The sequence below is a fragment of the Lathyrus oleraceus genome, chromosome 3, assembly GCF_024323335.1.
Source record: "Lathyrus oleraceus cultivar Zhongwan6 chromosome 3, CAAS_Psat_ZW6_1.0, whole genome shotgun sequence".
NCBI lineage: Eukaryota > Viridiplantae > Streptophyta > Magnoliopsida > Fabales > Fabaceae > Lathyrus > Lathyrus oleraceus.
In genome coordinates, this window is record NC_066581.1 from 465,468,064 (window position 1) to 465,540,152 (window position 72,089).

Consider the following 72,089-nt stretch of genomic DNA (forward strand, 5'->3'; position numbering starts at 1 on the left):
TTAATATAAATACTATTTTTATTTTATGAGAAACTCCTATTGATTTTTAAATCTTGTAAAGGAATCTTTCATTCTCAACATAAATTCAATAAATAATATAGTAGGTAAAAACCAACTATTGTTAATTATATCACTGAGTAAGTCATATCAAATTCATTAGAGGTTGTGGCGGGTGATATTTAACATGACACTTCAAGGTCTCAGATTAATAATGATTCTCATGTTTGTAAAAACCAACTATTGTTACATAACATATGTATACATGTAATAGTATGTTGTTTAAGGATTTATATCTTAAAGCAAGTTTTATTATATTTGTAAATTTCCCTAATGCATCGAGTACTAAAGTGGACATCTTAAAATTTATTCGGGACATATATTTGAAGGTGTTACGTTTATGATATTTTAAATGACAAATATGGTGTGATTGTTAAATATTTGAAAAATGAAACTAAACACTTAACAAATGAAGTGTAAAAATGCATCCTCCTGTAACATTTGAATTTTTTCTTGTTTGCATAAATCTTGAATTTAGACTAACAGACAATTTTTATTTCTAATATAAATCATCTCAATTATAATTTATATTTTAAAGATTGATCTTTATGATATAAATGCTGGAGAATTAGAAATATATCATATAAAATGGAGACGACGACTATATTTATAAATTTTGTTTATAATATTGGAACTTTGTCCATTAAAGTTTCGAAGCTAAAGACTTACCATTTGAAAGCTATATATTTGAACTTTTTACCCTAAAAATTAATATTTGACATTTTTTTGTAGTAACTTGGTTCTCCATATATTACTCCGTCGACAATAAAAAATACACAAATCTATGTCTCTAATTATATTTTGTCATCAACATACCTATACGAACATAAATATGATTGTCATGAATGTCAAATGTTATATTAGTGCTAATTTAGCATGTTTGTTTAGAATCGTTGGTCTTCATGTCACTCTAGTCCTTGGTTTTCTCATGCCACCGCATAATCAACATGATGTCTATCTAGTTCTTTAATAAATAATAAAAGTTTCAAATAGAAGTAGAAACATCTATAAATAAAAATAAATTATCAGCTCCAAACAAATAACCACTAATAACTTGCTCCTAAATTACGTTTTTAACGATAAAATTTAGTTAATCAAGGAAACACGATAGAGAGAGGTTATGGAAGAATAATCTATCTCATAATTCCTCGACCGTGATTTCCTTGATTAAAAAAATTCCATGGACAAATTAAAATCACCACTTCATTATGTAGTTGAAACAAGATCTACAAAAAGAATGTTATTTATCTTCTCTCTGCCACAATTAGCATTTTATAGATCCATAAAGTTTAAGAAAGTGTCATTTTCTTGATATAAATGAATTTCATGAAATTAAAATGATATTATAATTTAAAAAGGTCACAATCATGTATTTTAACTATTTTAATATAGTAAAAATAATAGTCAAGTAAAAAATAATCATGTTTTATTAAAATCATTTAAAATTTTGAGATTTAAAAAAAATGTTTTTATAGATACTTTAATATTTTTTCTAGATTAAGTTAAAGATTGATCAAGAAGTAAAGAAAAGCAGGTTTTGGTAAAGTAGAAAATAAACGGAGATTTGTTTTTTTTTAATATAAATACTATTTTTATTTTATTAAAAACTCCTATTGATTTCCTTTATAGACACTTTAAGGTCTCAGATTAATAATGATTCTCATGTTTGTAAAAACCAACTATTGTTACATAACATATGTATACATGTAATAGTATGTTGTTTAAGGATTTATATCTTAAAGCAAGTTTTATTATATTTGTAAATTTCCCTAATGCATCGAGTACTAAAGTGGACATCTTAAAATTTATTCAGGACATATATTTGAAGTTGTTACGTTTATGATATTTTAAATGACAAATATGGTGTGATTGTTAAATATTTGAAAAATGAAACTAAACACTTAACAAATGAAGTGTAAAAACGCATCCTCCTGTAACATTAGAATTATTTTCTTGTTTGCATAAATCTTGAATTTAGACTAACAGACAATTTTTATTTCTAATATAAATCATCTCAATTATAATTTATATTTTAAAGATTGATCTTTATGATATAAATTCTGGAGAATTAGAAATATATAATATAAAATGGCGACGACGACTATATTTATTAATTTTGTTTATAAGATTGGAACTTTGTCTGTTAAAGTTTCGAAGCTAAAGTCTTACCATTTAAAAGCCATATATATGACGTTTTTACCCTAAAAGATAATATTTGACATTTTTTTGTATTAACTTGGTTCTCCATATATTACTCCGTTGACAATAAAACATACACAAATCTATGTCTCTAATTATATTTTGTCATCAACATACCTATACGAACATAAAGATGTTTGTCATGTATGTCAAATGTTATATTAGTGCTAATTTAGCATGTTTGTTTAGAATCGTTGGTCTTCATGTCACTCTAGTCCTTGGTTTTCTCATGCCACCGCATAATCAACATGATGTCTATCTAGTTCTTTAATAAATAATAAAAGTTTCAAATAGAAGTAGAAACATCTATAAATAAAAATAAATTATCAGCTCCAAACAAATAACCACTAATAACTTGTTCCTAAATTACGTTTTTAACGATAAAATTTAGTTAATCAAGGAAACACGGTAGAGAGAGGTTATGGAAGAATAATCTATCTCATAATTCCTCGACCGTGATTTCCTTGATTAAAAAAATTCCATGGACAAATTAAAATCACCACTTCATTATGTAGTTGAAACAAGATCTACAAAAAAAATGTTATTTATCTTCTCTCTGCCACAATTAGCATTTTATAGATCCATAAAGTTTAAGAAAGTGTCATTTTCTTGATATAAATGAATTTCATGAAATTAAAATGATATTATAATTTAAAGAGGTCACAATCATGTATTTTAAATATTTTAATATAGTAAAAATAATAGTCAAGTAAAAAATAATCATGTTTTATTAAAATCATTTAAAATTTTGAGATTTAAAAAAAATGTTTTTATAGATACTTTAATATTTTTTCTAGATTAAGTTAAAGATTGATCAAGAAGTAAAGAAAAGGAGGTTTTGGTAAAGTACAAAATAAACGGAGATTTGGTTTTTTATTTTATTTTAATATAAATACTATTTTTATTTTATGAGAAACTCCTATTGATTTTTAAAGACACTTCAAGGTCTCAGATTAATAATGATTCTCATGTTTGTAAAAACCAACTATTGTTACATAACATATGTATACATGTAATAGTATGTTGTTTAAGGATTTATATCTTAAAGCAAGTTTTATTATATTTGTAAATTTCCCTAATGCATCGAGTACTAAAGTGGACATCTTAAAATTTATTCGGGACATATATTTGAAGGTGTTACGTTTATGATATTTTAAATGACAAATATGGTGTGATTGTTAAATATTTGAAAAATGAAACTAAACACTTAACAAATGAAGTGTAAAAATGCATCCTCCTGTAACATTTGAATTTTTTCTTGTTTGCATAAATCTTGAATTTAGACTAACAGACAATTTTTATTTCTAATATAAATCATCTCAATTATAATTTATATTTTAAAGATTGATCTTTATGATATAAATGCTGGAGAATTAGAAATATATCATATAAAATGGAGACGACGACTATATTTATAAATTTTGTTTATAATATTGGAACTTTGTCCATTAAAGTTTCGAAGCTAAAGACTTACCATTTGAAAGCTATATATTTGAACTTTTTACCCTAAAAATTAATATTTGACATTTTTTTGTAGTAACTTGGTTCTCCATATATTACTCCGTCGACAATAAAAAATACACAAATCTATGTCTCTAATTATATTTTGTCATCAACATACCTATACGAACATAAATATGATTGTCATGAATGTCAAATGTTATATTAGTGCTAATTTAGCATGTTTGTTTAGAATCGTTGGTCTTCATGTCACTCTAGTCCTTGGTTTTCTCATGCCACCGCATAATCAACATGATGTCTATCTAGTTCTTTAATAAATAATAAAAGTTTCAAATAGAAGTAGAAACATCTATAAATAAAAATAAATTATCAGCTCCAAACAAATAACCACTAATAACTTGCTCCTAAATTACGTTTTTAACGATAAAATTTAGTTAATCAAGGAAACACGATAGAGAGAGGTTATGGAAGAATAATCTATCTCATAATTCCTCGACCGTGATTTCCTTGATTAAAAAAATTCCATGGACAAATTAAAATCACCACTTCATTATGTAGTTGAAACAAGATCTACAAAAAGAATGTTATTTATCTTCTCTCTGCCACAATTAGCATTTTATAGATCCATAAAGTTTAAGAAAGTGTCATTTTCTTGATATAAATGAATTTCATGAAATTAAAATGATATTATAATTTAAAAAGGTCACAATCATGTATTTTAACTATTTTAATATAGTAAAAATAATAGTCAAGTAAAAAATAATCATGTTTTATTAAAATCATTTAAAATTTTGAGATTTAAAAAAAATGTTTTTATAGATACTTTAATATTTTTTCTAGATTAAGTTAAAGATTGATCAAGAAGTAAAGAAAAGCAGGTTTTGGTAAAGTAGAAAATAAACGGAGATTTGTTTTTTTTTAATATAAATACTATTTTTATTTTATTAAAAACTCCTATTGATTTCCTTTATAGACACTTTAAGGTCTCAGATTAATAATGATTCTCATGTTTGTAAAAACCAACTATTGTTACATAACATATGTATACATGTAATAGTATGTTGTTTAAGGATTTATATCTTAAAGCAAGTTTTATTATATTTGTAAATTTCCCTAATGCATCGAGTACTAAAGTGGACATCTTAAAATTTATTCAGGACATATATTTGAAGTTGTTACGTTTATGATATTTTAAATGACAAATATGGTGTGATTGTTAAATATTTGAAAAATGAAACTAAACACTTAACAAATGAAGTGTAAAAACGCATCCTCCTGTAACATTAGAATTATTTTCTTGTTTGCATAAATCTTGAATTTAGACTAACAGACAATTTTTATTTCTAATATAAATCATCTCAATTATAATTTATATTTTAAAGATTGATCTTTATGATATAAATTCTGGAGAATTAGAAATATATAATATAAAATGGCGACGACGACTATATTTATTAATTTTGTTTATAAGATTGGAACTTTGTCTGTTAAAGTTTCGAAGCTAAAGTCTTACCATTTAAAAGCCATATATATGACGTTTTTACCCTAAAAGATAATATTTGACATTTTTTTGTATTAACTTGGTTCTCCATATATTACTCCGTTGACAATAAAACATACACAAATCTATGTCTCTAATTATATTTTGTCATCAACATACCTATACGAACATAAAGATGTTTGTCATGTATGTCAAATGTTATATTAGTGCTAATTTAGCATGTTTGTTTAGAATCGTTGGTCTTCATGTCACTCTAGTCCTTGGTTTTCTCATGCCACCGCATAATCAACATGATGTCTATCTAGTTCTTTAATAAATAATAAAAGTTTCAAATAGAAGTAGAAACATCTATAAATAAAAATAAATTATCAGCTCCAAACAAATAACCACTAATAACTTGTTCCTAAATTACGTTTTTAACGATAAAATTTAGTTAATCAAGGAAACACGGTAGAGAGAGGTTATGGAAGAATAATCTATCTCATAATTCCTCGACCGTGATTTCCTTGATTAAAAAAATTCCATGGACAAATTAAAATCACCACTTCATTATGTAGTTGAAACAAGATCTACAAAAAAATGTTATTTATCTTCTCTCTGCCACAATTAGCATTTTATAGATCCATAAAGTTTAAGAAAGTGTCATTTTCTTGATATAAATGAATTTCATGAAATTAAAATGATATTATAATTTAAAGAGGTCACAATCATGTATTTTAAATATTTTAATATAGTAAAAATAATAGTCAAGTAAAAAATAATCATGTTTTATTAAAATCATTTAAAATTTTGAGATTTAAAAAAAATGTTTTTATAGATACTTTAATATTTTTTCTAGATTAAGTTAAAGATTGATCAAGAAGTAAAGAAAAGGAGGTTTTGGTAAAGTACAAAATAAACGGAGATTTGGTTTTTTATTTTATTTTAATATAAATACTATTTTTATTTTATGAGAAACTCCTATTGATTTTTAAATCTTGTAAAGGAATCTTTCATTCTCAACATAAATTCAATAAATAATATAGTAGGTAAAAACCAACTATTGTTAATTATATCACTGAGTAAGTCATATCAAATTCATTAGAGGTTGTGGCGGGTGATATTTAACATGACACTTCAAGGTCTCAGATTAATAATGATTCTCATGTTTGTAAAAACCAACTATTGTTACATAACATATGTATACATGTAATAGTATGTTGTTTAAGGATTTATATCTTAAAGCAAGTTTTATTATATTTGTAAATTTCCCTAATGCATCGAGTACTAAAGTGGACATCTTAAAATTTATTCGGGACATATATTTGAAGGTGTTACGTTTATGATATTTTAAATGACAAATATGGTGTGATTGTTAAATATTTGAAAAATGAAACTAAACACTTAACAAATGAAGTGTAAAAATGCATCCTCCTGTAACATTTGAATTTTTTTCTTGTTTGCATAAATCTTGAATTTAGACTAACAGACAATTTTTATTTCTAATATAAATCATCTCAATTATAATTTATATTTTAAAGATTGATCTTTATGATATAAATGCTGGAGAATTAGAAATATATCATATAAAATGGAGACGACGACTATATTTATAAATTTTGTTTATAATATTGGAACTTTGTCCATTAAAGTTTCGAAGCTAAAGACTTACCATTTGAAAGCTATATATTTGAACTTTTTACCCTAAAAATTAATATTTGACATTTTTTTGTAGTAACTTGGTTCTCCATATATTACTCCGTCGACAATAAAAAATACACAAATCTATGTCTCTAATTATATTTTGTCATCAACATACCTATACGAACATAAATATGATTGTCATGAATGTCAAATGTTATATTAGTGCTAATTTAGCATGTTTGTTTAGAATCGTTGGTCTTCATGTCACTCTAGTCCTTGGTTTTCTCATGCCACCGCATAATCAACATGATGTCTATCTAGTTCTTTAATAAATAATAAAAGTTTCAAATAGAAGTAGAAACATCTATAAATAAAAATAAATTATCAGCTCCAAACAAATAACCACTAATAACTTGCTCCTAAATTACGTTTTTAACGATAAAATTTAGTTAATCAAGGAAACACGATAGAGAGAGGTTATGGAAGAATAATCTATCTCATAATTCCTCGACCGTGATTTCCTTGATTAAAAAAATTCCATGGACAAATTAAAATCACCACTTCATTATGTAGTTGAAACAAGATCTACAAAAAGAATGTTATTTATCTTCTCTCTGCCACAATTAGCATTTTATAGATCCATAAAGTTTAAGAAAGTGTCATTTTCTTGATATAAATGAATTTCATGAAATTAAAATGATATTATAATTTAAAAAGGTCACAATCATGTATTTTAACTATTTTAATATAGTAAAAATAATAGTCAAGTAAAAAATAATCATGTTTTATTAAAATCATTTAAAATTTTGAGATTTAAAAAAAATGTTTTATAGATACTTTAATATTTTTTCTAGATTAAGTTAAAGATTGATCAAGAAGTAAAGAAAAGCAGGTTTTGGTAAAGTAGAAAATAAACGGAGATTTGTTTTTTTTTTATATAAATACTATTTTTATTTTATTAAAAACTCCTATTGATTTCCTTTATAGACACTTTAAGGTCTCAGATTAATAATGATTCTCATGTTTGTAAAAACCAACTATTGTTACATAACATATGTATACATGTAATAGTATGTTGTTTAAGGATTTATATCTTAAAGCAAGTTTTATTATATTTGTAAATTTCCCTAATGCATCGAGTACTAAAGTGGACATCTTAAAATTTATTCAGGACATATATTTGAAGTTGTTACGTTTATGATATTTTAAATGACAAATATGGTGTGATTGTTAAATATTTGAAAAATGAAACTAAACACTTAACAAATGAAGTGTAAAAACGCATCCTCCTGTAACATTAGAATTATTTTCTTGTTTGCATAAATCTTGAATTTAGACTAACAGACAATTTTTATTTCTAATATAAATCATCTCAATTATAATTTATATTTTAAAGATTGATCTTTATGATATAAATTCTGGAGAATTAGAAATATATATATAAAATGGCGACGACGACTATATTTATTAATTTTGTTTATAAGATTGGAACTTTGTCTGTTAAAGTTTCGAAGCTAAAGTCTTACCATTTAAAAGCCATATATATGACGTTTTTACCCTAAAAGATAATATTTGACATTTTTTTGTATTAACTTGGTTCTCCATATATTACTCCGTTGACAATAAAACATACACAAATCTATGTCTCTAATTATATTTTGTCATCAACATACCTATACGAACATAAAGATGTTTGTCATGTATGTCAAATGTTATATTAGTGCTAATTTAGCATGTTTGTTTAGAATCGTTGGTCTTCATGTCACTCTAGTCCTTGGTTTTCTCATGCCACCGCATAATCAACATGATGTCTATCTAGTTCTTTAATAAATAATAAAAGTTTCAAATAGAAGTAGAAACATCTATAAATAAAAATAAATTATCAGCTCCAAACAAATAACCACTAATAACTTGTTCCTAAATTACGTTTTTAACGATAAAATTTAGTTAATCAAGGAAACACGGTAGAGAGAGGTTATGGAAGAATAATCTATCTCATAATTCCTCGACCGTGATTTCCTTGATTAAAAAAATCCATGGACAAATTAAAATCACCACTTCATTATGTAGTTGAAACAAGATCTACAAAAAAAATTATTTATCTTCTCTCTGCCACAATTAGCATTTTATAGATCCATAAAGTTTAAGAAAGTGTCATTTTCTTGATATAAATGAATTTCATGAAATTAAAATGATATTATAATTTAAAGAGGTCACAATCATGTATTTTAAATATTTTAATATAGTAAAAATAATAGTCAAGTAAAAAATAATCATGTTTTATTAAAATCATTTAAAATTTTGAGATTTAAAAAAAAATGTTTTTATAGATACTTTAATATTTTTTCTAGATTAAGTTAAAGATTGATCAAGAAGTAAAGAAAAGGAGGTTTTGGTAAAGTACAAAATAAACGGAGATTTGGTTTTTTATTTTATTTTAATATAAATACTATTTTTATTTATGAGAAACTCCTATTGATTTTTAAATCTTGTAAAGGAATCTTTCATTCTCAACATAAATTCAATAAATAATATAGTAGGTAAAAACCAACTATTGTTAATTATATCACTGAGTAAGTCATATCAAATTCATTAGAGGTTGTGGCGGGTGATATTTAACATGACACTTCAGGTCTCAGATTAATAATGATTCTCATGTTTGTAAAAACCAACTATTGTTACATAACATATGTATACATGTAATAGTATGTTGTTAAGGATTTATATCTTAAAGCAAGTTTTATTATATTTGTAAATTTCCCTAATGCATCGAGTACTAAAGTGGACATCTTAAAATTTATTCGGGACATATATTTGAAGGTGTTACGTTTATGATATTTTAAATGACAAATATGGTGTGATTGTTAAATATTTGAAAAATGAAACTAAACACTTAACAAATGAAGTGTAAAAATGCATCCTCCTGTAACATTTGAATTTTTTTCTTGTTTGCATAAATCTTGAATTTAGACTAACAGACAATTTTTATTTCTAATATAAATCATCTCAATTATAATTTATATTTTAAAGATTGATCTTTATGATATAAATGCTGGAGAATTAGAAATATATCATATAAAATGGAGACGACGACTATATTTATAATTTTGTTTATAATATTGGAACTTTGTCCATTAAAGTTTCGAAGCTAAAGTCTTACCATTTAAAAGCCATATATTTGAACTTTTTACCCTAAAAATTAATATTTGACATTTTTTGTAGTAACTTGGTTCTCCATATATTACTCCGTCGACAATAAAAAATACACAAATCTATGTCTCTAATTATATTTTGTCATCAACATACCTATACGAACATAAAGATGTTTGTCATGAATGTCAAATGTTATATTAGTGCTAATTTAGCATGTTTGTTTAGAATCGTTGGTCTTCATGTCACTCTAGTCCTTGGTTTTCTCATGCCACCGCATAATCAACATGATGTCTATCTAGTTCTTTAATAAATAATAAAAGTTTCAAATAGAAGTAGAAACATCTATAAATAAAAATAAATTATCAGCTCCAAACAAATAACCACTAATAACTTGTTCCTAAATTACGTTTTTAACGATAAAATTTAGTTAATCAAGGAAACACGGTAGAGAGAGGTTATGGAAGAATAATCTATCTCATAATTCCTCGACCGTGATTTCCTTGATTAAAAAATTCCATGGACAAATTAAAATCACCACTTCATTATGTAGTTGAAACAAGATCTACAAAAAGAATGTTATTTATCTTCTCTCTGCCACAATTAGCATTTTATAGATCCATAAAGTTTAAGAAAGTGTCATTTTCTTGATATAAATGAATTTCATGAAATTAAAATGATATTATAATTTAAAAAGGTCACAATCATGTATTTTAAATATTTTAATATAGTAAAAATAATAGTCAAGTAAAAAATAATCATGTTTTATTAAAATCATTTAAAATTTTGAGATTAAAAAAAATGTTTTTATAGATACTTTAATATTTTTTCTAGATTAAGTTAAAGATTGATCAAGAAGTAAAGAAAAGGAGGTTTTGGTAAAGTAGAAAATAAACGGAGATTTGTTTTTTTTTTTTAATATAAATACTATTTTTATTTATGAGAAACTCCTATTGATTTTATTTACATGACACTTAAGGTCTCAGATTAATAATGATTCTCATGTTTGTAAAAAACCAACTATTGTTACATAACATATGTATACATGTAATAGTATGTTGTTTAAGGATTTATATCTTAAAGCAAGTTTTATTATATTTGTAAATTTCCCTAATGCATCGAGTACTAAAGTGGACATCTTAAAATTTATTCGGGACATATATTTGAAGGTGTTACGTTTATGATATTTTAAATGACAAATATGGTGTGATTGTTAAATATTTGAAAAATGAAACTAAACACTTAACAAATGAAGTGTAAAAACGCATCCTCCTGTAACATTAGAATTATTTTCTTGTTTGCATAAATCTTGAATTTAGACTAACAGACAATTTTTATTTCTAATATAAATCATCTCAATTATAATTTATATTTTAAAGATTGATCTTTATGATATAAATGCTGGAGAATTAGAAATATATCATATAAAATGGCGACGACGACTATATTTATTAATTTTGTTTATAATATGGAACTTTGTCCATTAAAGTTTCGAAGCTAAAGTCTTACCATTTAAAAGCCATATATATGAACTTTTTACCCTAAAAATAATATTTGACATTTTTTGTAGTAAACTTGGTTCTCCATATATTACTCCGTTGACAATAAAAAATACACAAATCTATGTCTCTAATTATATTTTGTCATCAACATACCTATACGAACATAAAGATGTTTGTCATGAATGTCAAATGTTATATTAGTGCTAATTTAGCATGTTTGTTTAGAATCGTTGGTCTTCATGTCACTCTAGTCCTTGGTTTTCTCATGCCACCGCATAATCAACATGATGTCTATCTAGTTCTTTAATAAATAATAAAAGTTTCAAATAGAAGTAGAAACATCTATAAATAAAAATAAATTATCAGCTCCAAACAAATAACCACTAATAACTTGTTCCTAAATTACGTTTTTAACGATAAAATTTAGTTAATCAAGGAAACACGGTAGAGAGAGGTTATGGAAGAATAATCTATCTCATAATTCCTCGACCGTGATTTCCTTGATTAAAAAAATTCCATGGACAAATTAAAATCACCACTTCATTATGTAGTTGAAACAAGATCTACAAAAAAAATGTTATTTATCTTCTCTCTGCCACAATTAGCATTTTATAGATCCATAAAGTTTAAGAAAGTGTCATTTTCTTGATATAAATGAATTTCATGAAATTAAAATGATATTATAATTTAAAAAGGTCACAATCATGTATTTTAAATATTTTAATATAGTAAAAATAATAGTCAAGTAAAAAATAATCATGTTTTATTAAAATCATTTAAAATTTTGAGATTTAAAAAAAAATGTTTTTATAGATACTTTAATATTTTTTCTAGATTAAGTTAAAGATTGATCAAGAAGTAAAGAAAAGGAGGTTTTGGTAAAGTACAAAATAAACGGAGATTTGTTTTTTTTTTTATTTAATATAAATACTATTTTTATTTTATGAGAAACTCCTATTGATTTTTAAAGACATTAAGGTCTCAGATTAATAATGATTCTCATGTTTGTAAAAACCAACTATTGTTACATAACATATGTATACATGTAATAGTATGTTGTTTAAGGATTTATATCTTAAAGCAAGTTTTATTATATTTGTAAATTTCCCTAATGCATCGAGTACTAAAGTGGACATCTTAAAATTTATTCGGGGACATATATTGAAGGTGTTACGTTTATGATATTTTAAATGACAAATATGGTGTGATTGTTAAATATTTGAAAAATGAAACTAAACACTTAACAAATGAAGTGTAAAAACGCATCCTCCTGTAACATTTGAATTTTTTTCTTGTTTGCATAAATCTTGAATTTAGACTAACAGACAATTTTTATTTCTAATATAAATCATCTCAATTATAATTTATATTTTAAAGATTGATCTTTATGATATAAATGCTGGAGAATTAGAAATATATAATATAAAATGGCGACGACGACTATATTTATAAATTTTGTTTATAATATTGGAACTTTGTCCATTAAAGTTTCGAAGCTAAAGTCTTACCATTTAAAAGCCATATATATGATGTTTTACCCTAAAAGATAATATTTGACATTTTTTTGTATTAACTTGGTTCTCCATATATTACTCCGTTGACAATAAAAAATACACAAATCTATGTCTCTAATTATATTTTGTCATCAACATACCTATACGAACATAAAGATGTTTGTCATGTATGTCAAATGTTATATTAGTGCTAATTTAGCATGTTTGTTTTGAATCGTTGGTCTTCATGTCACTCTAGTCCTTGGTTTTCTCATGCCACCGCATAATCAACATGATGTCTATCTAGTTCTTTAATAAATAATAAAAGTTTCAAATAGAAGTAGAAACATCTATAAATAAAAATAAATTATCAGCTCCAAACAAATAACCACTAATAACTTGTTCCTAATTTACGTTTTTAACGATAAAATTTAGTTAATCAAGGAAACACGGTAGAGAGAGGTTATGGAAGAATAATCTATCTCATAATTCCTCGACCGTGATTTCCTTGATTAAAAAAATTCCATGGACAAATTAAAATCACCACTTCATTATGTAGTTGAAACAAGATCTACAAAAGAATGTTATTTATCTTCTCTCTGCCACAATTAGCATTTTATAGATCCATAAAGTTTAAGAAAGTGTCATTTTCTTGATATAAATGAATTTCATGAAATTAAAATGATATTATAATTTTAAAGAGGTCACAATCATGTATTTTAAATATGTAAATATAGTAAAAATATAGTCAAGTAAAAAATAATCATGTTTTATTAAAATCATTTAAAATTTTGAGATTTAAAAAAAAGTGTTTTTATAGATACTTTAATATTTTTTTTTCTAGATTAAGTTAAAGATTGATCAAGAAGTAAAGAAATGGAGGTTTTGGTAAAGTAGAAAATAAACGGAGATTTGTTTTTTTTTAATATAAATACTATTTTTATTTTATGAGAAACTCCTATTGATTTTTAAATCTTGTAAAGGAATCTTGCATTCTCAACATAAATTCAATAAATAATATAGTAGGTAAAAACCAACTATTGTTAATTATATCACTGAGTAAGTCATATCAAATTCATTAGAGGTTGTGGCGGGTGATATTTAACATGACACTTTAAGGTCTCAGATTAATAATGATTCTCATGTTTGTAAAAACCAACTATTGTTACATAACATATGTATACATGTAATAGTATGTTGTTTAAGGATTTATCTTTAAAGCAAGTTTTATTATATTTGTAAATTTCCCTAATGCATCGAGTACTAAAGTGGACATCTTAAAATTTATTCGGGACATATATTTGAAGGTGTTACGTTTATGATATTTTAAATGACAAATATGGTGTGATTGTTAAATATTTGAAAAATGAAACTAAACACTTAAAATGAAGTGTAAAAACGCATCCTCCTGTAACATTTGAATTTTTTTCTTGTTTGCATAAATCTTGAATTTAGACTAACAACACAATTTTATTTCTAATATAAATCATCAATTATAATTTATATTTAAAGATTGATCTTTATGATATAAATGCTGGAGAATTAGAAATATATCATATAAAATGGAGACGACGACTATATTTATAATTTTGTTTATAATATTGGAACTTTGTCCATTAAAGTTTCGAAGCTAAAGTCTTACCATTTAAAAGCTATATATATGAACTTTTTACCCTAAAAATAATATTTGACATTTTTTGTAGTAACTTGGTTCTCCATATATTACTCCGAGACAATAAAAAATACACAAATCTATGTCTCTAATTATATTTTGTCATCAACATACCTATACGAACATAAAGATGTTTGTCATGAATGTCAAATGTTATATTAGTGCTAATTTAGCATGTTTGTTTAGAATCGTTGGTCTTCATGTCACTCTAGTCCTTGTTTTCTCATGCCACCGCATAATCAACATGATGTCTATCTAGTTCTTTAATAAATAATAAAAGTTTCAAATAGAAGTAGAAACATCTATAAATAAAAATAAATTATCAGCTCAAACAAAAAACCACTAATAACTTGTTCCTAAATTACGTTTTTAACGATAAAATTTAGTTAATCAAGGAAACACGGTAGAGAGAGGTTATGGAAGAATAATCTATCTCATAATTCCCCGACCGTGATTTCCTTGATTAAAAAAATTCCATGGACAAATTAAAATCACCACTTCATTATGTAGTTGAAACAAGACCTACAAAAAGAATGTTATTTATCTTCTCTCTGCCACAATTAGCATTTTATAGATCCATAAAGTTTAAGAAAGTGTCATTTTCTTGATATAAATGAATTTAATGAAATTAAAATGATATTATAATTAAAAAAGGTCACAATCATGTCTTTTAAATATGTAAATATTGTAAAAATATAGTCAAGTAAAAAATAATCATGTTTTATTAAAATCATTTAAAATTTTGAGATTAAAAAAATGTTTTTATAGATACTTTAATATTTTTTCTAGATTAAGTTAAAGATTGATCAAGAAGTAAAGAAATGGAGGTTTTGGTAAAGTAGAAAATAAACGGAGATTTGTTTTTTTTTTAATATAAATACTATTTTTATTTTATTAAAAACTCCTATTGATTTCCTTTATAGACACTTTAAGGTCTCAGATTAATAATGATTCTCATGTTTGTAAAAACCAACTATTGTTACATAACATATGTATACATGTAATAGTATGCTGTTTAAGGATTTATATCTTAAAGCAAGTTTTATTATATTTGTAAATTTCCCTAATGCATCGAGTACTAAAGTGGACATCTTAAAATTTCTTCAGGACATATATTTGAAGGTGTTACGTTTATGATATTTTAAATGACAAATATGGTGTGATTGTTAAATATTTGAAAAATGAAACTAAACACTTAACAAATGAAGTGTAAAAACGCATCCTCCTGTAACATTAGAATTATTTTCTTGTTTGCATAAATCTTGAATTTAGACTAACAGACAATTTTTATTTCTAATATAAATCATCTCAATTATAATTTATATTTTAAAGATTGATCTTTATGATATAAATGCTGGAGAATTAGAAATATATAATATAAAATGGCGACGACGACTATATTTATTAATTTTGTTTATAATAATGGAACTTTGTCCGTTAAAGTTTCGAAGCTAAAGTCTTACCATTTAAAAGCCATATATATGATGTTTTTACCCTAAAAGATAATATTTGACATTTTTTTGTATTAACTTGGTTCTCCATATATTACTCCGTTGACAATAAAACATACACAAATCTATGTCTCTAATTATATTTTGTCATCAACATACCTATACGAACATAAAGATGTTTGTCATGTATGTCAAATGTTATATTAGTGCTAATTTAGCATGTTTGTTTTGAATCGTTGGTCTTCATGTCACTCTAGTCCTTGGTTTTCTCATGCCACCGCATAATCAACATGATGTCTATCTAGTTCTTTAATAAATAATAAAAGTTTCAAATAGAAGTAGAAACATCTATAAATAAAAATAAATTATCAGCTCCAAACAAATAACCACTAATAACTTGTTCCTAATTTTACGTTTTTAACGATAAAATTTAGTTAATCAAGGAAACACGGTAGAGAGAGGTTATGGAAGAATAATCTATCTCATAATTCCTCGACCGTGATTTCCTTGATTAAAAAAATTCCATGGACAAATTAAAATCACCACTTCATTATGTAGTTGAAACAAGATCTACAAAAAGAATGTTATTTATCTTCTCTCTGCCACAATTAGCATTTTATAGATCCATAAAGTTTAAGAAAGTGTCATTTTCTTGATATAAATGAATTTCATGAAATTAAAATGATATTATAATTTAAAAGAGGTCACAATCATGTATTTTAAATATGTAAATATAGTAAAAATATAGTCAAGTAAAAAATAATCATGTTTTATTAAAATCATTTAAAATTTTGAGATTTAAAAAAAAGGGTTTTTATAGATACTTTAATATTTTTTCTAGATTAAGTTAAAGATTGATCAAGAAGTAAAGAAATGGAGGTTTTGGTAAAGTAGAAAATAAACGGAGATTTGTTTTTTTTTAATATAAATACTATTTTTATTTTATGAGAAACTCCTATTGATTTTTAAATCTTGTAAAGGAATCTTGCATTCTCAACATAAATTCAATAAATAATATAGTAGGTAAAAACCAACTATTGTTAATTATATCACTGAGTAAGTCATATCAAATTCATTAGAGGTTGTGGCGGGTGATATTTAACATGACACTTTAAGGTCTCAGATTAATAATGATTCTCATGTTTGTAAAAACCAACTATTGTTACATAACATATGTATACATGTAATAGTATGTTGTTTAAGGATTTATATCTTAAAGCAAGTTTTATTATATTTGTAAATTTCCCTAATGCATCGAGTACTAAAGTGGACATCTTAAAACTTATTCGGGACATATATTTGAAGGTGTTACGTTTATGATATTTTAAATGACAAATATGGTGTGATTGTTAGATATTTGAAAAATGAAACTAAACATTTAACTAATGAAGTGTAAAAACGCATTTTCCTGTAACATTTGAATTTTTTTCTTGTTTGCATAAATCTTGAATTTAGACTAACAGACAATTTTTATTTCTAATATAAATCATCTCAATTATAATTTATATTTTAAAGATTGATCTTTATGATATAAATGCTGGAGAATTAGAAATATATCATATAAAATAGAGACGACGACTATATTTATTAATTTTGTTTATAATATTGGAACTTTGTCCATTAAAGTTTCGAAGCTAAAGTCTTACAATTTAAAAGCTATATATATGAACCCTTTTACCCTAAAAATTTAATATTTGACATTTTTTTGTAGTAACTTGGTTCTCCATATGTTACTCAGATGACAATAAAAAATACACAAATCTGTGTCTCTAATTATATTGTATCATCAACATACCTATACGAACATAAAGATGTTTGTCATGAATGTCAAATGTTATATTAGTGTTAATTTAGCATGTTTGTTTAGAATCGCTGGTCTTCATGTCACTCTAGTCCTTGGTTTTCTCATGCCACCGCATAATCAACATGATGTCTATCTAGTTCTTTAATAAATAATAAAAGTTTCAAATAGAAGTAGAAACATCTACAAATAAAAATAAATTATCAGCTCAAAACAAAAAACCACTAATAACTTGTTCCTAAATTACGTTTTTAACGATAAAATTTAGTTAATCAAGGAAACACGGTAGAGAGAGGTTATGGAAGAATAATCTATCTCATAATTCCCCGACCGTGATTTCCTTGATTAAAAAAATTCCATGGACAAATTAAAATCACCACTTCATTATGTAGTTGAAACAAGACCTACAAAAAGAATGTTATTTATCTTCTCTCTGCCACAATTAGCATTTTATAGATCCATAAAGTTTAAGAAAGTGTCATTTTCTTGATATAAATGAATTTAATGAAATTAAAATGATATTATAATTAAAAAAGGTCACAATCATGTCTTTTAAATATGTAAATATTGTAAAAATATAGTCAAGTAAAAAATAATCATGTTTTATTAAAATCATTTAAAATTTTGAGATTTAAAAAAATGTTTTTATAGATACTTTAATATTTTTTCTAGATTAAGTTAAAGATTGATCAAGAAGTAAAGAAATGGAGGTTTTGGTAAAGTAGAAAATAAACGGAGATTTGTTTTTTTTTTAATATAAATACTATTTTTATTTTATTAAAAACTCCTATTGATTTTAAAACTTATAAAGGAATCTTTCATTCTCAACATAAATTCAATAAATAAAATAGTAGTTAAAACCAACTATTGTTAATTATATCAAATTCATTAGAGATTATGGTGGGTGATATTCAACATGACACATTAAGGTCTCAGATTAATAATGATTCTCATGTTTGTAAAAACCAATTATTGTTACATAACATATGTATACATGTAATAGTATGTTGTTTAAGGATTTATATCTTAAAGCAAGTTTTATTATATTTGTAAATTTTCCTAATGCATCGAGTACTAAAGTGGACATCTTAAAATTTATTCGCGACATATATTTGAAGGTGTTACGTTTATGATATTTTAAATGACAAATATGGTGTGATTGTTAAATATTTGAAAAATGAAACTAAACACTTAACAAATGAAGTGTAAAAACGCATCCTCCTGTAACATTAGAATTATTTTCTTGTTTGCATAAATCTTGAATTTAGACTAACAGACAATTTTTATTTCTAATATAAATCATCTCAATTATAATTTATATTTTAAAGATTGATCTTTATGATATAAATGCTGGAGAATTAGAAATATATAATATAAAATGGCGACGACGACTATATTTATTAATTTTGTTTATAATAATGGAACTTTGTCCGTTAAAGTTTCGAAGCTAAAGTCTTACCATTTAAAATCCATATCTATGAACTTTTTACCCAAAAATTAATATTTAACATTTTTTTGTAGTAACTTGGTTCTCCATATATTACTCCGTTGACAATAAAAAATACACAAATCTATGTCTCTAATTATATTTTGTCATCAACATACCTATACGAACATAAAGATGTTTGTCATGAATGTCAAATGTTATATTAGTGCTAATTTAGCATGTTTGTTTTGAATCGTTGGTCTTCATGTCACTCTAGTCCTTGGTTTTCTCATGCCACCGCATAATCAACATGATGTCTATCTAGTTCTTTAATAAATAATAAAAGTTTCAAATAGAAGTAGAAACATCTATAAATAAAAATAAATTATCAGCTCAACCACTAATAACTTGTTCCTAAATTACGTTTTTAACGATAAAATTTAGTTAATTAAGGAAACACGGTAGAGAGAGGTTATGGAAGAATAATCTATCTCATAATTCCTCGACCGTGATTTCCTTGATTAAAAAAATTCCATGGACAAATTAAAATCACCACTTCATTATGTAGTTGAAACAAGATCTACAAAAAGAATGTTATTTATCTTCTCTCTGCCACAATTAGCATTTTATAGATCCATAAAGTTTAAGAAAGTGTCATTTTCTTGATATAAATGAATTTCATGAAACTAAAATGATATTATAATTTAAAGAGGTCACAATCATGTATTTTAAATATGTAAATATAGTAAAAATATAGTCAAGTAAAAAATAATCATGTTTTATTAAAATCATTTAAAATTTTGAGATTAAAAAAAAAGTGTTTTTATAGATACTTTAATATTTTTTCTAGATTAAGTTAAAGATTGATCAAGAAGTAAAGAAATGGAGGTTTTGGTAAAGTAGAAAATAAACGGAGATTTGTTTTTTTTTAATATAAATACTATTTTTATTTTATGAGAAACTCCTATTGATTTTTAAATCTTGTAAAGGAATCTTGCATTCTCAACATAAATTCAATAAATAATATAGTAGGTAAAAACCAACTATTGTTAATTATATCACTGAGTAAGTCATATCAAATTCATTAGAGGTTGTGGCGGGTGATATTTAACATGACACTTTAAGGTCTCAGATTAATAATGATTCTCATGTTTGTAAAAACCAACTATTGTTACATAACATATGTATACATGTAATAGTATGTTGTTTAAGGATTTATATCTTAAAGCAAGTTTTACTATATTTGTAAATTTCCCTAATGCATCGAGTACTAAAGTGGACATCTTAAAACTTATTCGGGACATATATTTGAAGGTGTTACGTTTATGATATTTTAAATGACAAATATGGTGTGATTGTTAGATATTTGAAAAATGAAACTAAACATTTAACTAATGAAGTGTAAAAACGCATTTTCCTGTAACATTTGAATTTTTTTCTTGTTTGCATAAATCTTGAATTTAGACTAACAGACAATTTTTATTTCTAATATAAATCATCTCAATTATAATTTATATTTTAAAGATTGATCTTTATGATATAAATGCTGGAGAATTAGAAATATATAATATAAAATGGCGACGACGACTATATTTATTAATTTTGTTTATAATAATGGAACTTTGTCCGTTAAAGTTTCGAAGCTAAAGTCTTACCATTTAAAATCCATATATATGAACTTTTTACCCAAAAATTAATATTTAACATTTTTTTGTAGTAACTTGGTTCTCCATATATTACTCCGTTGACAATAAAAAATACACAAATCTATGTCTCTAATTATATTTTGTCATCAACATACCTATACGAACATAAAGATGTTTGTCATGAATGTCAAATGTTATATTAGTGCTAATTTAGCATGTTTGTTTTGAATCGTTGGTCTTCATGTCACTCTAGTCCTTGGTTTTCTCATGCCACCGCATAATCAACATGATGTCTATCTAGTTCTTTAATAAATAATAAAAGTTTCAAATAGAAGTAGAAACATCTATAAATAAAAATAAATTATCAGCTCAACCACTAATAACTTGTTCCTAAATTACGTTTTTAACGATAAAATTTAGTTAATTAAGGAAACACGGTAGAGAGAGGTTATGGAAGAATAATCTATCTCATAATTCCTCGACCGTGATTTCCTTGATTAAAAAAATTCCATGGACAAATTAAAATCACCACTTCATTATGTAGTTGAAACAAGATCTACAAAAAGAATGTTATTTATCTTCTCTCTGCCACAATTAGCATTTTATAGATCCATAAAGTTTAAGAAAGTGTCATTTTCTTGATATAAATGAATTTCATGAAACTAAAATGATATTATAATTTAAAGAGGTCACAATCATGTATTTTTAAATATGTAAATATAGTAAAAATATAGTCAAGTAAAAAATAATCATGTTTTATTAAAATCATTTAAAATTTTGAGATTTAAAAAAAAGTGTTTTTATAGATACTTTAATATTTTTTTCTAGATTAAGTTAAAGATTGATCAAGAAGTAAAGAAATGGAGGTTTTGGTAAAGTAGAAAATAAACGGAGATTTGTTTTTTTTTTAATATAAATACTATTTTTATTTTATGAGAAACTCCTATTGATTTTTAAATCTTGTAAAGGAATCTTGCATTCTCAACATAAATTCAATAAATAATATAGTAGGTAAAAACCAACTATTGTTAATTATATCACTGAGTAAGTCATATCAAATTCATTAGAGGTTGTGGCGGGTGATATTTAACATGACACTTTAAGGTCTCAGATTAATAATGATTCTCATGTTTGTAAAAACCAACTATTGTTACATAACATATCTATACATGTAATAGTATGTTGTTTAAGGATTTATATCTTAAAGCAAGTTTTATTATATTTGTAAATTTCCCTAATGCATCGAGTACTAAAGTGGACATCTTAAAACTTATTCGGGACATATATTTGAAGGTGTTACGTTTATGATATTTTAAATGACAAATATGGTGTGATTGTTAAATATTTGAAAAATGAAACTAAACATTTAACTAATGAAGTGTAAAAACGCATTTTCCTGTAACATTTGAATTTTTTTCTTGTTTGCATAAATCTTGAATTTAGACTAACAGACAATTTTTATTTCTAATATAAATCATCTCAATTATAATTTATATTTAAAGATTGATCTTTATGATATAAATGCTGGAGAATTAGAAATATATCATATAAAATAGAGACGACGACTATATTTATTAATTTTGTTTATAATATTGGAACTTTGTCCATTAAAGTTTCGAAGCTAAAGTCTTACAATTTAAAAGCTATATATATGAACCTTTTACCCTAAAAATTAATATTTGACATTTTTTTGTAGTAACTTGGTTCTCCATATGTTACTCAGATGACAATAAAAAATACACAAATCTGTGTCTCTAATTATATTGTATCATCAACATACCTATACGAACATAAAGATGTTTGTCATGAATGTCAAATGTTATATTAGTGTTAATTTAGCATGTTTGTTTAGAATCGCTGGTCTTCATGTCACTCTAGTCCTTGGTTTTCTCATGCCACCGCATAATCAACATGATGTCTATCTAGTTCTTTAATAAATAATAAAAGTTTCAAATAGAAGTAGAAACATCTACAAATAAAAATAAATTATCAGCTCAAAACAAAAAACCACTAATAACTTGTTCCTAAATTACGTTTTTAACGATAAAATTTAGTTAATCAAGGAAACACGGTAGAGAGAGGTTATGGAAGAATAATCTATCTCATAATTCCCCGACCGTGATTTCCTTGATTAAAAAAATTCCATGGACAAATTAAAATCACCACTTCATTATGTAGTTGAAACAAGACCTACAAAAAGAATGTTATTTATCTTCTCTCTGCCACAATTAGCATTTTATAGATCCATAAAGTTTAAGAAAGTGTCATTTTCTTGATATAAATGAATTTAATGAAATTAAAATGATATTATAATTAAAAAAGGTCACAATCATGTCTTTTAAATATGTAAATATTGTAAAATTATAGTCAAGTTAAAAATAATCATGTTTTATTAAAATCATTTAAAATTTTGAGATTAAAAAAAATGTTTTTATAGATACTTTAATATTTTTTCTAGATTAAGTTAAAGATTGATCAAGAAGTAAAGAAATGGAGGTTTTGGTAAAGTAGAAAATAAACGGAGATTTGTTTTTTTTTTAATATAAATACTATTTTTATTTTATTAAAAACTCCTATTGATTTTTAAATCTTATAAACGAATCTTTCATTCCCAACATAAATTCAATAAATAAAATAGTAGATAAAAACCAACTATTGTTAATTATATCAAATTCATTAGAGATTATGGCGGGTGATATTCAACATGACACATTAAGGTCTCAGATTAATAATGATTCTCATGTTTGTAAAAACCAATTATTGTTACATAACATATGTATACATGTAATAGTATGATGTTTAAGGATTTATATCTTAAAGCAAGTTTTATTATATTTGTAAATTTTCCTAATGCATCGAGTACTAAAGTGGACATCTTAAAATTTATTCGCGACATATATTTGAAGGTGTTACGTTTATGATATTTTAAATGACAAATATGGTGTGATTGTTAAATATTTGAAAAATGAAACTAAACACTTAACTAACGAAGTGTAAAAACGCATCCTCCTGTAACATTAGAATTATTTTCTTGTTTGCATAAATCTTTAATTTAGACTAACAAACAATTTTTATTTCTAATATAAATCATCTCAATTATAATTTATATTTTGAAGATTGATCTTTATGATATAAATGATGGAGAATTAGAAATATATCATATAAAATGGCGACGACGACTATATTTGTTAATTTTGTTTATAAGATTGGAACTTTGTCCATTAAAGTTTCGAAGCTAAAGTCTTACCATTTAAAAGCCATATATATGAACTTTTTACCCTAAAAATTAATATTTGACATTTTTTTGTAGTAACTTGGTTCTCCATATATTACTCCGTTGACAATAAAAAATACACAAATCTATGTCTCTAATTATATTTTGTCATCAACATACCTATACGAACATAAAGATGTTTGTCATGAATGTCAAATGTTATATTAGTGCTAATTTAGCATGTTTGTTTAGAATCGTTGGTCTTCATGTCACTCTAGTCCTTGGTTTTCTCATGCCACCGCATAATCAACATGATGTCTATCTAGTTCTTTAATAAATAATAAAAGTTTCAAATAGAAGTAGAAACATCTATAAATAAAAATAAATTATCAGCTCCAAACAAATAACCACTAATAACTTGTTCCTAAATTACGTTTTTAACGATAAAATTTAGTTAATCAAGGAAACAAGGTAGAGAGAGGTTATGGAAGAATAATCTATCTCATAATTCCTCGACCGTGATTTCCTTGATTAAAAAAATTCCATGGACAAATTAAAATCACCACTTCATTATGTAGTTGAAACGAGATCTACAAAAAGAATGTTATTTATCTTCTCTCTGCCACAATTAGCATTTTATAGATCCATAAAGTTTAAGAAAGTGTCATTTTCTTGATATAAATGAATTTCATGAAATTAAAATGATATTATAATTTAAAGAGGTCACAATCCTGTATTTTAAATATGTAAATATAGTAAAAATATAGTCAAGTAAAAAATAATCATGTTTTATTAAAATCATTTAAAATTTTGAGATTTAAAAAAAATGTTTTTATAGATACTTTAATATTTTTTCTAGATTAAGTTAAAGATTGATCAAGAAGTAAAGAAATGGAGGTTTTGGTAAAGTAGAAAATAAACGGAGATTTGTTTTTTTTTAATATAAATACTATTTTTATTTTATGAGAAACTCCTATTGATTTTTAAATCTTGTAAAGGAATCTTTCATTCTCAACATAAATTCAATAAATAATATAGTAGGTAAAAACCAACTATTGTTAATTATATCACTGAGTAAGTCATATCAAATTCATTAGAGGTTGTGGCGGGTGATATTTAACATGACACTTTAAGGTCTTAGATTAATAATGATTCTCATGTTTGTAAAAACCAACTATTGTTGCCATATAGATTCATTACCTCATACACTCTAAAGTGATGAGGAACAATTTAGCTATTAAACCGTAAAAATATGAATTGCATTCTCTAAGAAAACAAAACAAACCAATTCCAATTGGAGTACTAATTAGGCTTAAAGTTCTTTGTTTCCATACGCAAGCTTTTTAGTATACCTTTACTTCGAGACATAGTTACTTTTAGTAAGTTGCTAGAACAAGGCACAAAATTAAGCCTTTCTAGTTAAAGATTAAAAATTAAATGAGATAAAGTTGACTGCACTATAATTAATTTTATAAAATCATTACTGGTACCTAACAATAACGACTCATTAATAAACTACAAAAATGAATTTCTATAAATTAAGTTATATTTGCTATGGACATAGAAATATCTTAGATATGTTTGTTCTGTGTCTTTCCAAGGCTAACAATATTTTTGTTTATTTACTAAAAATTATGCTTTGATTATACATACATATTCATTCGGATACTTTCGTAATGTTTTTCAATGGCGAAACCGGAAATAATGAATGGACGTACACTAAAGGTGAAAAAACATTTTTAAAATTTTATTTCGTAAATAAATTATTTCTTTTATCTGTTTATTTTTCAAAGATATATGATATACTTTGTGTATGATATATTTTATGAGTGTTCATTTTCAAAAAATTTAAGTGATAATCATGGTGTGTTTCATTTAATATGTTCATAGTGACCTCATCTAAATATCTTCACATATTTTCTATATTGTTTTTATTATATGTTTACATTTGTCTGTTTACATGTTTATGGCTAGCAAATTATGAAAAAGAATCATTTGTATGTGTCTCTAAAAAACTATTCATGCATGTTTCAATTCTAATCTTTCAAAGTTGACCCAAAATCTTATGTTTCATATTTTTCACTTTTTGCACTTCATGTATCGACTCATGTTTCGTATAGGTAGGCTCATGAAAACAGTTTTCCGAAATTTTCAAATATATTTCAGTATGTGTCGACAGATGTGTCGAATGTGTCGATTCATGACCTATTCAAGTTGGCACATACTTCCAACAGATCGGCTCATAACACGCTTTTGGGTCATTTCTCTTCATTTCTCATTATCTCCACATACATTCATCTCCAAAAATCTTCAATTCTTCTTGAGTTGAAATATTCCAAATTGTCATTAACTCCCCCACTATACCCTTAGATTCATTCACCATATCTCATTCATCACCCCATTCTCCAACATTTCATTAAACTCATTCATTTTCCCCATTTCATCTCATAAAACCCTCATCCACCCAAATTCTCCAAAACTCTGAATTTGCACTCAATTTTTGTTTTCATTGTCATCTTTGTATGTTCTTGTATCTCTATTTCTGATTTAGGTTTGTCATGCCCTCAAATTTACCCTACCCCATATCACCTTCTTAAACCTTAATCCATGAGCATACATTTCATACATATCATTTCATATGTATGTATACTTAATAATTCACAAGAATCCACAAATCCAAGGCATGAGATTCATCTGTGAAGCTTCAAGTTCCTTTGGCTTTGTTGAGGTGTACCCAAGCCACCTTAACCTTAATCTCATCATCAAGCATCCAACAAAGCTTGGAGGATCACGCAAGATATCTCACTCACTCCCCAACCCCAATTTGGATGGTGAATCCCCTTTGAAGAAGCTTCAAGATTCATCTGGTCACCCAAATATCCAAGCCCTAGCTCTTGACCTCATTTGGATTTTACAAGTCATAATTCACCATGAATCGTGAACATTCCATTGGGGATCCCTCAAATCCAAAGTTTGTCCATGCCTCATACCTTTTAATAATCTCAATATGACTCTTGCATCATCAAACCCTGATTCATCTGACCTTGGTTCGCAAGAAAATTTTTGGCTCAAGAAACCCTAATTTGGGCATCCATTGATCATTGACCTTGCTTTATTTTGATCATCTAATCACCCTGCCACTCATTCAACATTATCTCACGTCCATTACAATCAGAATCCATCATTTAAACACCCATTCAATCAATGTTACGAGTACTTGGTTTGGTCATGATTTTTCAACTTTCAAGGCACCTGATTCACTCATGAATTTTACCTAAAATCATTCCACAATGCTCCAAATCTCATTTCCTATCATGGTATGATGATATGACCTCAAAACATCCATCATTGTTGTAGCGGTAAATTCATGACCATCAAGCTATGGATAAACTTGATGTCAATAAAACCAGAGTCGCCACCGCACTTTTATTGTTTCCTAAGGAAAAGGGAAAAGTACGAACAAAACCCAGAGATAATAAGTTTTCAAATAAAAACTAATAAAATACTAGAGATTACAGGTAAGGGGTTGGTTAGACAGAGGGAATGTGTTAGCACCCAAAGTGTCCTAGGTACTCCTAGGGAGCCCTTTTTTATGTGTCCATGTATTTTTGGTATAAAAAATGTTTGATAAAATAGAGTGTGGGGAGGAGAAAAGAATTCATTGATTATATTTTTATGTTTTACAAGACCTTCGGTCTTGTGCCTACGTACCAACATAAAAATTAGGGATCAAAACCCCGTAGTTCATGGTAAAATTTTTAAAGAAGTTGGTGGATTGATTTTAATCAAAAGTTTAATAAGAAAAGGGCACAAAAGACCAAAAATTTAAATGAGGTTGTTAGTTCTTTTTGTATTTTGAAATTTAATTCAATATGGTTAATTTTATTTACAAGTTTGATTAAAGAAAGGAAGTTCAAAATTCAATGACATAAGGTCAAAGTTTCTAATCAATAAAACATGTCTAAGTTTGAAATCACAGGCAAAGAAAGTTTTTGAAAAGAGGGAGAGATTTTGAAATTAAAGAAATGGGAGGAGATGAAGAGACTACCCTAGGCAAAAATTAAAAGTTAAGAGTTGAAAAGATCTGACCAATGGGATGCAATCCAACAAACAAGAATGTCATATAGAAACCCATTTTCCTTTGGACTTTAATCAAACAACAAGCAACAAGAATTGAGCAATATCCAGACATCATGAAGATCAAGGCATCAAATAAAGATAGCCACATCCAAGCAAACACTCCAATAGCTAGCAGTCTTCATTGTCTTCCAATGTATCAGATGAAATATTCCTTGATCAACTCAGAATAAAACATCAGACATAAATCCTACAAAATAACAATTAAGCACATAGACAAAGTAGCAGATGAATCGAAGAAGTTTTCAAGTCTTGCATCAGATGGAGGCATAGTCAAAGATATCTTAGTCTCAGATGTTGGCATTGGCCAAGTCCTTTAGCATAGGAAGTGTTGCCTAATTCTAAGTCCAAAGCTTAGATCAAGTTCCAACAGTCCACCAAATGTTTTTTAGGGTTTTTTCTTGTTATTAAATGTTTTAAGGTCCTAAGACCACAAACAAAACAAAAGCAAGCAAACAATATATACAATCACAAGCTATGGCTCAAATGAGCAAAGTGAAAATGGCTTGAAACATAAACAAGTTATATGAAATGTAAATGACAATGAGTGATAAAGGACTGAAATTAAAATTGAATAAAGTAAATGAATTAAAAAGTAAAGCAATATTAATAAGAGTTAGTCAAAGGTTAATCAAATGTTAGTATTGAGTTTTAATTGATTAAGTCATTCTTTGGAGAACACTCAACCATTCATTCACAAGTATGAATCCTTGAACCGAGACATCTTCCATGAGAAGGGCTCCAACTTGGATAATTCAACAAGTATGCCACTAGATCCCATGAAAGGAAAAAAGGTCAAGTCTCCACACAATGCCATGATGAATGAGAGACTTACAATCTCACTTACTAGAATGTTATGCCTTGAGGGTCAAATTTAGCTCTATGTTAAACAATCGTAATTGGACTTATGTAGAAGTCACAACTATATGAGGTCGGACAATGAAAATATAGGTGTTAATGCATGTTAGAGATTTGGTACAAAGAGCCAAACTCCTAAAACAATTCCACACACTAAAAGAAAATGGGAGGGACCTATCTCAGTCATACTTGTATTGATTCATCTGACACAAGGTCATTGATGAATCAATTAGCATTTCGACATTAGAGATTTCATTGGTCAAATGAGGGAATGGGAAAGAATATGGATGAAGATGAAGAGGGAAGGGGAAATAGAAACACAAGTTGATCATGAGTGGAATTTCATCTGATCAAAACCATCCATTCATTTTGGGAGATGAAGTGTACATTTTATCATCCCCTAAATCCAATGGTTTTGATCCAACAAAAGTCAAATCAACCATGACCAAGGCCCAAACAGAAATTCAAACATCACAAGACCATAAAAATGGCTCAACTTAATTTTTAAACATTTAATCAATTAAAAATCACATTAAAAATGAATTAAAATGCATTTTAATTTGCACAAAACCTCAAATCCCTTTAAAACACCCAAAAAAAATGGCCAAGGGATTTATCCTAGGTCAAAAACGGTCAAAGGACCTTAGACAAAAAAATTCACAATTTTTAGAAAGTCAGAAGTATTTTTAAACAATTAAAAATATGCATAAAAACATTTAATTAATGAAAAATACCAAAGTTAATTTAAAAAACTAATTTTAATTCAGAATATGGAAGAGAAAAACATTTAAATATTTTTGGTGAAAGTCCCATATTTTTTGGATTAAAAATGGATTTATTATGAATTAAACAAAATAAGGCAATTAAATGAAAAATCAGAAAACACCAAAAATCAAGGGCCATGAGATATCCCTCATTAATTGAGTTGGGAGATCTGATGGTCAAGCGTGCGCTATCCACGATATATCTCAGTCAAAGCATCACACGCTTGATAATCAAAATGAAAGACCAATATTAAAATATTTCAAAGGGATCTGATGGTTTGGAAGATGCCAACGCACCACTAGAGCCCTAGCTCCGGTCATCTTCTCCGGTGGACCTCACCGGACTGGTCCACCACAAACCACCACAAAAATGAAAAGTTAGGACATGGTCTTAAAGGAAAAATGATCAGGAGCACGAATCTGACCTCCATTTCTTTCAATTCCAAGTATATTAAAAGATACATGGATTTGAAATTTGGACTTTAATCAAACAACAAGCAACAAGTAATGAGCAATATCCAGACATCATGAAGATCAAGGCATCAAATAAAGATAGCCACATCGAAGCAAACACTCCAATAGCTAGCAATCCTCATTATCTTCCAATGTATCAAATGAAATATTCCTTGATCAACTCAGAACAAAACATCAGACATAAATCTTACCAAATAACAATTAAGCGCATAGACAAAGTAGCAGATGAATCGAAGAAGTTTTTAAGTCTTGCATCAGATGGAGGCATAGTCAAAGGTATCTTAGTCTCAGATGTTGGCATTGACCAAGTCCTTTAGCATAGGGAGTGTTGCCTAATTCTAAGTCCAAAGCTTAGATCAAGTTCCAACAGTCCACCAAATGTTTTTAGGGTTTTTTTCTTGTTATTAAATGTTTTAAGGTCCTAAAACCACAAACAAAACAAAAGCAAGCAAACAATATATACAATCACAAGCTATGGCTCAAATGCGCAAAGTGAAAATGGCTTGAAACATAAACAAGTTCTCTGAAATGTAAATGACAATGAATGATAAAGGACTAAAATTTAAATTGAATAAAGTAAATGAATTGAAAGTAAAGCAATATTAATAAGAGTTAGTCAAAGGTTAGTCAAATGTTAGTATTGAGTTTTAATTGATTAAGTCATTCTTTGGAGAACACTCAACCATTCATTCACAAGTATGAATCCTTGAACCGAGACATCTTCCATGAGAAGGGCTCCAACTTGGATAATTCAACAAGTATGCCACTAGATCCCATGAAAGGAAAAAAGGTCAATTCTCCATACAATGCCATGATGAATGAGAGACTTACAATCTCACTTACTAGAATGTTATGCCTTGAGGGTCAAATTTAGCTCTATGTTAAACAATCGTAATTGGACTTATGTAGAAGTCACAACTATATGAGGTCGGGCAATGAAAATATAGGTGTTAATGCATGTTAGAGATTTGGTACAAAGAGCCAAACTCCTAAAACATTCCACACACTAAAAGAAAATAGGAGGGACCTATCTCAGTCATACTTGTATTGATTCATCTGACACAAGGTCATTGATGAATCAATTAGCATTTAGACATTAGAGATTTCATTGGTCAAATGAGGGAATGGGAAAGAATATGGATGAAGATGAAGAGGGAATGGGAAATAGAAACACAAATTGATCATGAGTGGAATTTCATCTGATCAAAACCATCCATTCATTTTGGGAGATGAAGTGTACATTTTATCATCCCCTAAATCCAAGGGTTTTGATCCAACAAAAGTCAAATCAACCATGACCAAGGCCCAAACAGAAATTCGAACATCACAAGACCATAAAAATGGCTTAACTTAATTTTTAAACATTTAATCAATTAAAAATCACATTAAAAATGAATTAAAATACATTTTAACTTGGACAAAACCTCAAATCCCTTCAAAACACCCAAAAAAATGGCCAAGGGATTTATCCTAGGTCAAAAAAGGTCAAAGGACCTTAGACAAAAAAATTCACAATTTTTAGAAAGTCAGAAGTATTTTTAAACAATTAAAAATATGCATAAAAACATTTAATTAATGAAAAATACCAAAGTTAATCTAAAAAACTAATTTTAATTAAGAATATGGAAGAGAAAAACATTTAAATATTTTTGGTGAAAGTCCCATATTTTTTGGGTTAAAAATGGATTTATTATGAATTAAACAAAATAAGGCAATTAAATGAAAAATCAGAAAATACCAAAAATCAAGGGCCATGAGATATCCCTCATTAATTGAGGTGGGAGATCTGATGGTCAAGCTGTCGCATCCGCGAAAAACAACTGGCGGGAAAACAAAACAAACAGAGCCGCCACCGTGCGTTATTTATCCCAGAGAAGGGAAAGGAAACGCTCGAAGTAAACCTGGAAAGGAAATGGTCTTACGACCGGAGATTGCAAGGATCGGGAGTCGGTTACGCAAGGGGAAGGTATTAGCACCCCCTCACGTTCGTCGTACTCGACGGGATCCACGCTCAAAAGAATAGAAGAAGGTTGTTGAATAACTGCTCAAAGAATGCACACACATTGGAATAAAACACAGATGGAACAAGACGAAAGCGGACTCGGCAGGATGTCGTATCCTGGGCCTACGTAGTTTGTCAGAAACAAACATCAGAGTCGACGTAGTTCGGGGAAAATGGGAACGGGCTCGCCAGGATATCGCATCCTATGCCTACGTATCTCATCTGGAATGAGAATCAGAGCTACCGTAGTTCGGCTAACGAACGCCGAAACAAAACACACGCACAGACGCTGAGACGTCAGAGCAAACACACAACTGGAAACAGACTGCCAATGGCTGGTCTTACGTCCAACTCCAAACAACAAACACAAACAGGAAACCGAATGCCAATCGCTGGACTTACATCAGACTCCAAGCAAACAACAAACAAACGGGAAACCGAATGCCAATCGCTGGACTTACATCAGACTCCGAACAAACTACAACACACAGGAAACCGACTGCCAATCGCTGAACTTACGTCAGACTCCGCACAAACAAACACACACAGGAAACCGACTACCAATCGCTGGACTTACGTCAGACTCCACACCCACACACAAGAGATTATCAAACAGACAAGCTAATAGGGAGTCTAGAACTCGAGCCTAATAACTGTCAAGCAAACACACATAAAAAGAAAAAGGGTGCCCGGAGAGATCTCGCACGATCTCCTACCTACGTACCTCATCTGGTATGAGGATCAGGGCGACGTAGTTCCCCTTTACAGGGAAAGAACTTCTATCCTAACCAGAGACCGGGAAATAACAGACTAATAGGGAGACTGACTCGAGCCTAAAAGTTGTCATGCAATCCACAATAGTCTTAGGTTGAGGTTTCTAACATAACCTAACTCGCACAGGAAGCAAGCTAAAACAGCAAATAAACAGCGAATGAGCAATCACAAGAGCAAGCACACACACTATATGCAAACAAGTGGCTCATACAAGGCTGGGCTTTAGTCAAGGGGTCAAATCAACCTCGACAAACAAGCCAACTGGAAAGGGGTGTTGTTTGCTCTTAACCCTAACATTGAGAGTCAGGGTGAAGCAGATGAAAAGGTGATAAGGGTAAGATCTCATAGCTCTTATCCCTGGCCTGGGAGGGCTTGAATCAATGAAGGTGTGGGAGTCCAGAATGTGGGACTCTATTCCACATGACTGACACAACAAGATTTTGGGTTTTCATTCAAAGTGCATCAACACATGGTATGAGCAAGATGAAAGACACAACTGAATAGCAGGGGATGGATTGCACATCCCTCTTATCTGTCAATGCCTCTTCACTTAGGAGGTCTTTATGTGTACAAGGCACAAAGATAAACAAGCACAAACATTGCCTCTTAAGGAGGGCTTCAGACAGGTGCCTGCCAAAGTAACATGACAGGTCTTCCAGACTACATGGAGATCAAGGAAGTTACCTAAGTGGTATTCCAACCACAAGCAAAGCAAAGCAACTCAAATAATGAGTTAAAGCGGCTAAAGTACCTGTAAGAAAAGCTAAACCAGTCAATATTTACATTCAGACAAACAGACAACAGTTAATAGATCTCAACAGACAGACAAGTCCAATATACACAATGAGCAAGCCATAAGGCAAACACTCAAATGAATTATCATCAAAGCCTACAAAACAAACAAATGTTAGCAAACAATAACAAATGGCCAAGCTCAAATGAAGAAGCAACATCAATCATGGAGATGCATACTTGAGCCTGAAATTCACAACTCAAGTGTGAGTACAAATCCCTAGGGCAAAGCCTAGGGTAAAAAATTAAGAAGAAATTCAAAACAGAAGCTAAAAATCAACATGAATCATCCTTAATCAATCATGAACATGTCCTAAAAAGGACCAAATCAAAATCATCAAGCAATGTCATCATTCAACCAAGAGAAGGCAATGCACACAACATGATCATCAATTGGACACACAAGATGAGAAAATGCACATTAAATCAGAAATGGCTCAAACAATTCTGGACATTTTCATGATCATTCAACACATCAAACACAATTAGCATACCAAAAATTGTAAACAGAAGAGATCAATTGATATGGAAATGAAAATGATCAAATAGGACATCCAATTGTGTGACATGCATTGTCACACCATATTAACATGTACATAACACAGGGATGGAACATGAGAAAAATACCAAACCAAGCCTAAAATGTCAATCAACATGTTAAGAATCATCATGCAAAATTTCATGGCATTTGGATCAATATCAAGCATTTCACAATGGAAAGAACAAGGCAATGTCACAAAAGTATACATGTTTACATAGTCTAACACAATTCAAAATCCAGCCAGGCACAATTCCATAAATTAACATCATAAAATTCTAGACATTTCAAGGATCAAGTAGCAAAAAACCTGGAATTATTTGGATCATTCTACAATTAGTTATGATTTTTTGAAGATCATGGAAAAAATGAAATAAAAATTGAAAAAAACATGAAATAATGAAAAGAATTGAATAAAATGGCAATTGCTCCCAGCCGGAATCGAAGCGAGGGGCGCTTCCAGGACGAAACGACGTCGTTTCATCAGTGCCCTAGCCAAATGCAGAAACGGACGCTATGCTGACGCTAGGTGGACGCTAGTGGCGGAAACCACCGTCTTCTTCATGAAGACGGTGGTTGTTACTGTTCACAACGAATTTTTTTTCCAGAATTTTAAAATTCATACACCAATGGAAAGCTTGCAACATGAGGAATCCAAATCTACCATTATTTCAACCTAATTCCTAAAGAATCATGCAAATCGAAGAAAGGAAAATTATGGATCCAAACACTCAAATCATCATATCTCCATGAATAATGCACCAAATTTCATGTTCTTTATATCAGCGGAATCAGCAAGCAACGATCTACAAGATTATGTACATAAAAACAGGAATTAAGAGATGCGAAATTTTGACCTCTTGAAGCTCCAACAATGGCAGTAGCAGATTCAAGGCTTGGCACTTGTGTAGATCCACTCCTGAACACTTGTTATGAATCCTGAAGTTGAAATTGAGGCCTGGAGATGCTTAGATCTTGCTCAAATTTGAAACTCCATCTTCACCTTCATGAACTTGCCATGCTTGATTTCCACACGAATCCTTAAAAACAAGGCTGGATCTGCACTAAATCAAGATCATAGAACCAGAATATGGAAGAAAAACTCAATGTTATGTGGAAGAATTTTGAATTTTGGTTGAGAGAAAATTTTGGAGGGAGAGAGAATTTGGATCTAGAAATGGTGAAAAAAAATCCCTAAATTCTGTTATGATTATGTATATGTATGATGTGCTAATCCACTCTTAATCAAAATTAAGCAAAAGCGTAGCTTTTGTATCTAATGTTGAAGAAGAACAAAAGCGTAGCTTTTGTATCTAATGCTGAAGAAGAGTCAGAAGCAGGATATACTGAAGGTGATGACAGTATATCAGAAGCCTTAGCCATGCTTGGGAGGCAGTTCAACAAGTTCGTGAAGAAGATTGATCAAAGAGGGAGACCTAATGTCAAGAACATCCCGTCTGACATCAGGAAAAGATCAACTTCTGATGAAAAGTTCAACCAAGGCAAGGGAATCCAGTGTCATGGTTGTGATGGGTATGGACACGTCAGAGCTGAATGTCCTACTTATCTCAAGATGCAAAAGAAGGGGCTAACTATCACATGGTCTGAAGGAGATTCTGAAAGTGAATCTGAAGGAGAATCTGCCAAACATGTCACTGCACTAACCAGTGTTTGTGTCTCTGATGATGACTCAAGTGCAGATGAACTGACCTTTGATGATCTTGCTGCAGCCTATAAGAAGTTGTGTACCACCAGTGCAGAAGTGCGTGCACAAGGAGAAAAGCAGAAGAAACTCATCAAGGAACTGGAAGACGAGAGACAGAAGCAACTGTCTGTCATAGAGGGTTTAAATGGTGAGATAGCCCTGCTGACCTCTAAGCTGAATCAGATGACTAAATCCATCAGAATGATGAATAAGGGAACTGACACCTTGGAAGAGATTCTAAAGGTGGGACAGCAGTCTGGAACCAAATCTGGCCTAGGATTTGGGAAAAGATCCTCAGCTGAACACAAACGCCCAAAGGCTAAAGTTCAGAAGTTCAAGCGGAAGTCAAAGCCAATGTCTCAACATCGAGGAACTAGGATGAATGATCATCAGAAGAGGAAATACCAGGAGTGGAGGTGTCACCATTGTGGTAGACTTGGTCATATAAAAGCCTTCTTCTACTGGATTCATGGTTTCCCTAAACAAGCCTCTCATGTCAGGCCTAAGCATAAACCATATAAGCGCTATGTTCCCATCAAGAAGCAACAATGGTATGCTAGGATAGCACACACTGCTCTAAGGGCCTCTACCAGAGAAGACTGGTACTTTGACAGTGGATGCTCAAGACATATGACTGGTATGGAAAATCTACTGGTAGATATTCAACCTCACACTACCAGCTATGTGACCTTTGGTGATGGTGCCAAAGGAAAAATAAAAGGTGTCGGTAAGCTGGACTGCTATGGAGTTCCAAAACTGAATAATGTGCTGTTAGTAAGAGGACTAACTGCAAACCTCATCAGCATAAGTCAGCTGTGTGATCAAGGGTTTCATGTTCAGTTTACTAAGGAGCTATGCATTGTGACTAATGGTGACAATCAGGAAGTTATGAGAGGAACCAGGTCCAAAGATAACTGTTATCTGTGGGAACCTAAAGTCTCTAACTTTTCAACAATATGCTCCTCAACCAAGGAAGAACAGGAGGTGAAGCTGTGGCATAGACGTCTTGGACATCTCCACTTACGGGGAATGAAGAAGATTATATCCAAGGAAGCAGTCAGAGGAATTCCAAAGCTTCTTATTGATGAAGGAAGAGTCTGTGGAGAATGCCAGGTGGGCAAGCAAACCAAGATGTCACATCCGAAGCTGGGACATCCCACAACCTCCAGAGTTCTGGAACTGCTGCACATGGATTTAATGGGACCCATGCAGGTTGAAAGCCTTGGTGGGAAGAAATATGCTTACGTGGTGGTTGATGACCATTCCAGATACACGTGGATAAGCTTCATCAGAGAGAAGTCAGATACATTTGACGTCTTCAAAGACCTGTGCATAAGACTTCAAAGGGAAAAGGACAGTTGTGTGGTCAGGATTAGAAGTGATCATGGTACGGAGTTCAAGAATTCCAAGTTTGATGAGTTTTGCTCTTCGGAAGGAATAAGTCATGAGTTCTCCTCCCCTATAACCCCTCAGCAGAATGGAATAGTTGAAAGAAAAAATAGAACTATTCAAGAATCTGCCAGGGCAATGATTCATGCAAAGAAGCTCCCCATGCACTTTTGGGCTGAAGCAATGAATACCGCGTGCTACGTTCACAACAGAGTCACCTTGAGAAAAGGAACCTCCTCCACTCTGTATGAAATATGGAAAGGCAGAAAACCCACTGTGAAGTACTTTCATATCTTTGGAAGTAAATGCTACATTCTCATAGATCGTGAACAGAGAAGGAAGCTAGATCCCAAAAGTGATGAGGGTATATTTCTGGGATACTCCACTAACAGCAGAGCCTACAGAGTGTTCAACTACAGGACCAATGTCCTGATGGAATCCATAAATGTTATTATGGACGATAAAGAGGAAGGAACCGATGTCATGGAGGATGTTGAAACATTCCTTGACAGTTCTACTGACAGTCCAGTCAAGTCTGAAGAAGTAGAGGAACCTCCTCCTGAATGTGAAGCAGATGCAACCACCAAAGTGCCATCTATCAGAATTCAGAAAGACCACCCTAAGGATCTTATCATAGGGGATCCCAATAGTGGTGTGACTACCAGGTCACGGGGAATAAGCTCAAATTCATGCTTTGTATCCAAGGTTGAACCAAAGAATGTGAAAGAAGCCCTGACTGACGAATACTGGATCATTGCCATGCAAGAGGAACTTGAGCAGTTCAAAAGGAATGAAGTATGGGAGCTAGTTCCAAGACCTGAAGGGACCAACATCATTGGTACCAAGTGGATCTACAAAAACAAATCTGATGAGAAAGGAGTAATTACTAGGAATAAAGCAAGACTAGTAGCTCAAGGATACACTCAAGTTGAAGGGGTAGACTTTGATGAGACATTTGCTCCTGTGGCTAGGCTTGAGTCCATCAGATTGCTGTTAGGGGTAGCATGCATCCTGAAGTTTAAACTATTCCAAATGGATGTGAAGAGTGCATTCTTGAATGGCTACTTGAATGAAGAAGTCTTTGTGGAACAACCTAAAGGGTTCTGTGATCCTAACCAACCTAAGCATGTATACAAGTTGAGGAAAGCCTTGTATGGGTTGAAACAAGCACCTAGAGCATGGTATGAAAGGTTGACCGAATTTCTGACCTCAAATGGATACAGAAAAGGTGGAATAGATAAGACCTTATTTGTGAAGGATGAAGACGGCAAAATCATGGTAGCTCAAATCTATGTGGATGATATAGTCTTTGGTGGAGTGTCAGAACAAATGGTTCAACAATTTGTTCACCAGATGCAATCCGAGTTTGAAATGAGTCTAGTTGGAGAACTGACCTGTTTCCTTGGAATGCAAGTAAACCAAACGGAGGACTCTATGTTTCTCTCCCAAAGCAAGTATGCCAAGAACATAGTTAAGAAGTTTGGTATGAATAATGCTAGGCACAAGAGGACTCATGCGCCTACTCATCTGAAGTTAACCAAAGATGAAGGAGGGCCTGGTGTTGATCAATGCTTGTATAGAAGCATGATAGGAAGCCTACTGTACCTAACTGCAAGTAGACCTGACATTTCTTATGCAGTTGGAGTATGTGCTAGATACCAAGCAGAGCCTAAAGTGAGCCACTTGAATCAAGTCAAAAGGATTCTCAAGTACATCAATGGGACTTGTGACTATGGGATGCTGTATTCACATGGGTCTGAGCCTGTCCTATCTGGATACTGTGATGCTGACTGGGCTGGGAGTGCTGATGACAGAAAAAGCACATCAGATGGATGTTTCTTCTTAGGAGACAATCTCATATCTTGGTTCAGCAAGAAGCAGAATTGTGTTTCTCTGTCCACTGCAGAGGCTGAATACATAGCTGCTGGAAGCAGTTGTTCCCAACTGGTTTGGATGAAACAGATGCTCACTGAGTACAATGTCACTCAAAATGTCATGACATTGTTCTGTGATAATCTCAGTGCCATCAATATCTCCAAGAATCCCATTCAACACAGTAGGACCAAACATATTGACATTAGGCACCACTTCATCAGAGATCTGGTGGAAGACAAGGTGATCACTTTGGAACATGTAGCCACGGACCTTCAACTGGCTGACATATTTACAAAGGCTCTGGATGCTACTCAGTTTGAAAACTTAAGGAGCAAACTGGGAATATGTCTCTCTGAGACCTTATAGCAACCACTGATGTGTGGGATGTATTGTTTAATCTCTCTGCCTATTAAACAATTGGTGTTATGCTCTGATTGGTCAACAGATCATAGCTATGCTACGTGCAACAAGTGTGGTTGCAAGAGGGTAAAGAGACACCCTACCGTGAGAAGGCCAATGTACCTGCAGGAGTTCAAGGATGTTGTTCATGCAGGAGTGGTTCTGGATGTCAGAAACAAAATCATGGCATCTGATATGGTGGTACCTACTGTAAAGCAGAAGTGGGTGATTACTTGATCAAAGCTGTGAAGCAAGATCAAGTGGATGCTAACTTGGTTGAAACTGTGAAGTAAAACCAAGTCTGTAACTCTGTCATTGTTCTCTGGTTATGTTGTTGGCTTTGGCAACATTTTTGACAAAAAGGGGGAGTAATGACCACCCCTGACAAACAGAGTGGGTCTCTACAACAGACTCTCATGACAGATTCCCTCCCCTGCAACTGATGTGTGTTGAAGTTTTGTATTTAACTTCTGCTCCTCTGGATGTGTGCTGCTTTGTTGTGAAGTTTTTATTTAACTTCCATGTGTGTGAGTGTGCTGCCACTCTGAGTGTATTAGCTAGGTTTATTTCCTGCTAGATGTGTGATTCCGCTGCTATGAACTCTGTTATGGGGATCAAAGTGTTTTAGCCAAAAATTTGCCAAAGGGGGAGTTTGTAGGTGTTTAATTGGCTGCATTATATGGTAAAACACTAGCTGGATTCTAATGTCTTGACTGATGTCATGACATGGTGTGTATGTGTGACTGCATTGTAGGTTAGAATATCTAACTGTACTCTGATGTCTTGACTGATGTCATGACACACTTGAGTAGTTACTGCAGGATTAGCTAATACAGGATTTATTGAATGTCAAACTGGAGACTGTGACATTCATTCCTGTCAGCAGCTACTGAGGAATAGAACAGCTGGTGTTCTGTTAGAGCTCAGTATTCATTTGTAGTCTGGTTATCAAGGAAGAACCAGATCTGGCATAAGGCCTAATGTATGAATGTCAAACTGGATGTTATGACATTCATCATGGACAGTATATACTGAACATTAGACAGAGTGGTGTTCTGCTATACTTCAGCATGTTACTTAGTCTGTTCTTCAAGACAATAACAGAACTAACTTAAGGCCAACTGTGTAAATGTTAAATTGGACACTTTGACATTTATTAATGTAAGCTGTTACTGTAGTATGGTCATTTTGATCATGTACAGGTCAGCAAAATTGTACAGTCTGTTTTCTGGAAAAACAGACTCAGCATATGGACCTTGATGTCAAGCTGAATGTCGTGACATTCATTCCTGACAGCATATGCTATATTGTAGGTTGTTCAGTTTTCTGTTTCAGCTATTCTTGGGCTATTCTTCAGGAAGTCAACAACTTAGAGAAAAACCAGGAAATCAACAACCAAGTTACATTTAATGAACCTAACAAATAGCCTATTTGTTAGTAACCTAGATATTGAATTTATGGGAACTCGCGTGACCTTAAATTCTGGAGAATACAGGTGCAAAAGCCCAGGTACTACAATATAAAAAGGAAGGCGTTCCTTCATTCAGTTTTGGGGATTTTGAGGCGTGAAGATTTTGTGTGTCCATCATACTTCACTGCTGTATTTTTGTGAGTCTTGTATTAGATGTATCTTGTAAGCCAAGCCATTATCAAGTAGATGATTGATGTGGCATAGGGTGTTCATTGAGTTGTAAGTGTTGTGTCGCTCAAAGCTTTTAAGCGTGAGTGCTGTGTATCTTGATTAAAGCTGTGAAGCACAATCAAGAGTTGTTTGAAGTGTGACTTCAACTTGTCTTTAATATTGATTAAAGGTAGTAATCACTGAGGTGATTGAGGGGGAGTGAGTAGGAACTCTGATCTTAGTGTAAGATTGAAATTGCATTGGGTAGGGATTAAGTGATAAGTTGTAAACGGGTGAGTTTAGCTTTGAATTGATACTACTAATAGTGGATTTCCTCCCTGGCTTGGTAGCCCCCAGATGTAGGTCATGTTGGACTGAACTGGGTAAACAATTACTTGTGTTACTTACTGCACTTACGTTTAAGTTCTGCATAATCCCTATCTGTGCAGAATTGGATGTCATAACAACCCGTGTGACATCCAAAGTCTGATAACTAGAATTTCATTGGACTTTTTGGAAATGGGAGAGAGAGATATTCAACTTTCATGTTGGACAAAATTTCATTTGAAGCTTCTTTGATGATGTATGATCAAGTTGAATTTGAACCAAAAACTTTCCATTTTTGGAAACTTCCAATTAGAGGTCACTTTCCATTTTTGGAAACTTTTGATCTGACCTCAAATTCTTCAAGACATATGTTTGCAACGATGAATAAGCCTCTTTTGAACATGAATGAGATGTTGAAACTCATTTCTCCACCTCATAACCCACAGGTGACTTTCTGTTGACTTTCTAGGTCCTCAGATGACTTGGCAATGCTCTAATCAGCTTGAGCCTCTACCACTTGAGGAAATGGCTTCAAAATGAAACCCTAGCTTATACAAACCCAAAATAATGATCATATGATCCCCATCTCAATAGAATACCTCATCTCCTTGAAAATCCCTGGCTTAAAGAACGCAATTGATTAGGGTTGACCAGAGGTCAAAACCCTAATCCCAAGGAACCTGAGCATGAATAATGAACCCCTTGATGATGACATAACCATGATGATGGTGACATACCCTTGCCAATAAGATAATGCTCAACCTCCTAGAAGGATCAAGAAAACCCTAGTTGAAGCACAAACCCTTAGATGGTTGATCAGGCAATTTATGAAGACCCCCAGGCTTGAATCTCTTAACCTCACTATCTTCTGAGAAAGACTTAGGAGGATGACTTGCTTATTATTTCCACATGATATGCAATATGCAAATGCCTAATATCCTACAAAGGAAATGCAATATGCTAAACTAGTCCCAAGAAGAGGAGGGCAAATTTTGAGGTGTTACAGCTGCCCCTATTCAATCCACTGTGAACCTGTCGATATGAACAGCCCCGACTTTCAGATGATCAGGGTGAAGAGTGATTGAATACCAAGAACAGACGAACAATTTGCGCTCCGCTGGGGATTATTATATTTTTACTTTTCTTGAACCCCAAAACTTCTTGATTGATTTTTTTTCTCTTTTTTTTTTACCTTTTTTTCACTTTTCTTGAACCCCGGAACATCTTTGATTATCATTTCCATCTCGCACGACAGAAATCTCCTCCAGTATCGCACTATTGGGGAATACTGTTGACCCAATCTCACGATGCTAAGCTCCTCAGAGTAACACCTTCCAACTTCCATCTCGCACGACAAAAATCTCCTCCAGTATCGCACTACTGGGGAATACCGTTGACCCAACGTCACGATGCTAAACTCCTCAGAGTAACACCTTCCAACTTCCATCTCGCACGACAGAAATCTCCTCCAGTATCGCACTACTGGGGAATACCGTTGACCCAACGTCACGATGCTAAGCTCCTCAGAGTAACACCTTCCAACTTCCATCTCGCACGACAGAAATCTCCTCCAGTATCGCACTACTGGGGAATACCGTTGACCCAACGTCATGATGCTAAGCTCCTCAGAGTAACACCTTCCAACTTCCATCTCGCACGACAAAAATCTCCTCCAGTATCGCACTACTGGGGAATACCGTTGACCCAACGTCACGATGCTAAGCTCCTCAGAGTAACACCTTCCAACTTCCATCTCGCACGACAAAAATCTCCTCCAGTATCGCACTATTGGGGAATACCGTTGACCCAACGTCACGATGCTAAACTCCTCAGAGTAACACCTTCCAACTTCCATCTCGCACGACAAAAATCTCCTCCAGTATCGCACTACTGGGGAATACCGTTGACCCAACATCATGATGCTAAACTCCTCAGAGTAACACCTTCCAACTTCCATCTCGCACGACAGAAATCTCCTCCAGTATCGCACTACTGGGGAATACCGTTGACCCAACGTCACGATGCTAAACTCCTCAGAGTAACACCTTCCAACTTCCATCTCGCACGACAGAAATCTCCTCCAGTATCGCACTACTGGGGAATACCGTTGACCCAACGTCACGATGCTAAACTCCTCAGAGTAACATCTTCACCATCCGGTGAAACAAATCTCAAACGATAACCACGGCTTGAGTTGCGCTGATCGCGTAATGCTGATGCTGATCTTCCAACCAGCTAAACCAATTCTCAAACGGTAACCACGACTTGAGACTAGCTTATGCTTGCAATGCTCATGCATGATGATTTTTTTAGCGTAATGCTCCATAACCATGGAAATGCTACGCAATTAACTATGCTATATGCTATGCTTATCTAAATGATGAATGCACAAAAAAGTATCCCCCTCAGGGGATTCCACTGGGGAGCTCGAGGCACTCTGCTGAGGAGCTTGATACCACTCCGATCTCCACCCTGCTGGGGAATAGCACTGCTGCTGGGGAAAGGACAACCCTCGCCAGGGATGACTTCCACCGAACTTGATCCGCTTGGGGACTTCGCTGGGGAAGAAACCACCAACTCACTCTGTGGGGAAAACAACAATCTTCGACTTGCTAGGGAACTAACAAACTCCACCATGCTAGGGGAAACAACAGCCTTCAGACTTGCTGCTGAGGAAAAGGCTACCGACGGACACCTCCGCTGGGGAAATAACAACCTTCAGGCCTGGCTACTGAGGAAACACCGATCTCGAACCTGCTGGGGAGATAACAACCTTCAGGCCTGGCTGTCGAGGAAATATCGATCTCAAACCCGCTGGTGAGGAACAACCTCAAACCTGCTAGGGGAGGTACGAAATATCTGACATGGGACACCTGTCGACGCGTCGAACGACGGTATCCCCCATCTACCCAAAGTGTCAATTTTCCATTTTTCAGACTTTGAAGAGTCTTCTTGATTAACCCTCCAGGACCGTCGCCATTTTTCGCCATCTTCGCCATTCTTCAATTCACTATCCCTGATCGGACCTCGCAGGGATCTTTTGTCAAAAGGCTTCACATCACAACCTGCGAGTGAGTGAAAATATCTAACAGCACCTGCAAAAGAGATCGTTAGATAAAAACGTGCCCCAGGCGTGCCAAAATTTCAACACCTAGGTCACTCCACCTTCTGAATAAGATTTCAGGCTTTCAATATTATGAACATGCATTGGAAGGGACCTCCATGTCTTAAAATGCAAAGATTCTTTATCAAAATAAACTGATGTTTTTGCAATCAAAGCGGTAATGAAAACAAAACAAAGTTATTTGACTGAATATGCATTTTATTGATTGGAAAGGTGGCTCAAAAATGAGCAATACAAAGGAAGTAATTCCTGAAAAGAGGTAATTGCGCACAAAAGGAAAAATCTATCCTAATGGCAATGTGAAACCGTGATCTCATCGAGTTCCAACTCGGTTACACCCCATATGTCCTCAAGACTCTCCGCACTTTCTGCCTTCTGAACAAGACGCTTCAGACCAATCCCTACCGGGAATTATCCAGGTGTCATAACCAAAGTACCAACGATCATGCCAGACGCAGTTGTTCGCTTCAATCCCTCTTTTGCCCAAGCCGCCCTTGTGGAGTTTTCGACTTGCCGGGTGTACAGTTTTTCTTTTTATATCCCTAATTTTTGCCCGAACCTTTTCCTTTTTGTTTTCGGTTCGCCGGGATGCCCATTTTTGCCTGGACTATTTTATTCTTTTCGTCCAGCGGGTCTCTTATACGAAGTATTTTCTAACTGCGTCCGCATTCACCGGGGATGGAAAATCCTCACCATCCATGGTCGTCATCAACAAGGCTCCGCCAGAGAAAACCTTAACCATAAATGGGTATTCATGACTGGGTGTCCACTTGCCCCTACGATCGTTCTGAGGAGGAAGGATCCTTTTCAACACCATATCGCCTACGTGATACACACGAGGTCGCACCTTCCGGCCTAAAGCACGCTTTGTTTGCTGCTGGCGCAACTGCCCATGACAAAATAACCGTCAGTCTCTTCTCCCTAGTTAGGCTCAACTTTTCATACCGAGTCCTTACCCATTCAGCTTCTTGCAATTTCACGTCCATCAGGACTCTCTATGATGGGATCTGGACCTCAACTGGTAGGACGGCTTCCATCCCATACGAGTGAGGAAAGCGTTGCCCCAGTAGACGCACCGAGGTACGATACCCAGGATACAAGCTTCATACTTGCCACATTGTCGGTGCATTCAAATGTTAGCCTAGCAGCACAAGGAATGTGGGGATCCCTTCGGCGTAACGAAAACAACACCAACTCCACTATCATTCTCAACAACGGCCCCATCAGACATCAGAATCCGTTCGGATTCAGGGTCAGGCCTCTCCTCCGGGATCGGTTCCTCACAATCTTTCGATTTGAGAACCTCGATGTCCTCATCAGGGAATTCAAACATCATCGGCTGATAGTCACCAATCGGTTGCTCGGCAAGGTGATCAGACGATACACTCCCCTTGGTTGCTTTCTGAGAGGTATATTGTATATCAAAATCAGTCAAAAATCATTTGCCATCTCGCAACCCGTCCGGTCAATGCTGACTTCTCAAAAATATACTTGATCAGATCCATCTTGGAAATCAATAAAGTGGTATGAACCAGCATATACTGTCTCAATCGGCGAGCAGCCTATGCCAAAGTACAGCAAGTTCTCTCGAGCAGTGAATATTTTGTTTCACAGTCGGTAAACTTTTTGCTAAGGTAAATTGCATGCTCTTTTCGACCAGACTCGTCATGCTGCCCCAGTACACACCTCATAGACCCCTCGAGGGCCGTCAAGTACAGAATTAACGGTCGTCCCTCCACAGGAGGCATCAGAATCGGAGGCTCATGCAAATACTCTTTTATCTTTTCAAATGCCGCTTGGCAATCATTATTCCACCTGAGCGTTCGATCTTTTTTCACAACAGCTTGAGTGGGTTCCCATGTGGCTGTTAGATGAGATGTGAACCGTGAGATGCAGTTCAATCTACCTAAGAAACCATGAACCTCTTTTTCCGTTCTCGGTTCAGGCATTTCTTGTATTACTTTTTTTTTAGCAGGATCAACCTCGATTCCTCTTTCGCTTACAATAAGCCTAAGCAACTGACCGGACCGCACTCCGAAAGTGCGCTAACTCGGATTCAACCTCAGTTTGAATTGTCTCAACTAGTCAAACAGCTTGGCCAGATCTACCAGGTGCCTCTCTTCTGTTTGGGACTTTGCTATCATGTCATCAACATAGCATTCGATTTCATGATGAATCATATCATGAAACAAAGTCACCATAGACTCTCTGATACATGGCACCGGCATTCTTGAGACCGAATGGCATAACCTCCGCTCTTGACACTCGCCTCCAAGGCGGCCCCAACCTTTATTTCCTTTCAGACCTCCTCGGTGCCTGGATTGACAATCTCAACTCGCTCCTCGTGCGGTTGAATCACCTTCTCCTCTTGTCCCAACAACCTGGCTAATCTTCCAGCAGATCACGATCTTCTTCGTCTCCTTCTTTGGCATGATAGATCGAATTGTCGAAGTCATATAAAGGTGTAACCGAATTGTTATCAACAAGATCCGGAGAATAAGGGCTTTAGAGCCGAAACGAGACAGATCAAAAGAAAGAAAAATGAAAATAAACATTGCCATTTTTATTTTTGTTTTTAAACTGCAAAAATAAGTGAAAAACAGGGAACACCACTTTTAATGTGAAAAACATTCATTTATTAATGATACATTGTAAAATGATGCACATGAGGTGGCCCTTACAATGGACCATTACGTTTCGGGAAAAACGTATGGCTTTCATGCATACAGAATTGAAAAACAGAAATACTACTCTTCATGTAGAGTGACAGTGATGATCTTTTCGGCTTTCCAGTTTTGGACTTCCATCCCTGGTACGCACGGTTTTATCCAACCATCAAGCTCATAGTCACTGTCGACCTCTTCACCCTTAGAACAGACGCGATCTGGATTTAGCAATCCCGCATTGGTGAACGTGAATGGCTGACGACGTCCTTTACCCTGTCCAGACGAACCTCGGCCCGACTGATAGCCAACCCCAAACCTGTCTTCCTTGGTGGCGATGTCTATCATCTTTCCCCAACCTGGGGCTCCTCCGCTCTTCACCACCTCAGCAGCTTGCTTGTAAGAAGAAATGGACGGCTTCTTCTCTTCTTTAGCAAAAATGGCATTCTCCACCTTGACGGTTTCGAACGCCTGACTTGGTGTTTCAAACACCTCACCGTCCATTTCCACGTATTTGAACGATGACAGTTGGCTGATAAAAATGTCCTCCTCCCCCAATCAACCTTCTCAAATCGGAGACGTCCTTCATCCATCATTCTCTGAATCGTCTCCCTTAGCATTACGCACCCATTCGCAGTGATGGTGCAAGCAGCACAACAATTATCACAACCAGGGAAAACTCCACTCTTCATCAAATGTCTCTTGACCACAGACATGGGAGTTCTCAACTGATCCACATTCGTCACCTCTATTTTTCTCCTATCCTCTGACATCACGTTCACCCCCTTAAGACCATGCATCGGCACGGGATTAGCATTAACATTCGGTGTCGGTTCAAAATTGATGGCTTTAGAATCCACCAAATCTTGAACGACATGCTTAAAAGCTTTACAACCCTCAATGCTATGCCCGGGTGCACCAGAATGGAACTCGCACTTGACGCTCCCATCATAACCTGCAAGCCTTTGATCCGGTTTTACTGGAGCCAATGTCCTCGGCTGAACCAACCCAAGATCCTTCAACCTCCTAAACAGAAAGATATAAGTCACGGGTTGCTTATCAAAATGACGATCTGTCGTCCTTCTTCTCACTTGGCACCCAGCCCTCTGTGTTCTCTGTTGAGGTGACTGTCGTTGCTGTTGCACAGATTGATTACCAGTAGGAATCGTTACTGTAGCAGCATACGGGTGATAACGATCCCTACCGTGTCCCCTTTGGGAGGATACATCACTCGATTCAACCTCCTTCTTGTGCTGACCATCACCAAAGGACTTCCTTACTTCAGAAGACGGAGCGTTTCCCTGTATCTTCCCCATTCTCAGCCAGCTTTTAATTCTTTCCACCTTCTCGGCAATTGCTTTCTGCCCCAAGGCGAACTCTTGCATGACACTGATCAGCTCACTCATCTTCTCTTTCAGCTCGAGAATGTCAGCGTTAGGTGGATTCATCATTCCTGAGTCAATCAAACATGTTAGAAACTGACAACTGCAAAATAGAAGACAGGTTATTATAACTCACGCATGAATGCAATGTCTATCCATATGAGGAACACTCTGTCTTTCGATCCTGGTTTCATCGAGACAGACAATAATCTGACAACAAGACTCTGACATCAATCATCTGGTTTTGCCATATAGAGCAGAGAATTATGATTTAGCAAAGATATCACCCAACCATGTGTGTGCTATGTGAGTGCGCAGAAAAAGCAAATAAAGCTTGAAGATCAAACACTGAATGATAATAACCACCGTATACCAAAAGTGCACCATACGTGCAAAGGTCATACATCAGGCTGATACAAATCAAAATGCAATTCTCCAGAATCCGAAAGAAAATACAAGCAAGTGAATTCCGTCAACAGGCCTGACGATAATCCACACATAACAACAAAAGTCTACACCGAAGAAAGTCCCACAGAAGGATCTACATCATCAACCATCTTGGTAAACTTCACAGCAAACCTGAGCTCAGTGTTCTCCTGCTGCAATCTCCCCACCTCCTTCTGGTGAATCTTCATCTGGCGGAAATAATGATCTCTCTCAGCAAGATAATGATCTCTCTCAGCAATAATCCTCGCTTTCTCAGCTTCCCATTCCGTGGTAAGGACTTTGGCTCTAGCTTCCCTCTGAGTCTTCACAAGGATCTGCCTCCTCTTCTCATCTTCAATGACTCTCAAAGCTCTAGCCAACTTCTCCTTGGTAATGTCGTGCTCCTTTATAGATGACTCCAAAGCTTGACTGACCTTGCCATAATAAGCGGTGTCTATCTCAAAACGCTTCACCACAAGAGCATGTCTCTTATCCTGGTCTTCTATTTTCTCTTTGATTTCCTGATTAGCCATTTGAATTCTAGCAACACTCATCTCCAATTCAATCTTCTCTGCATGAAGCTGATCTCTGGCTTTCTTCATCTCAAGGAACTCTTCCATACTGACAGAAGCACATGGCCCCTCAATCAATGGACACCAAGGATCACCCCCAGGAAATGGTAGATGTGTGAGCTCAATCCTCTTCCTAAGCCAATCATCAAACGGAGGAAAAGACCTGCTATTAACCTTGCCAAAAGGAACCTTGCCCTTTCTCTAAATGTCATGCCACTCATCAGACACTTGCCTCAACTTTGGCTGATTACCCTCAATTGGGAAGTAGAAAGACTCCTGAATCTCTCGTCCAAGAGGAGGACCCTCCACAGCGAATCCCATCTGTCTCCTAAGAAGCACCGGGTTGTAATTAATGCAACCTTGAACTCCTATAAGAGGCACATTGGGAAGACTTCCACAACTGTAAATGAAATCTCGTCCAGCCACACCATTGTGAGTCCAAGCTATGTCCTTGGCTCGCAAACCCATCAACCTGATTGACCATTTGACAGTAGGATCAAGAAAGACAAAGGCACCTCTGGAAGGCAAATACCCCATGAACCATTTGTACAACAGCTGAGCACAACATCGGATCAACCCCCCACGCCGCTTCTTGTTCCGATTATGGACCGAGTAATAAACATCCCCAACCAGGGTAGGAATAAGGTTCCTCTGCATAAACAACCTGATGGCATTAATGTCCACAAAGTTCTTCTGGTTAGGAAACATGATGATTCCATAGATGCTCACAGCAATCAAAGCACAAACGGTCTTCCAATTACCTAAAACAGCATGCTCCTTGGCTTTAGCCTCCAAGAAACTCATATGGAAACCGGACAACTTTCCCTTCTCCTTCAAACCCCCCTTAGTCACTTCCGGGCTCAAATAAAGAGCATGAGAAATCTCAGCAATATCAGGTTCCCCCTTAGTGACATAGAATGGAATCTGGTCTCTGATCTGAATACCCAGGATACTGGCATAGTCCTCCATCAAAGGCCCCAACAGGTAATCCGGGAAAACAAAACACCTCAAACCAGGGTCATAAAACTGGAGAAGAGTATGGATGGCACTCCTATCTGTATCAGTAAGCCTGAAAACCAACTTCAGAATACCACCGTATGCCTCATGGAACAACCCCACATGGTCAGGTGTAATCAATGCTATCATATCTCTCAGCACACCAATCTCTGGGTCGAAGAAACTGTAGACGACGTCATCTTTCAAACCGGTCCTCATATCTGGAACAAAGAAGTCTCTCAACCAGGATCTCGATCAAGAATGTCCCCTGCATATGGATAAACATGAGTTAGATGCTGATAAATGCAAAATGAGAATGATGTTGATGTATGAATGCAATGCACTGTGCCATCCTCCAAGTCATCTGAACATCCACTGCACTGAGTTACGGTCTCTGAACCGATCACAACCATCTGAGAGACTGAGCAACCATAAATCCAACTCAGGAGTTCCGAAATAAAAGAAACCGGAGAATACATCACCATCATCACCAGAAAACCACTGCTCTGATAGCAACACAATCATCTGTACCAACCCAGGGAATCCTGAAATAAACGGATCCCCACTGATAAATATCACGAACAGAACTCCGGCGTCTCAGAAATAAATATCCATAAATCCGACTGAACCATAGTCACCATCAAAGTCACCATCGGAACATGCATCTGTAGAAATCAACCCTCCCCTCACAGGTGAATTCTAATCAGGTCATCCTAAGGCGGATAATGGTCTCGACAATCAGACAAGATACTCAACGGGTTTGCCCTTTCGGGTGTGCCGCTGCAGCTCTCATAAGATCGTCTAAACCAAAGATCCGGGAAAGAACGGTCACCGAAGTCAACAGCTCAGATGAGGTGACCCAACCAAAGTGGATACTCCACAAAGGAAGAGCTCTCTCAAAAGAACCTTGTCCGGCTTATGGTATGTCACGTCGCCAAAAACATGTTGACCTAACATGAGAGGCAATATGAGACCACGCTAATCCTAGGTGTATACTCGGGTCTGGGTTTTAGCCCCACTCAGGACACCCATCCCAAATCAGAGGAACCAACATGTACAGAATCCAGCATAATGATAATATGATGCATGCGAACACATATGCAAATAATCACAGTATAATAATCATAAATGCAATAAATATAACAATAAAAGCAACCAAAACTATCCTAGAGAGCGCTAGGACTGACTCGCTTAGGGAAGATGGACCAGCAAGAGGTCAACTTCTGTAATCCCCAGCAGAGTCGCCAGCTATCGCATCCGCGAAAAACAACCGGCGGGAAAACAAAACAAATAGAGCCGCCACCGTGTGTTATTTATCCCAGAGAAGGGAAAGGAAACGCTCGAAGTAAACCTGGAAAGGAAATGGTCTTACGACCGGAGATTGCAAGGATCGGGAGTCGGTTACACAAGGGGAAGGTGTTAGCACCCCCTCACGTCCGTCGTACTCGACGGGATCCACGCTCAAAAGAATAGAAGAAGGTTGCTGAATAACTGCTCAAAGAATGCACACACATTGGAATAAAACACAGATGGAACAAGACGAAAGCGGACTTGGCAGGATGTCGTATCCTGGGCCTACGTAGTTTGTCAGAAACAAACATCAGAGTCGACGTAGTTCGGGGAAAATGGGAACGGGATCGCCAGGATATCGCATCCTATGCCTACGTATCTCATCTGGAATGAGAATCAGAGCTACCGTAGTTCGGCTAACGCACGCCGAAACAAAACACACGCACAGACGCTGAGACGTCAGAGCAAACACACAACTGGAAACAGACTGCCAATGGCTGGTCTTACGTCCAACTCCAAACAACAAACACAAACAGGAAACCGAATGCCAATCGCTGGACTTACATCAGACTCCAAGCAAACAACAAACAAACGGGAAACCGAATGCCAATCGCTGGACTTACATTAGACTCCGAACAAACTACAACACACAGGAAACCGACTGCCAATCGCTGGACTTACGTCAGACTCCGCACAAACAAACACACACAGGAAACCGACTACCAATCGCTGGACTTACGTCAGACTCCACACCCACACACAAGAGATTATCAAACAGACAAGCTAATAGGGAGTCTAGAACTCGAGCCTAATAACTGTCAAGCAAACACACACAAAAAGAAAAAGGGTGCCCGGAGAGATCTCGCATGATCTCCTGCCTACGTACCTCATCTGGTATGAGGATCAGGGCGACGTAGTTCCCCTTTACAGGGAAAGAACTTCTATCCTAACCAGAGACCGGGAAATAACAGACTAATAGGGAGACTGACTCGAGCCTAAAAGTTGTCATGCAATCCACAATAGTCCTAGGTTGAGGTTTCTAACATAACCTAACTCGCAAAGGAAGCAAGCTAAAACAACAAATAAACAGCGAATGAGCAATCACAAGAGCAAGCACACACACTATATGCAAACAAGTGGCTCATACAAGGTTGGGCTTTAGTCAAGGGGTCAAATCAACCTCGACAAACAAGCCAACTGGAAAGGGGTGTTGTTTGCTCTTAACCCTAACATTGAGAGTCAGGGTGAAGCAGATGAAAAGGTGATAAGGGTAAGACCTCATAGCTCTTATCCCTGGCCTGGGAGAGCTTGAATCAATGAAGGTGTGGGAGTCCAGAATGTGGGACTCTATTCCACATGACTGACAGAACAAGATTTTGGGTTTTCATTCAAAGTGCATCAACACATGGTGTGAGCAAGATGAAAGACACAACTGAATAGCAGGGGATGGATTGCACATCCCTTTTATCTGCCAATGCCTCTTCACTTAGGAGGTCTTTATGTGTACAAGGCACAAAGATAAACAAGCACAAACATTGCCTCTTAAGGAGGGCTTCAGACAGGTGCCTGCCAAACTAACATGACAGGTCTTCCAGACTACATGGAGATCAAGGAAGTTACCTAAGTGGTATGCCAACCACAAGCAAAGCAAAGCAACTCAAATAATGAGTTAAAGCGGCTAAAGTACCTATAAGAAAAGCTAAACCAGTCAATATTTACATTCAGACAAACAGACAACAGTCAATAGATCTCAACAGACAGACAAGTCCAATATACACAATGAGTAAGCCATAAGGAAAACACTCAAATGAATTATCATCAAAGCCTACAAAACAAACAAATGTTAGCAAACAATAACAAATGGCCAAGCTCAAATGAAGAAGCAACATCAATCATGGAGATGCATACTTGAGCCTGAAATTCACAACTCAAATGTGAGTACAAATCCCTAGGGCAAAGCCTAGGGTCAAAAGTGAAGAAGAAATTCAAAACAGAAGCTAAAAATCAACATGAATCATCCTTAATCAATCATGAACATGTCCTAAAAAGGACCAAATCAAAATCATCAAGCAATGTCATCATTCAACCAAGAGAAGGCAATGCACACAACATGATCATCAATTGGACACACAAGATGAGAAAATGCACATTAAATCAGAAATGGCTCAAACAATTCTGGACATTTTCAGGAGCATTCAACACATCAAACACAATTAGCATACCAAAAATTGTAAACAGAAGAGATCAATTGATATGGAAATGAAAATGATCAAATAGGACATCCAATTGTATGACATGCATTGTCACACCATATTAACATGTACATAAAACAGGGATGGAACATGAGAAAAATACCAAATCAAGCCTAAAATGTCAATCAACATGTTAAGAATCATCATGCAAAATTTCATGGCATTTGGATCAATATCAAGCATTTCACAATGGAAAGAACAAGGCAATGTCACAAAAGTATACATGTTTACATAGTCTAACATAATTCAAAATCCAGCCAGGCACAATTCAGAAATTAACATCATAAAATTCTAGACATTTCAAGGATCAAGTAGCAAAAAACCTGGAATTATTTGGATCATTCTACAATTAGTTATGATTTTTTGAAGATCATGGAAAAAATGAAATAAAAATTGAAAAAAACATGAAATAATGAAAAGAATTGAATAAAATGGCAATTGCTCCCAGCCGGAATCGAAGCGAGGGGCGCTTCCAGGACGAAACGACGTCGTTTCATCAGTGCCCTAGCCAAATGCAGAAACTGACGCTATGCTGACGCTAGGTGGACGCTAGTGGCGGAAACCACCGTCTTCTTCATGAAGACGGTGGTTGTTACTGTTCACAACGAATTTTTTTTCCAGAATTTTAAAATTCATACACCAATGGAAAGCTTGCAACATGAGGAATCCAAATCTACCATTATTTCAACCTAATTCCTAAAGAATCATGCAAATCGAAGAAAGGAAAATTATGGATCCAAACACTCAAATCATCATATCTCCATGAATAATGCACCAAATTTCATGTTCTTTATATCAGCGGAATCAGCAAGCAACGATCTACAAGATTATGTACATAAAAACAGGAATTAAGAGATGCGAAATTTTGACCTCTTGAAGCTCCAACAATGGCAGTAGCAGATTCAAGGCTTGGCACTTGTGTAGATCCACTCCTGAACACTTGTTATGAATCCTAAAGTTGAAATTGAGGCTTGGAGATGCTTAGATCTTGCTCAAATTTGAAACTCCATCTTCACCTTCATGAACTTGCCATGCTTGATTTCCACACGAATCCTTCAAAACAAGGCTGGATCTGCACTAAATCAAGATCATAGAACCAGAATATGGAAGAAAAACTCAATGTTATGTGGAAGAATTTTGAATTTTGGTTGAGAGAAAATTTTGGAGGGAGAGAGAATTTGGATCTAGAAATGGTGAAAAAAATCCCCAAATTTTGTTATGATTATGTATATATATGATGTGCTAATCCACTCTTAATCAAAATTAAGCAAGGTTAATTTGGAATTAGCAAAAATAAGGTGTTTTGCAAAAATATGAAAATTGATGGTGCATGGAGTAATCCTACGTGAACAGTGCCATGTGCATGGCCAAATTCACTTAAAATCCTCCAATTAACACAATGGCAATGGTGATTTGTTCCCATGATGCACCAATTTTGAATTCATGAATTTCCCTCCAAAATCTTCATGAATAAGCAAATGATCATGTGATGAATCTTCATGCAAGGTGATGAATGATTTGGAAAATTCATGTCATGAGAAGAATTTTTCAAAAAGAACCACTCAATTTGGAGTTATGAGTCAAAAGATATAGCCTTTTGAAGTTTCAAGCACACTTGGCAATGATTTGATCATATCTCCTCAACCATTCATCAGAAATTCATGATCTTGGACTTTTTGGAAATGGGAGAGAGAGATCTTCAACTTTCATGTTGGACAAAATTTCATTTGGAGCTTATTTGATGATGTATGATCAAGTTGAATTTGAACCAAAAACTTTCCATTTTTGGAAACTTCCAATTACAGGTCACTTTCCATATTTGGAAAATTTTGATCTTACCTCAAATTCTTCAAGACATATGTTTGCAATGATGAACAAGCCTCTTTTAAACATGAATGAGATGTTGAAACTCATTTCTCCACCTCATAACCCACATGTGACTTTCTGTTGACTTTCTATGTCCTCAGATGACTTGGCAATGCTCTGATCAGCTTGAGCCTCTACCACTTGAGGAAATGGATCCAAAATGAAACCCTAGCTTATACAAACCCAAAATAATGATCATATGATCCCCATATCAATAGAATACCTCATCTCCTTGAAAATCCCTGGCTGAAAGAACGCAATTGATTAGGGTTGACCAGAGGTCAAAATCCTAATCCTAAGGAACCTGAGCATGAATAATGAACCCCTTGATGATGACATAACCATGATGATGGTGACATACCCTTGCCAATAAGATAATTCTCAACCTCCTGGAAGGATCAGGAAAACCCTAGTTGAAGCACAAACCCTCAGATGGTTGATCAGGCAATTTATGAAGACCCTCAGGCTTGAATCTCTTAACCTCACTATCTTCTGAGAAAGACTTAGGAGGATGACCTGCTTATTATTTCCACATGATATGCAATATGCAAATGCCTAATATCCTACAAAGGAAATGCAATATGCTAAACTAGTCCCAAGAAGAGGAGGGCAAATTTTGAGGTGTTACACAAGCGCGCGCTATCCACGATATACGTCAGTCAAAGCATCACACGCTTGATAATCAAAATGAAAGACCAAGATTAAAATATTTCAAAGGGATCTGATGGTTTGGAAGATGCCAACGCACCACCGGAGCCCTAGCTCCGGTCACCTTCTCTGGTGGACCCCACCGGACTGGTCCACCATAAACCACCAGAAAAATGAAAAGTTAGGACATGGTTTTAAAGGAAAAATGATCAAGAGCACAAATCTGACCTTATTTTCTTTCAATTCTAAGTATATTGAAAGATACATGGATTTGAAATTTGAACTTTAATCAAACAACAAGCAACAACCAATGAGCAATATCCAGACATCATGAAGATCAAGGCATCAAATAAAGATAGCCACATCCAAGCAAACACTCCAATAGCTAGCAGTCTTTATTGTCTTCCAATGTATCAGAGGAAATATTCCTTGATCAACTCAGAACAAAACATCAGACATAAATCCTACAAAATAACAATTAAGCACATAGACAAAGTAACAGATGAATCGAAGAAGTTTTCAAGTCTTGCATCAGATGGAGGCATAGTCAAAGATATCTTAGTCTCAGATGTTGGCATTGGCCAAGTCCTTTAGCATAGGGAGTGTTGCCTAATTCTAAGTCCAAAGCTTAGATCAAGTTCCAACAGTCCACCAAATGTTTTTTAGGGTTTTTTCTTGTTATTAAATGTTTTAAGGTCCTAAGACCACAAACAAAACAAAAGCAAGCAAATAATATATACAATCACAAGCTATGGCTCAAATGAGCAAAGTGAAAATGGCTTGAAACATAAACAAGTTATATGAAATGTAAATGACAATGAGTGATAAAGGACTAAAATTTAAGTTGAATAAAGTAAATGAATTGAAAGTAAAGCAATATTAATAAGAGTTAGTCAAAGGTTAGTCAAATGTTAGTATTGAGTTTTAATTGATTAAGTCATTCTTTGGAGAACACTCAACCATTCATTCACAAGTATGCCACTAGATCCCATGAAAGGAAAAAAGGTCAACTCTCCATACAATGCCATGATGAATGAGAGACTTACAATCTCACTTACTAGAATGTTATGCCTTGAGGGTCAAATTTAGCTCTATGTTAAACAATCGTAATTGGACTTATGTAGAAATCACAACTATATGAGGTCGGGCAACGAAAATAAAGGTGTTAATGCATGTTAGAGATTTGGTACAAAGAGCCAAACTCCTAAAACATTCCACACACTAAAAGAAAATGGGAGGGACTTATCTCAGTCATACTTGTATAGATTCATCTGACACAAGGTCATTGATGAATCAATTAGCATTTAGACATTAGAGATTTCATTGGTCAAATGAGGGAATGGGAAAGAATATAGATGAAGATGAAGAGGGAAGGGGAAATAGAAACACAAATTGATCATGAGTGGAATTTCATCTGATCAAAACCATCCATTCATTTTGGGAGATGAAGTGTACATTTTATCATCCCCTAAATCCAATGGTTTTGATCCAACAAAAGCCAAATCAACCATGACCAAGGCCCAAACAGAAATTCAAACATCACAAGACCATAAAAATGGCTCAACTTAATTTTTAAACATTTAATCAATTAAAAATCACATTAAAAATGAATTAAAATACATTTTAATTTGGACAAAACCTCAAATCCCTTCAAAACACCAAAAAAAAAATGGCCAAGGGATTTATCCTAGGTCAAAAAAGGTCAAAGGACCTTAGACAAAAAAAATTCACAATTGTTAGAAAGTCAGAAGTATTTTTAAACAATTAAAAATATGCATAAAAACATTTAATTAATGAAAAATACCAAAGTTAATCTAAAAAACTAATTTTAATTAAGAATATGGAAGAGAAAAACATTTAAATATTTTTGGTGAAAGTCCCATATTTTTTGGATTAAAAATGGATTTATTATGAATTAAACAAAATAAGGCAATTAAATGAAAAATCAGAAAATACCAAAAATCAAAGGCCATGAGATATCCCTCATTAATTGAGGTGGGAGATCTGATGGTCAAGCGCGCGCTATCCCCGATATACCTCAGTCAAAGAATCACACGCTTGATAATCAAAATGATAGACCAAGATTAAAATATTTCAAAGGGATCTGATGGTTTGGAAGATGCCAACGCACCACCGGAGCCCTAGCTCCGGTCATCTTCTCCGGTGGATCTCACCGGACTGGTCCACCATAAACCACCACAAAAATGAAAAGTTAGGACATGGTTTTAAAGAGAAAAATGACTAGGAGCACGAATTTGACCTCCATTTCTTTCAATTCCAAGTATATTGAAAGATACATGGATTTCAAATTTTAACTTTAATCAAACAACAAGCAACAAGCAATGAGCAATATCCAGACATCATGAAGATCAAGGCATTAGATAAAGATAGCCATATCCAAGCAAACACTCCAATAGCTAGCAATCTTCATTGTCTTCCAATCTATCAGATGAAATATTCCTTGATCAACTCAGAACAAAACATCAGACATAAATCCTACAAAACAATAATTAAGCACATAGACAAAGTAGCAGATGAATCGAAGAAGTTTTCAAGTCTTGCATCAGATGGAGGCATAGTCAAAGATAGCTTAGTCTCAGATGTTGGCATTGGCCAAGTCCTTTAGCATAGGGAGTGTTGCCTATTTCTAAGTCCAAAGCTTAGATCAAGTTCCAACAGTCCACCAAATGTTTTTTAGGGTTTTTTCTTGTTATTAAATGTTTTAAGGTCCTAAGACCACAAACAAAACAAAAGCAAGCAAATAATATATACAATCACAAGCTATGGCTCAAATGAGCAAAGTGAAAATGGCTTGAAACATAAACAAGTTATATGAAATGTAAATGACAATGAGTGATAAAGGACTAAAATTTAAGTTGAATAAAGTAAATGAATTGAAAGTAAAGCAATATTAATAAGAGTTAGTCAAAGGTTAGTCAAATGTTAGTATTGAGTTTTAATTGATTAAGTCATTCTTTGGAGAACACTCAACCATTCATTCACAAGAATGAATCCTTGAACCGAGACATCTTCCATGAGAAGGGCTCCAACTTGGATAATTCAACAAGTATGTCACTAGATCCCATGAAAGGAAAAAAGGTCAACTCTCCACACAATGCCATGATGAATGAGAGACTTACAATCTCACTTACTAGAATGTTATGCCTTGAGGGTCAAATTTAGCTCTATGTTAAACAATCGTAATTGGACTTATGTAGAAGTCACAACTATATGAGGTCGGGCAACGAAAATAAAGGTGTTAATGCATGTTAGAGATTTGGTACAAAGAGCCAAACTCCTAAAACATTCCACACACTAAAAGAAAATGGGAGGGACCTATCTCAGTCATACTTGTATTGATTCATCTGACACAAGGTCATTGATGAATCAATTAGCATTTAGACATTAGAGATTTCATTGGTCAAATGAGGGAATGGGAAAGAATATGGATGAAGATGAAGAAGGAATGGGAAATAGAAACACAAATTGATCATGAGTGGAATTTCATCTGATCAAAACCATCCATTCATTTTGGGAGATGAAGTGTACATTTTATCATCCCCTAAATCCAATGGTTTTGATCCAACAAAAGTCAAATCAAGCATGACCAAGGCCCAAACAAATATTCAAACATCACAAGACCATAAAAATGGCTCAACTTAATTTTTAAACATTTAATCAATTAAAAATCACATTAAAAATGAATTAAAATACATTTTAATTTGGACAAAACCTCAAATCCCTTCAAAACACCCAAAAAAAATGGCCAAGGGATTTATCCTAGGTCAAAAAAGGTCAAAGGACCTTAGACAAAAAAATTCACAATTTTTAGAAAGTCAGAAGTATTTTTAAACAATTAAAAATATGCATAAAAACATTTAATTAATGAAAACTACCAAAGTTAATCTAAAAAACTAATTTTAATTAAGAATATGGAAGAGAAAAACATTTAAATATTTTTGGTGAAAGTCCCATATTTTTTGGATTAAAAATGGATTTATTATGAATTAAACAAAATAAGGCAATTAAATGAAAAATCAGAAAATACCAAAAATCAAGGGCCATGAGATATCCATCATTAATTGAGGTGGGAGATCTGATGGTCAAGCGCGCGCTATCCCCGATATACCTCAGTCACAGAATCACACGCTTGATAATCAAAATGAAAGACCAAGATTAATATATTTCAAAGGGATCTGATGGTTTGGAAGATGCCAACGCACCACCGGAGCCCTAACTCCGGTCATCTTCTCCGGTGGACCTCACCGGACTGGTCCACCATAAACCACCACAAAAATGAAAAGTTAGGACATGGTTTTAAAGGGAAAATGATCAGGAGCACGAATCTGACCTCCATTTCTTTCAATTCCAAGTATATTGAAAGATACATGGATTTGAAATTTGAACTTTAATCAAACAACAAGCAACAAGCAATGAGCAATATCCAGACATCATGAAGATACAGGCATCAAATAAAGATAGCCACATCCAAGCAAACACTCCAATAGCTAGCTGTCTTCATTGTCTTCCAATGTATCAGATGAAATATTCCTTGATCAACTCAGAACAAAACATCAGACATAAATCTTACAAAATAACAATTAAGCACATAGACAAAGTAGCAGATGAATCGAAGAAGTTTTCAAGTCTTGCATCATATGGAGGCATAGTCAAAGATATCTTAGTCTCAGATGTTGGCATTGGCCAAGTCCTTTAGCATAGGGAGTGTTGCCTAATTCTAAGTCCAAAGCTTAGATCAAGTTCCAACAGTCCACCAAATGTTTTTTAGGGTTTTTTCTTGTTATTAAATGTTTTAAGGTCCTAAGACCACAAACAAAACAAAAGCAAGCAAACACTATATACAATCACAAGCTATGGCTCAAATGAGCAAAGTGAAAATGGCTTGAAACATCAACAAGTTATATGAAATGTAAATGACAATGAGTGATAAAGGACTAAAATTTAAGTTGAATAAAGTAAATGAATTGAAAGTAAAGCAATATTAATAAGAGTTAGTCAAAGGTTAGTCAAATGATAGTATTGAGTTTTAATTGATTAAGTCATTCTTTGGAGAATACTCAACCATTCATTCACAAGTATGAATCCTTGAACCGAGACATCTTCCATGAGAAGGGCTCTAACTTGGATAATTCAACAAGTATGTCACTAGATCCCATGAAAGGAAAAAAGGTCAAATCTCCACACAATGCCATGATGAATGAGAGACTTACAATCTCACTTACTAGAATGTTATGCCTTGAGGGTCAAATTTAGCTCTATGTTAAACAATCGTAATTGGACTTATGTAGAAGTCACAACTATATGAGGTCGGGCAATGAAAATATAGGTGTTAATGCATGTTAGAGATTTGGTACAAAGAGCCAAACTCCTAAAACATTCCACACACTAAAAGAAAATGGGAGGGACCTATCTCAGTCATACTTGTATTGATTCATCTGACACAAGGTCATTGATGAATCAATTAGCATTTAGACATTAAAGATTTCATTGGTCAAATGAGGGAATGGGAAAGAATATGGATGAAGATGAAGAGGGAAGGGGAAATAGAAACACAAATTGATCATGAGTGGAATTTCATCTGATCAAAACCATCCATTCATTTTGGGAGATGAAGTGTACATTTTATCATCCCCTAAATCCAATGGTTTTGATCCAACAAAAGTCAAATCAACCATGACCAACTCCCAAAAAGAAATTCATACATCACAAGACCATAAAAATGGCTCAACTTAATTTTTAAATATTTAATCAATTAAAAATCACATTAAAAATGAATAAAAATACATTTTAATTTGGACAAAACCTCAAATCCCTTCAAAACACCCAAAAAAATGGCCAAGGGATTTATCCTAGGTCAAAAAAGGTCAAAGGACCTTAGACAAAAAAATTCACAATTTTTAGAAAGTCAGAAGTATTTTTAAACAATTAAAAATATGCATAAAAACATTTAATTAATGAAAAATACCAAAGTTAATCTAAAAAATCTAATTTTAATTAAGAATATGGAAGAGAAAAACATTTAAATATTTTTGGTGAAAGTCCCATATTTTTTGGATTAAAAATGGATTTATTATGAATTAAAAAAATAAGGCAATTAAATGAAAAATCAGAAAATACCAAAAATCAAGGGCCATGAGACATCCCTCATTAATTGAGGTAGGAGATCTGATGTCAAGCGCGCGCTATCCACGATATACCTTAGTCAAAGCATCACACGCTTGATAATAAAAATGAAAGACCAAGATTAAAATATTTCAAAGGGATCTGATGGTTTGGAAGATGCCAACGCACCACCGGAGCCCTAGCTCCGGTCATCTTATCCGGTGGACCTCACCGGACTGGTCCACCATAAACCACCACAAAAATGAAAAGTTAGGACATGGTTTTAAAGGAAAAATGATCAGGAGCACGAATCTGACCTCCATTTCTTTCAATTCCAAGTATATTGAAAGATACATGGATTTGAAATTTGAACTTTAATCAAACAACAAGCAACAAGCAATGAGCAATATGCAGACATCATGAAGATACAAGCATCAAATAAAGATAGCCACATCCAAGCAAATACTCCAATAGCTAGCAGTCTTTATTGTCTTCCAATGTATCAGATGAAATATTCCTTAATCAACTCAGAATAAAACATCAGACATAAATCCTACAAAATAACAATTAAGCAGATAGACAAAGTAGCAGATGAATCGAAGAAGTTTTCAAGTCTTGCATCAGATGGAGGCATAGTCAAAGATATCTTAGTCTCAGATGTTGGCATTGGCCAAGTCCTTTAGCATAGGGAGTCTTGCCTAATTCTAAGTCCAAAGCTTAGATCAAGTTCCAACAGTCCACCAAATGTTTTTTAGGGTTTTTTCTTGTTATTAAATGTTTTAAGGTCCTAAGACCACAAACAAAACAAAAGCAAGCAAACAATATATACAATCACAAGCTATGGCTCAAATGAGCAAAGTGAAAATGGCTTGAAACATAAACAAGTTATATGAAATGTAAATGACAATGAGTGATAAAGGACTAAAATTTAAGTTGAATAAAGTAAATGAATTGAAAGTAAAGCAATATTAATAAGAGTTAGTCAAAGGTTAGTCAAATATTAGTATTGAGTTTTAATTGATTAAGTCATTCTTTGGAGAACACTCAACCATTCATTCACAAGTATGAATCCTTGAACCGAGACATCTTCCATGAGAAGGGCTCCAACTTGGATAATTCAACAAGTATGCCACTAGATCCCATGAAAGGAAAAAAGGCCAAGTCTCCACACAATGCCATGATGAATGAGAGACTTACAATCTCACTTACTAGAATGTTATGCCTTGAGGGTCAAATTTAGCTCTATGTTAAACAATCGTAATTGGACTTATGTAGAAGTCACAAATATATGAGATCGGGCAATGAAAATATAGGTGTTAATGCATGTTAGAGATTTGGTACAAAGAGCCAAACTCTTAAAACATTCTGTAACACCTCAAAATTTGCCCTCCTCTCTTGGGACTAAGCATTAACATATTTGCATTTCATTTTAGGGCATTAGGCATCTCATATTGCATATCATGTGGTTACATCGTGCAAGCTATCTTTCCAAGTCTTGATCAGAAGATGAGGAAGTCAGAAGGTGCAAGCTAGGGTTTTGACTGATCATGGGCCATCTGAGGATTGGACTGTGAATTAGGGTTTTGTGATTCCCAAGGGTATTGGTCTCCATGTTGATTGAATTGATGCATCATCATCATCATGTTTGGATGTCATCAGAAGATTGAAGAAGATTCCTTGAGATTTGGGTTTTGACCACTGGTCAACCCTAATCAGTTGTGTTGGGCCAATCAGGGCTGGATCAGGAGATGAGGTTTATAATGGTTATGAGGTTCATTTTATGATTATATTGTGCTTATTGAGGCTAGGGTGTCACCCTTGAGCCATTTCAGTTGAAGATTGGGGCTCAGTTTGATCTATGCATTGCCAGATTCATCTATCAGATGAAAAGTCAACTGTGGTCAACTGTACATGATCTGGTGGATTTGGAGGTGGAGATGAGTTAGACACACTTCATTCATGTTGGAACAAGTGTTAAATGACATCTCGAGGCTTAAAAATGAAGAAAATCAAGTCAGGACAAAAACTGCCAAAAATAGCAAGTGACTTGTAACTGAAGTTTCCGAAAATGGAAAGTTTTTGACCTCAAAAACAGAAGTCCAAGGAAGCTTCAAATGAAAAATTGTTCAACATGACAGATGTAGATCTTGTTCTCACCTTTCCAAAAAGTCCAAGAACTTGAAAATCCAATGTACGGTTTGCAAGATATGGCTCAGTGAATTTCAGAAAAGACCCGTAATCAGGAGGCCATAACTACCACATACTTTGTCCAAATTGCAAGTTCTTTATATGCACAAACTCCATTTGACATGTACTTTGAGGGTGCATCATTGGATTTGTTCAAAAATGGCCAAGGCAAAAAGTCACTTTTCAACTGGACAGCTGAATTGGACCAGGGGCAAAATTGTCCAAATGTCAAAATAATTGGAATTTTTGAATGGGACTTTTTCCAACACCTCAGGAATGGCATTTGGAATGTGTTTGAATATTCATTTCATGCATAGGCCTTTTAAATTGAGATTTGGTTTGAAAAATGGAATGGTTGAAATTGGACATTATGCCATCAAAGGGTGAAATTGCAAAATAGGCCTCCAATTGAAATGAAACTTGTTTCTACACATTACACATGATATTTTGGACCTGTTGGAACCAAAGTTGAGCTGCTATTTGGACTGTTTTGAAGGAAGGGCATTTTGGCCAAATTGAAGGAAAATGCATTTAGCTTAACATTCCAATTTGATTAATGGCTTGATTAATCATGATTAAAGCTAACATATATAAGTTTAATCTCTCCCTAAACATAACAGATTTTCATTTTCAGCAAAATCAAGATCAAAATCCTCAATATTCTCTCAAATTCATTCAAGAACTCAAAACACAAAAATCCAAAAATCTCCATCAATCTTTGATCATTTTGGAAGATTCTTCAGGAATTGATCTTGTACTCTCAATTACTCCATCTGTTTGTGCACAATAGCTTCCAAAACCGCGTCCTTTGCGACTGTCCAAAGAAGCTCCTCCCATGGTGAATTGAGAATCCAAGAGCTAGGAACAAAATCGAGTGGATATAAGCTTCGAATCACCTTGCCACGAACTTGCACGGCACCTGTTTGAGGCTCTCTCGCGCGGAATCGTCCAAGTTTACCGCTGCCATAGCAGGTTTTCTCCAAAATTCGAATCATATGCCTTGCCTAATTGTTGTATGCGTTAGAAAGGTCGTGGTACGTAGATTACAAATATGCTTTTAGATTTTCAAATGATCAACTGTAGCTTAGTAAATCTAGGTTTGAAGTTTGGATCTAAAACCCTAGATCGCTCGATTCTTGAGATTTAGGAAGTGTTAGGTTGATTGGAATGTGTATTTGTGATCTACATGTTGTAACGGTTCGAACGGATGTAAGATTGCGCATTTTGGTGTTGGTTTGCTCATGTCGTGTTCTTGAGGTTTTGTGATATTTCTGGATTTTTCTGTTTGAGAACGAAGGAGGATTATGCGTTTGATCTGAAAACTGGTTTGAAAATTCAATTTCCAAGTTTACCGCCCCCTCCTTAAGTTATTTACAAAACTGCCACTGTGCAGTTTTAATTAATTTGCTTAATTCACAAAAAATCATTAACACATTGAAAAAATCATAAAAAATTGTAGAAAATTCATAAAAATATGGAGATTTTTTCCTTGACTTTGTTGACTTGTGTAGGATTTTTTTGACCTATTGGTCAAAGTTGTGCTTGGCAAATATTTTATTTGGCATAGGCTTTTCTAATGTATGTCACATTTTGATACATTTTGGCAATTTGATCATGAAATACTCATATCATAAAATAAATGGCTGAAAATTTTTGTGGTGGTTCTTGACTCATTGAGGATTATTTATATGTAAATTTCATGAATTTTTGATACCTGGTTAGAGAGCAGCAAATTCTGGAACTTAGGTGTGACAATTTGTGTCACACCTCTTGATGTCAACTTGTTGAATTTAATTGGATAACCTATGCATGTTGGAATTGGCTGAAATTTTGCATGATGACTTGTTGACATGTTAGGATGCTTGATGAATTTTTGTAGGATTTTTCACTGCCTTTTCTAATTGATCATGATTTTTCATTTCTGGTGATTGAAATTGCAAGCTCATGTGACACATGTTGGTAGATTGATTGGGAAATCCTCATATTGTATTGTATGGCCATGAAATTTGATATGCATGAACTAGACACATTGTGTGACCTCCCTGTTTTGGTCTCATCCATTTCTTTTTTGTTTTCAATGAGATATGAATTTTTGAATTGGATGTATGCATTGATGGTGTGAATTGGAGCATGAAATTGTGTCTGTTTTTGTTGATTTTCATTGACATGGTTCCATTTGCCCAATTGAGCTCAAATTTGACATGGTAGACCTTGATTGACCCCTGTTTAGGTGTATTTAATTTGAGATTTTTTTGATGTGTTTTGGCATGGCTTTGAATGCAATACTTCTGTTTGTATATTTGGTGCTTCATTTGAACCAATATGGATTGTTTTGTGCATGAATTGAACTTGATGGATGATATAAACATGAGACCAAGGATGTTTGCTCTTGTTTGATGTTAATTTGATGTTGGATGGTGGATACCTTGCTGTTTTAACTTTTTTCTTGCTTTGGGACCCTAGGCTTGGCCTAGTGGTCTAGTTGCTAATGTTTGCTTGATTTTTCAGGATCAAAAAAGCAATGTACATGGAGAATGATACAAGTTGATTTTAATTAATGTTGTGGATGTTTGTACACTAACATAGCATTGTTTTGTAGGTGTTGGAGCTTGGGCTTGAGCCTTGAGCTTGCTTTGTGTTGTATTGTTTAAACTGTTTGATTGTTTGCTGTATAGTTTGTCTGATTGAGTACTGACTGAGTTTGATTGTTTCCAGGTACTTTAGTTGCTCAGTTCCTTGTGAACTTTTGCTTTGCTTTGCTTAAGCAACTTGCATTTGAGGTATAACCTTCTTACTTCATGTAGTCTGGAGACCCGGCTGTTACCGGGCCGGGCAAACAAATTGTCTGAAGTCCTCCTTAAGAGGCAATGATTGTGTATGTTTATTTTTAAGCCCAAGCAGGGAAAGTCCTTCAAGTAAGGCAATTGGTGGAAGGTAGGGACAAGCAACCTGTCCCCCACTATTCTGTGAGTCTTCTCCTTGCTCCCATTACATGGTTGTAGCATTGAGATCAAAAGCCCAAGATCCTGTGCAGTGCACATTGTGTCAGAGTCATCGAGTATAGAAGGGTTCCCCCATTCTGGACCCATGCTCATTTGTCAGCTCTCCCTGGTTAGGGATAAGAGCTGTGAGGTCTGATCCTCACTTCATCCCATCATCTGCTTCACCTTAGCCTCGTAATGGCAAGGTTAAGAGCAAACACAACCTGTACAGACGATTGCTTAGGCAGTCAAACCTGATTGATTGAGCCCCCTTGTTTGGCTATAGTGCGTGTTATGTGGATATCTGATTGACATGCTTGTTTGAGATACCTGTTCTCATTTGATGATATATGATTGTATGCTTGTGTGCTAGCTTCTTTCCTGGTTAGGTTAGTTTGCTTATGCAGGTAGGATAGAAAACCGAACTTAGGGTTAACGATGCATGACAACATTAGGCTCGAGTCTCAGCTCCCTAGTTGTGTATCTTTCCCCGGTTTCTGGTTAGCAATTTAGTCCCTTTCAGGGGAACTACATCGCCCTGATCCTTGTTCCAGACAAGGTATGTAGGCAGGTGGTCGTGCGAGACCACTCCGGGCAACCTTTTTCTTTTTTGCGTGTGTTTACTTGTTATCTGATTGTGTGTTTTGGCTCGGATGCCGACGTAAGTCCAGTAAGTGGCTGTCGGGCTCCACGTTTGCCGTTTTGTGCGTGTTTTGGGTTCGGATGCCGACGTAAGCCCAGTGATTGGCTGTCGGGCTCCACGTTTGCCGTTTTGTGCGTGTTTTGGTTCGGATGCCGACGTAATTCCATCCAGTGGTTGTCGGGCTCCATGTTTGCCACCCTTGCATGTTTGTGTTGTTTTGTGTTGTTTGGCGTGCGTAAGCCGAACTACAGAGGCTCTGATTCTTGTTCCAGACAAGATATGTAGGCATAAGGTGCGATACCTTATCGAGCTCGTTCCTCTTAACCCCACCTGCGTTCCCCGTGTGTGTGTGTGATGTTTAGCAACCTTTTCTTTATTCTAGGACGTGGATCCCGTCGAGTACGACGGACGTGAGGGGTGCTAATACCTTCCCCTTGCGTAACCGACTCCCGAACCCATTCTCTTGGTCGCGAGACCATTTCCTTTCCAGGTTTCTCTGAGCGTTTCCTTTCCCTATCTTGGGATAAATAACGTTTAGTGGCGGCTCTGTGTGTTTTATTTTTAGGCTCGCCGGTTGATTTTTCGCAGGATGCGACACATTCCACACACTAAAAGAAAATGGGAGGGACCTATCTCAGTCATACTTGTATTGATTCATCTGACACAAGGTCATTGATGAATCAATTAGCATTTAGACATTAGAGATTTCATTGGTCAAATGAGGGAATGGGAAAGAATATGGCTGAAGATGAAGAGGGAAGAGGAAATAGAAACACAAATTGATCACGAGTGGAATTTCATCTGATCAAAACCATCCATTCATTTGGGGAGATGAAGTGTACATTTTATCATCCCCTAAATCCAATGGTTTTGATCCAACAAAAGTCAAATCAACCATGACCAAGGCCCAAACAGAAATTCAAACATCACAAGACCATAAAAATGGCTCAACTTAATTTTTAAACATTTAATCAATTAAAAATCACATTAAAAATGAATTAAAATACATTTTAATTTGGACAAAACCTCAAATCCCTTCAAAACACCCAAAAAAAATGCCAAGGGATTTATCCTAGGTCAAACAAGGTCAAAGGACCTTAGACAAAAAAATTCACAATTTTTAGAAAGTCAGGAGTATTTTTAAACAATTAAAAATATGCATAAAAACATTTAATTAATGAAAAATACCAAAGTTAATCTAAAAAACTAATTTTAATTCAGAATATGGAAGAGAAAAACATTTAAATATTTTTGGTGAAAGTCCCATATTTTTTGGATTAAAAATGGATTTATTATGAATTAAACAAAATAAGGCAATTAAATGAAAAATCAGAAAATACCAAAAATCAAGGGCCATCAGATATCCCTCATTAATTGAGGTTGGAGATCTGATGGTCAAGCGCGCTCTATCCACGATATACCTTAGTCAAAGCATCACATGCTTGATAATCAAAATGAAAGACCAAGATTAAAATATTTCAAAGGGATTTGATGGTTTGGAAGATGTCAACGCACCACCGGAGCCCTAGCTCCGGTCATCTTCTCCGGTGGACCTCATCGGACTAGTCCACCATAAAGCACCACAAAAATGAAAAGTTAGGACATGGTTTTAAAGAGAAAAATGATCAGGAGCACGAATCTGACCTCCATTTCTTTTAATTCCAAGTATATTGAAAGATACATGGATTTGAAGTTTGAACTTTAATCAAACAACAAGCAACAAGCAATGAGCAATATCCAGACATCATGAAGATCAAGGCATCAAATAAAGATAGCCACATCCAAGCAAATACTCCAATAGCTAGCAGTCTTCATTGTCTTCCAATGTATCAGATGAAATATTCCTTGATCAACTCAGAAGAAAACATCAGACATAAATCCTACCAAATAACAATTAAGCACATAGACAAAGTAGCAGATGAATCGAAGAAGTTTTCAAGTCTTGCATCAGATGGAGGCATAGTCAAAGATATCTTAGTCTCAGATGTTGGCATTGACCAAGTCCTTTAGCATAGGGAGTGTTGCCTAATTCTAAGTCCAAAGCTTAATTCAAGTTCCAACAGTCCACCAAATGTTTTTTGCGGTTTTTTCTTATTATTAAATATTTTAAGGTCCTAAGACCACAAACAAAACAAAAGCAAGCAAACAATATATACAATCACAAGCTATTGCTCAAATGAGCAAAGTGAAAATGGTTTGAAATATAAACAAGTTATATGAAATGTAAATGACAATGAGTGATAAAGGACTAAAATTTAAATTGAATAAAGTAAATGAATTGAAAGTAAAGCAATATTAATAAGAGTTAGTCAAAGGTTAGTCAAATGTTAGTATTGAGTTTAAATTGATTAAGTCATTCTTTGGAGAACACTCAACCATTCATTCACAAGTATGAATCCTTAAACCGAGACATCTTCCATGAGAAGGGCTCCAACTTGGATAATTCAACAAGTATGCCACTAGATCCCATGAAATGAAAAAAGGTCAAGTCTCCACACAATGCCATGATGAATGAGAGACTTACAATCTCACTTACTAGAATGTTATGCCTTAAGGGTCAAATTTAGCTCTATGTTAAACAATCGTAATTGGACTTATGTAGAAGTCACAACTATCTGAGGTCGGGCAATGAAAATATAGGTGTTAATGCATGTTAGAGATTTGGTACAAAGAGCCAAACTCCTAAAACATTCCACACACTAAAGGAAAATGGGAGGGACCTATCGCAATCATACTTGTATTGATTCATCTAACACAAGGTCATTGATGAATCAATTAGCATTTAGACATTAGAGATTTCATTGGTCAAATAAGGGAATGGGAAAGAATATGGCTGAAGATGAAGAGGGAAGGGGAAATAGAAACACAAATTGATCATGAGTGGAATTTCATCTGATCAAAACCATCCATTCATTTGGGGAGATGAAGTGTACATTTTATCATCCCTTAAATCCAATGGTTTTGATCCAACAAAAGTCAAATTAACCATGACCAAGGCCCAAATAGAAATTCAAACATCACAAGACCATAAAAATGGCTCAACTTAATTTTTAAACATTTAATCAATTAAAAATCACATTAAAAA